Below are 72089 nucleotides of genomic sequence, written 5' to 3' on the forward strand. Positions count from 1 at the left end.
GCTTTTAGAATTTATAAATAATTTGGAGGAGTACTCTTAATCTTATAGAATTTTTTAAGGTTTAAAATGAATGACGAAGATCCGAGCAATATGGCGTACGCCAATTATTCGAATATTCGAGAGATAATGAAGCGGATGCTCACTAATCTCCTTTTCATTCAAAATTTAATTAGAATAAGGTTTTTTAGAATTTATAAATAATTTGGAGAGAGATTTTGATTTTATAGGGTTTTTTAGGGTTTTAATTAAATGACAAAAATTCGAGCAATATGGCGTACGCCAATTATTCGAATAATCGAGAGATAATGAAGCGGAAGCTTATTAATCTCCTTTTCATTTAATGATTAATTATTAAAATAGAGCCTTTTGGAGTTTGTAATTAATTTGAGAAAATAATTTTAATTTTATAGAATTTTTAAGGTTTTAATTAAATGACGACAATTCGAGCAATATGGCGTACGCCAATTATTCGAATAGTCGAGAGGTAGTAAAGCGGAAGCTTACTATTCTCCTTTTCATTCAAAATTAATTTAAATAAGTTTTGAAGAGTATATTAATTAAATATGTTGAGTTTGATTTTTTTTTAAAAGAGATCGGACTCGAGAATAACTAATCCTACGCTTAATTATACTCTAATAAGACGACAAACTTAAAATCAAAAAAACAATGATCAAATTAAAACAATGATTTATCTTTACTACTAGTGTTATTATAATTTATTACCTAAACACCAAAATAAAATGTGAAGTAAATAATAAGATCAAAATTTAGAACATGTTAGGGTGTGTATGGAGACTAAGGGGGGTATACTAAAATTTTGGCTCAGGAAATCGATGAGAAAAACAAATAAATAGGATGATCCAAAAAAAAAGCTAAATAAAAATTCATTACCGAGACCCTAAGGGAAGGATGAGGCCACCGCCTCTGTCCTATCTCATAGTGAACCAAACTACCAAATCTACACTTAAAGTAGAGCAGAGAGAAAGAAAAAGAAATTTAAATGAATTCAAAACGCCAGCTTTAATCATTTGGAAAATGGGATCTCATTTGGTCTGCCCAAAACACACGTGTCGCCCATGCAGCATGAAACATTCTATATATTGCTTCGGGTAATCCAATGGTCACTGCCAGCTCAATACCAATCCAATTCCTACTTTGGTTTTTATGGTTTTTATGCATAATTAATTCTTTCAATTAATAAAAAAAATAATGGCTTCTTGAAAACCATCCGTGTTAAACAAATATTAAACCTCTACACATATAAATTTATACCCTTAAAAATAAATGAAACATGTTTTTACTATAGAGCCAAAGATTAAAAATTGTTTTGTTTCTCTCTTCTGTTCAGCCTCAACCTTGAAGCAAACATGGTAGTAGTGACATAAATCCACGACGGCACCTCTACACAACCAGGGCGGCGCCGTCGCGAGTACTTAAAACCAACATCAAAACTCCTAACCAAATAATCGTTCCTGAACCCAAATCTAAACAAACAGCAAAATCCAAAGAGCCAGATTCGGAAAACAAACACAATCAGAAACCTGAGTTTTCAGCTCAAAATCAAAACCATGGCAACAACAATTTTATGCAATAATCATGGGGTTTGCATTCAATGAGGCGATACAAACAAAATGGCAATATCAAATCATGCAAAGGAGAAATGTTAAATACCAAGTCGGAGCTAGTCCGACGTTTCAGCCCCGGCAAGGTGAGGTAAATGATCCTTAGGTCTTTCAAGGTTCTTTCTTCCTCTCGAACTTTCCGTCTTCTTCGCTTCCTCTTTGACGATTCGGGTTCGTTTCGGTTTTGACAGGGGGCTTAGCTCGAGCTTGTTGAGCTTCGGTGTGAAAATCTCAATAAGTTTAAAACAGAGCTTTTTTAACTAGGGCTTTGGAATGATTTCTCCAGAGTAACGGCGCAGAAATTCGGATCCCTACTTCATCCCTGGAGGTCCTTATTTATAGCATTTTTGATGTACGAGGTTTTGAATTCCTCTCTCATGAGCTTGGCAAGTTAGTGGGAGAATCATTCCGTTAGGTAGCAGAATTTCTCAGAGTTAGTGGTGCTTCAAATCGGTGTGGTCCCTCAAATGGCAGGATGGGGTTTTGTCTGTAGTGAATCCGTGGTAACCACCTATTTTTTACTTTTCACTGCAGTAATTGTCTATTTTACTTAGCATTTGCCATTTGTTTTTTTTAAGCTCGTGTTCTGATTTTGCAATAGGTTTATGTTGTGATAGATGCATGTTTACAAGGTTTGGAAGATTGACGAGTATGTTTCATCGTGACAGGTATTTTCTTGTATTGATTTTTATGAATCCTTAAACTTTGCCAATTCTATGCCTGACTTCAATGTGCCATGGCTTTGCAGGTTTTGTCATGCTATCATGCTATCTTGAATGCTGACTGCTGGATTGGTTTCTCTCACATATCTTAGGACATGTTTGGTTTTGGTTGAAGGATGGGTAGGCCATTAGAATTTATGCGTTTGGTGTTGGTCTGAGCATGGTATTAGTTAGGTTAAATGTTGGTTTGATGCAGGTTTTTTTGAATGATGACAGGTAGGTAGATGGCATAGTTATGTGATGGATAGACTTGCATCATGAGTTTGGCATGTGGTTGTGCATTATTGGCTGTTGTAAAGATTGAAGTCATGGTGATGGTGAATTCATGATGCTTGGTATCACTTTGTTGTTGTAGTGATTCCGGGCTGGTGTATAGCGGCAACATTTTGTCCTGTTCGGCCTGTTCGGCCTTAGGTACGTTATGCGTCGTGCATCTTGGTATCATGGTGTAGTTATGCTGAATCTGCTTTACGTCACCGTGTGGCTCTTATGGTATTAAAAATGTATTGCAGGTTGCTTCTTTACAGGTCATGTACCAGTCAATTTCATGAAGTGGCTCGTGCATAATTAACAAGTTAAGGTATCAAAGTCCATTCTTAGGATGCTTTTTATGTACAAACTTGAAAATAACTTGTTCTTCATTTGTTTATTGTTCTACTCCTGGTATGGCTGTTATGAAATTATTCGAGCGTTGCAAGATGTATGGTTGGTGATCTTATAAGGGTGCATTTGTGATATGCAGGTTTCTGATGTTAACCAAATGGCCCTGCAGTGGATTTCTATCCTGCAATATGGTCGGTTATTTGTGGCTCACAGTTTTGCTAAACTCCACGGTATCTTGCGGTGTCTTACTGTTTCGACAATTCTTGGACATCCGAAACTCTTGGGAATTTTGAATGGATTTGTTATATTGCAGGGTGCTGTTATGCCGACATAAGTTGGCGAGTAACTTCAAGTTCCATGATTTCACTTCTGTTTTGAAAGGTAATGACCATAGCCTTCAGCTCATGCGCCATAAGCCTTTCACTGCCATTTTCCTGATGCTGGTGTAAATTGACTGTAGTGTAGGTGCCTGTTTGCTGAAGATCCTGACAGTCTATATTTGGGATAACATCCTCTTCGTGGTTCTTCAACGTAGCATCCAACCTTACATCTTTCTGGATAAAATCTTTGTTGAATGATGACCTACCATAATCAAACAAATTGTTGTAAATAATAGCACTCCGGTCCGGTGCAAACGCAGCCGTTTTGGACATCCTTAATTCGAAAGACTTGGAGTCCCAGTTTTTGAAGACTCTGATGTAATCTCATGCATCAAGCGGACTTTCTTTTTTTCATGTAGAAGACTGAGTTTAAACATGCCGTAAACTCTTTATCGGCAACACTCTCGGTGGAATTCCCATATTTCTCCTTGGCTTAGTGATGAACATTGATTATAAAACATATGCCATAATAAGTGTACTGAAACCTTGGTTAAATTTGTGTGATACAGGTGATGCAGGCTGGACTGCGCTTATCCGGACACGGCATGTTGCTTGTTAAATCTTTTGGAAATCTGTTTCTTCTTGTAATGTCATTGATTCTCTTGGCTGCTTTGAATTTCAGCTCGGTATTTTTTCGCAGGGCCTAATTCCTCAACACAAAACTGTTAAGGCATGTTGCTTGGTTTGTGGACTTTGTAGGCTGTGGAGCGAGATTGTAATGGGCTGCAGGGAAAATCTAGGAAAGCATCATGGCAAAGGGATGTTTAATTTCCAGTTTGAAGCTTATTCCTTTCGTTTGACTTGATTGTAACGTAACTTAGATCATTGGACTGTTTGTAACCAACAGCATGACTTCTCATGGTTATACTTGAAACAATTGTGTTTGTAAAAAAAAATCCAAAATTTATTCAGCCAATGTATTTCTTTATTGACATTTTTAAACCGTGCCATATTGTATTTTGGGATCATTGGCCATTTGATACACGTTTGAGCAAAAGATCTCTTAATCCTTGGCCTAAGGCCATGATGGTTATAAATGAAGAACAAAAAATGTGAATTTGCGAATTTAAGTCATTCATTTAATATCTCTTCAACTCTTGCCAACTTGGTAACTTGGTTCAGTAAGGTGCAAGAAGTAAAATAAGCTAGTCCATGGCGTGTCAACGATTACTGTCTGTAATAAACCATGTTCATGACTTTGCTTATGGATTCAGTATTATGGTGTTGTCAAGATGAAACTCAAACGTGTCCTTGATCCATATTGGTATCCCACCTTAAGAAATATCCTTTCACTATATCCCTTTTCTTGCATTCATATAATAAATCATACTCTTTAATGAAATGGATTTTATGAAATGCACGTTTCTAGGTAGTATGAAAATGGCATAATAATGATAGGAAACTAAAGTGAAGTATTCTCGTGATGAAAGGCATGCCATGATGTGCATATGATGTTAAATTTTAAAAAAATGAAATTAATTTTATGAAAATTTTAAATATGACCGGACAAAATTGGGGTATGACAGTTGCCCCTATTTAATTAACTTGAACTAGAAGGTAAGAATAACAACGGTCTTCATACATTCGTGGTGGAAGGTAATTAAATATTAAAAGACCCAAATTTTGTCCTTTGGAATGCAATGGAGAAATGCAGAAAGAAAATGCAGTGAGAAGTACAATAAGAAAAGGAATTGTCAGCGCAGTATCTTGGATAATTGCAATCGAGGTATCCCATTAAAGGAATGATGTCCCAACTGTATCCAAGACTGTCTGGTAATAAGCAAAACAATGTTTCTAAAACTGAATGAGACTCTTCATGTTGATGAGACAGCATCTCAAACAGCAAAAGATGAGATTCTCTGTATCGAGTCGAAGCAGCATCTCATATGATCGAATCAAGATATTCCGAACAAGGGAATGATACCTTGATTGAATCTGAGACTCTCCGAGGATACTAGAGCAGTATCTCAAAAGAAAAAACTGGAATGAGACTCCTCATATTGATGAGACAGCATCTCAAACAGCAAAAGATGAGATTCTCTGTATCGAGTCGAAGCAGCATCTCATATGATCGAATCAAGATATTCCGAACAAGGGAATGATACCTTGATTGAATCTGAGACTCTCCGAGGATACTAGAGCAGTATCTCAAAAGAAAAACTGGAATGAGACTCCTCATATTGATGAGACAGCATCTCAGACAGCAAAGATGAGATTCTCTGTATCGAGTCGAAGCAGCATCTCATATGATCGAATTAAGACATTCCGAACAAGGGAATGATATCTTAATTGAATCTGAGACTCTCCGAGGATACTAGAGCAGCATCTCAAAAGAAAAACTGGAATGAGACTCCTCATATTGATGAGACAGCATCTCAGACAGCAAAGATGAGATTCTCTGTATCGAGTCGAAGCAGCATCTCATATGATCGAATTAAGACATTCCGAACAAGGGAATGATATCTTAATTGAATCTGAGACTCTCCGAGGATACTAGAGCAGCATCTCAAAAGAAAAACTGGAATGAGACTCCTCATATTGATGAGACAGCATCTCAGACAGCAAAGATGAGATTCTCTGTATCGAGTCGAAGCAGCATCTCATATGATCGAATTAAGACATTCCGAACAAGGGAATGATACCTTAATTGAATCTGAGACTCTCCGAGGATACTAGAGCAGCATCTCAAAAGAAAAACTGGAATGAGACTCCTCATATTGATGAGACAGCATCTCAGACAGCAAAAGATGAGATTCTCTGTATCGAGTCGAAGCAGCATCTCATATGATCGAATTAAGACATTCCGAACAAGGGAATGATACCTTAATTGAATCTGAGACTCTCCGAGGATACCAGAGCAGTATCTCAAAAGAAAAACTAGAATGAGACTCCTCATATTGATGAGACAGCATCTCAGACAGCAAAGATGAGATTCTCTGTATCGAGTCGAAGCAGCATCTCACATGACCGAATTAAGATATTCCGAACAAAGGAATGATACCTTAATTGAATCTGAGACTCTCCGAGGATACTAGAGCAGTATCTCCAAAGAAAAACAAAAATGAGACTCCTCATATTGACGAGACAGTATCTCAAACAGCAACGAAAACGAGATTCTCCATATAAATGAAGTAATATCTTTAAAGAATGAATGTTTGTTGGGGGATATTTTTTAGAAAGATTCCTTTTGGAGGAAATATGCTGAAGAAGCTCTGCAGGGGAGAAGCTCATAAGAGACTTTTATGGTAACCTCTGCTTGGGGGGCAATGGTAGCAAAGAAAATGCTGGGAATATCACTATCACCCACGAAGTTGGGAGAAATGACTGGCTAGGAAATGATTCCATGAGCGTATGTAGGGTAATAACTTTATTTGGGAAATGAGGAAACTCTAGGATAGATGCGAATGACCTTAGATCCTTATCATATTATGTTTAATTTTTGTATGATGTTCCACTTTGGGTGGAAATGCCATGCATGGGAGGATGCCTGAGGCGTATGCATTATGCATTTGCTGGGGATATTTAACTGTGCATATAGGAATGCGGACCGTGTAAGGCTATGCATATGTATGCCAATGATTGGTATGATTTCTTCATGGTGAATCTTCCTATTTGGTAGGAAAATTATGTATGTAACTGATGCATGTGATGCATACGGGAATGCAACCGGGTAATTGGAATATGCCCTGATTGGGACGTTTTTGCTTTGGGTGATGGTGCCAGTGGTGTGGACTTTTTGTTATGATGGAGATCAAAAATTGATGCCCCACCGGGTGATTCTGGGAATATATCTGGGGTGCCCCAAACCACTGAAGGGTTCAGACTTCTCAACACGCGGTACTCCAACTACGATTTAATGTTTCTGCTGGAAAAGCATTAGAGACTTGCCCCGGTTTGGCTATACCATGAGTATATCTTTGAGAGGTGTTGATTAGCACTTGGAATGAACATAGGTGCCTACACAGTCCTACACCTCTATGAAAAACAAGAGCAAACTTGGAGACCAAGAAGTTTATCCTTTTACTATTTCAAAAGCAATTTTATTACTTCATTCAATTATGTGTTTTTTATATATTTTTTTCAAGATTTTTAAGAATGATGTTTATCAAAAATAAAGGTGCTTTGCAAACAAACAGAAAAAATGCAAAATAATTTGGGCACAACTTTTGTCGGGAAAATTTCTCCTTTATTGATTTGACCCTTGAATGGGTGATCGTACATAAAGATGCAATTCCTTAATGAGGTAATTGCTGTGTGTAGAAACAAGGCGGCAATAAAAATGAGTTCCCATTGAGTCTCCACACTGCTATGATCCTTATGTCTTTGATAGTCCGAGCACCTCGCCTTTGAGAAAAGTCAGGTAGATTGATTCCTTGTCTTCAAGGGACATGCTAGATGCCTGAAAGTATAGTTCTTTGCCTTGGAATTAATCCCTAATTTTTGCCTGGATCGCCCTTTCGGGTTTTCGATCCACCGGGATACCCATTTTTGCCTGAGCCGCCCTTTCGGGTTTTCAACTCAGCGGGTCAACTTTTTTATTTTTATCCCTAATTTTTGCCTGGATCGCCCTTTCGGGTTTTCGATCCACCGGGCTAGCCATTTTTGCCTAAATCGCCTTTTCAGGTTTTCGATTTAGCGGCTTTTTATCATTCCACTTTTCTAGGCAAAGTACTTTTTAACAGCATCAGCATTAGTAGGAAGTGGCAATTCATCACCATCCATAGTTGCCAGGATTAGAGCGCCTCCGGAAAAGGCTCTAACCACCACAAATGGACCTTCATAATTTGGTGTCCACTTCCCCCTAGAGTCCTTGTGAATGGGCAAGATTTTCTTCAGCACCAAATCACCCTCTTGAAACACCCTGGGACGAACTTTCTTGTCGAATGCCTTCTTAAGACGCCTCTGATAGAGTTGACCGTGACTTAACGCTTTCAAGCGTTTCTCCTCAATAAGGTTGAGCTCGTCGTACCTTGATTGAACCCATTCTGCCTCGTCCAACTTAGCCTCCATTAAGACTCTCATCGAAGGAATCTCCACTTCTATGGGAAGAACTGCTTCCATGCCGTATACTAAGGAGTATGGGGTTGCCCCTGTTGAAGTTCGTACTGACGTACGATAACCATGTAACGCAAAAGGTAGCATCTCATGCCAATCCTTATACGTGATTACCATCTTCTGGATGATTTTCTTGATATTTTTGTTCGCGGCTTCAACAGCCCCATTCATCTTAGGTCGATATGGTGACGAGTTGTGATGCTCGATCTTGAACGTTGTGCATAACTCCTCCATGGCCTTGTTGTTGAGATTGGACCCATTATCAGTGATGATTTTGTTGGGAACCCCATATCGGCATATGATGTTGTTCTTTAAGAAACGGGCGACTACGTGCTTTGTGACATTCGCATAAGATGCGGCTTCCACCCATTTGGTAAAGTAGTCTATGGCCACCAAGATAAATCTATGCCCATTAGATGCTTTAGGTTCTATCATCCCGATCATGTCGATGCCCCACATAGAGAAAGGCCAAGGTGATGCTATAACATTCAGCGGGGTAGGCGGTACATGTATTTTGTCAGCATAGATCTGGCATTTGTGGCAAGCTCTGGTGTAACGGTAACAGTCAGCTTCCATCGTTAACCAGTAGTAACCGGCCCTCAGGATTTTCTTCGCCATGGAGTGCCCATTTGCGTGTGTGCCGAAAGATCCTTCGTGTATGTCCTTCATAAGCTGATTAGCTTCTTGTTCGTCCACACACCTCAACAAAACCATGTCATAATTCTGCTTGTACAATACTTCCCCATTTAAGAGGAACTTTGATGCCAGTCTCCGGAGGGTCCTTTTGTCAAGGCTAGAGGCCTCTGCCGGGTATTCCTGTTTCTCTAGATACCGTTTGATGTCAAAGAACCAGGGTTTACCATCTGGCTCCTCTGCTGTCGTCAGGCAATGCGCGGGTTCATCGAAACGCCTAATTTCGATGTGAGGCTGATGGTTGGGCCAGATCAACTTGTACATGGAAGCCAAGGTTGCCAACGCATCTGCCATCTGATTCTCTTCCCGAGGAATATGAGAGAAAGTGATTTTGTCGAATTTTGGGAGTAACTTCAGCACGTAATCCCGATATGGAATTAGGTTGGCATGTCTTGTTTCCCAATCACCTCTGATCTGATGTATCACCAGGGCGGAATCCCCAAATACTTCTAGCACCTTAATCTTCAACTCAATAGCTTCTTCCAACCCTAGTATGCAAGCTTCATACTCAGCCATGTTATTTGTGCATGTAAAACAGAGCTTTGCAGTGAATGGTAGATGGAAATTCTTGGGAGACATCAATACTGCCCCAATTCCATGGCCTATTGCATTTGAGGCACCGTCGAACATGAGAGTCCATCCTGCTTTTGGCTCGAGATTCTCCTCTTGTTCAGAGTCTTCAACATCCTTGACAACCATAACGTCCTCATCTGGGAAGTCAAACTTCAAAGGTTGGTAATCCTCTAATGGTTGGTGAGCAAGATGGTCTGCCAGTACGCTTCCTTTTATTGCCTTTTGTGCAACATATTGAATATCGTACTCTGATAACAACATCTGCCATCGAGCAATCCTACCGGTAAGAGCTGGTTTCTCGAATACGTACTTGATGGGATCCATTTTAGATACCAACCAAGTCGTGTGAGTTAGCATGTACTGTCTGAGACGCTTAGCGGCCCATGCGAGTGCACAACAAGTCTTCTCGAGTAAGGAATATCTGGTCTCGCAATCATTAAACTTCTTGCTCAGATAGTATATGGCATGCTCCTTTTTACCAGTCTCGTCTTGTTGTCCCAATACACAACCCATGGACTCGTCGAGCACCGTTAAGTACATGATGAGGGGTCTCCCTTCTGCAGGGGGCATCAGAATCGGCGGCTCTTGCAAGTATTCTTTGATTTTATCGAAGGCTATCTGGCAGTCATCATTCCACTCCACGCCTTGATTCTTCCTTAAAAGCTTGAATATCGGTTTACATGTGGCAGTAAGATGAGAGATAAACCGAGCGATGTAATTCAGTCTTCCCAAGAAACCACGGACTTCCTTCTCAGTTCTTGGTGATGGCATATTCTGAATGGCTCGAACTTTGTCAGGATCTACCTCAATTCCCTTTTGGCTTACAATAAAGCCTAAAAGCTTCCCGGATCGAACCCCAAATGTGCATTTGTTAGGATTAAGTCTCAACCTAAACTTCCTCAAACGAGCAAACAGTTTCTCCAGATTAGTGACATGTTCCTCCTCTGTCTGGGATTTGGCAATCATGTCGTCTACATACACCTCAATCTCTTTATGAATCATGTCATGAAAGAGAGTCACCATAGCGCGTTGATATGTTGCCCCAACGTTCTTTAATCCAAACGGCATTACCTTGTAACAAAAGGTGCCCCAAGGGGTAATGAACGTGGTCTTTTCCATGTCCTCGGGATCCATTTTAATTTGGTTGTATCCGGAGAAACCATCCATAAAGGAAAATACAGAGAACTGGGCTGTGTTATCTACCAATACATCGATGTGAGGTAATGGGAAATCGTCTTTGGGACTAGCTCTATTTAGGTCTCGGTAATCTACGCACATGCGGACTTTCCCATCTTTCTTTGGTACCGGTACAATGTTGGCAACCCATTGTGGGTACTTTGCGACTTCTAGGAAACCAGCGTCAAACTGCTTTCTTACCTCTTCTCTGATCTTGAGAGCCATATCCGGTCGAGTTCTTCTTAGCTTCTGTTTGACGGCAGAGCATTCTTCTTTAAGGGGAAGTTTGTGGGTCACGATATCAGTGTCTAATCCGGGCATATCTTGGTAAGACCATGCAAACACATCGTTATATTCACGGAGGAGCTCTATCAATCTAGTCTTCACTGCATCTTGAAGCACGGCGCCTACCCTTACTTCCCTTTTGTCTTCTTCTGTTCCCAGGTTGATAACTTCGATGTCCTCCTGGTGTGGTTGAATGACCTTCTCTTCTTGTTTGAGTAATCTGGCCAACTCTTCAGGGAGTTCGCACTCTTCACCCACTTCCTCTTCAGCTTGGTAAATCGGACAATCAAAGTCATGCCAGACCCTAGCAGTGTCGTTATCAATGGTCTCGGTGGTGTTTCTGCATGTTATGATTTATGCAGCTTATTTAGAAAGTGCGTGCATAAAAATTGATGCCATTTTTTTGTAAAAAACGAAAGGAAAGGAACAAAAAATTGAATGCAAATCTCCATTTATTATTGATATAAAAATTCTTAAAAGATAAAGGGGGCCCTACAACATGCCACTGTGCCTTGGGCAGAGCACAGGGTTTTGTCTAAAATAATAAAATTACTTTTGAAAAATTTGAGGGACTTCAACAGCCTTCCAGTTTGTCAGTTCTTCATTAGGCGCGGCTTGTCGTATCCAGCTAGACGCTCCTTCCTCATGATCTTCAACATTGATCATGGCCACCTGATTTCCAAAAATGTGGCCAGCGCTGATGAACGTTTCTTTTACAGGAGGAATCTGCTCTCCATCGTGTTGGTTACTAGCTTCAATCGACGACGGGTCATACCCTAACCCAAACTTGTCTCGCTTCTGGTTCACTTCCACCACTTTGCCCCAGTCTTGAGCGTTTTCACTTTCTATCACAGCCTTAGCTCCTTGCCACGAGGCCATGGATGGTCCTGACTTCGGAGTCTCCAACGTCTTTTGGACAGCCATCATATTTACCACTTCCAAGGACTGGAATGGTGTCTCGGTTATCTCGCCATCCACTTCGATATATCGGAAAGATGTTAGGTGGCTAACCAAGATATCCTCCTCTCCTCCAATCACAATCATCTTATCATTGGTAATGAATTTTAGCTTTTGGTGTAAAGTGGAGGTGACGGCACCTGCAGAGTGGATCCATGGTCTCCCAAGTAAGCAGCTATAACCGGGATGTATGTCCATAACTTGGAATGTGATTTTGAAGAAAGTTGGGCCTATTTTGATCGGTAGGTCAACCTCTCCTATCACTGCTCGTCTTGAGCCATCGAATGCTTTCACAATCAAGGTACTGGGCTTCATATTCATCCCCTCCATCGGCAGCTTTATCAAAGTGGTTTTTGGCATGACATTCAGTGAGGAACCTGTGTCTACTAATACCCTTGATAGTATAGTGTCTATGCATTTCAAGGAGATATGTAGGGCCTTGTTATGGTTCTTTCCCTCAACTGGCAGTTCATCATCATTAAACCCCAAAAAATTTCCAGTGGTTACGCAAGCTATCACATCGTCAAACTGTTCTGTTGTTATGTCCTTCGTGATATGTGCTGCGCTTAACACTTTCAATAATGAATTCCTGCGTGCTTCTGAGTTGAGCAACAGAGATAGCATGGAGATTTTCGAAGGTGTCTGATTCAACTGATCTACCACTTTATAATCACTTTTCTTGATTATCCTTAAAAATTCCTCAGCCTCCTCTCGAGTGACCGCAGCTTTAGGTGACAGATGCATTTCTTGCATTTCTCGACTAGGGACAGGAATTTGGATAGGAGTAGCAACTTCTTTCCCCTTGGCTTTTGTAGAAGCATCAACAGCCCTTGGTGCAAACACTCGGCCACTGCGCGTTATTCCGGCTGGCCCCACAATTGAGGTAACATTTGGTTCGTTGATTACCACGGGTTGGTCTTCCTGCCCTTGCTTAAAAGCTCTGGGCTGATATATCCATGGTACCGCCTTCTCATCCTCATATGCAAACGGCGCTGGAAATTCTATCACCAAGGGGTTTATGGGGATTTCCACATTAACCTCATCATAAGGGATGGCCACATTAACCTCATCGAAAGGGATGTTCACGTTAACCTCATCGAAAGGGATGTTCATGTTAACCTCATCGAAAGGGATGTCCACGTTAACCTCATCGAAAGGGATGTCCACGTTAACCTCATCGTAAAGGATATCCACCACAACGGCTATCTCTTTCTCTTCTTTGTTCTTAGCACGGCGATTTATCTGTAACTCGCCTCGATCCAGCATTTGTTGTATAAAATTCCTCAACCCTTTATCATTCTCATCATTGACTAGCTCCTCTGGGACTAGACCACTTTTTAGCAGTTGTGCCCCTATCATGGTGATAGGGGTTTGAATGTCTTCAACCTTAAGAATCAGTTCTCCCTGATCACTCTCCTCTATGGCACTGACGGAAGCACCTCCATGTGTTGGCATGGGATTAGTGTTCACGTTCGGGCGTCTTGGAGTGAAGGTAACAACTTTTGCTTCAATCAGGTCTTGTACCCTATTTTGGAATGCAAAACAATTCTCCAGGGTATGGCCGGGCGCTCCCATGTGAAATTCACAATGGGCGTTAGCATCATATCCTGGTGGATATGGAAAAACAGCCGGTTTTAGCTCCCTCAATGTCAGAAGACCCTCCTTTTGCAAATATGGGAATATTTGGCTGTAAGGTACTGGTAGAGGGTCAAGTTGCCTTCTTGGAGGCTTTGGCTTGAATTGTCTTGGTGGTGCTGTGTTCTGTTGTTGACGAGGTTGTTGATGTTGTGGTTGATACATTGGTTGTTGTTGTATGGGTTGCTGATAAGGTATGGGTACCACGGCAGCGACTTGGCCATATGAAGCCTGTTGCTTCCCCTTATAGCCTCTAGATACAGCATTCGTTTCACCCTTTTTTTTCTTCTGGAAGCCTCCAGAATACTTTTTCGGTGCGCAAGAGGTGGCCACAGCTCCTGAAATCTTTCCATCCCTCAGACCCTTTTCTATACGATCTCCGATTGTGACCAGATGTGCAAAATCGGATGCTGCACTACTCACCAATCTATCAAAGAATGGGTCCTTCAGCGTGTCCACAAATATTCCAGTCATTTCCTTCTCAGACAATGGTGGCTCTACCTGAGCAGCCAACTCTCTCCATCGCTGGGCGTATTCTTTAAAGGACTCATTTTATTTCATTGCCATCCCTTGAATATCGGTTTACATGTGGCAGTAAGATGAGAGATAAACCGAGCGATGTAATTCAGTCTTCCCAAGAAACCACGGACTTCCTTCTCAGTTCTTGGTGATGGCATATTCTGAATGGCTCGAACTTTGTCAGGATCTACCTCAATTCCCTTTTGGCTTACAATAAAGCCTAAAAGCTTCCCGGATCGAACCCCAAATGTGCATTTGTTAGGATTAAGTCTCAACCTAAACTTCCTCAAACGAGCAAACAGTTTCTCCAGATTAGTGACATGTTCCTCCTCTGTCTGGGATTTGGCAATCATGTCGTCTACATACACCTCAATCTCTTTATGAATCATGTCATGAAAGAGAGTCACCATAGCGCGTTGATATGTTGCCCCAGCGTTCTTTAATCCAAACGGCATTACCTTGTAACAAAAGGTACCCCAAGGGGTAATGAACGTGGTCTTTTCCATGTCCTCGGGATCCATTTTAATTTGGTTGTATCCGGAGAAACCATCCATAAAGGAAAATACAGAGAACTGGGCTGTGTTATCTACCAATACATCGATGTGAGGTAATGGGAAATCGTCTTTGGGACTAGCTCTATTTAGGTCTCGGTAATCTACGCACATGCGGACTTTCCCATCTTTCTTTGGTACCGGTACAATGTTGGCAACCCATTGTGGGTACTTTGCGACTTCTAGGAAACCAGCGTCAAACTGCTTTCTTACCTCTTCTCTGATCTTGAGAGCCATATCCGGTCGAGTTCTTCTTAGCTTCTGTTTGACGGCAGAGCATTCTTCTTTAAGGGGAAGTTTGTGGGTCACGATATCAGTGTCTAATCCGGGCATATCTTGGTAAGACCATGCAAACACATCGTTATATTCACGGAGGAGCTCTATCAATCTAGTCTTCACTGCATCTTGAAGCACGGCGCCTACCCTTACTTCCCTTTTGTCTTCTTCTGTTCCCAGGTTGATAACTTCGATGTCCTCCTGGTGTGGTTGAATGACCTTCTCTTCTTGTTTGAGTAATCTGGCCAACTCTTCAGGGAGTTCGCACTCTTCACCCACTTCCTCTTCAGCTTGGTAAATCGGACAATCAAAGTCATGCCAGACCCTAGCAGTGTCGTTATCAATGGTCTCGGTGGTGTTTCTGCATGTTATGATTTATGCAGCTTATTTAGAAAGTGCGTGCATAAAAATTGATGCCATTTTTTTGTAAAAAACGAAAGGAAAGGAACAAAAAATTGAATGCAAATCTCCATTTATTATTGATATAAAAATTCTTAAAAGATAAAGGGGGCCCTACAACATGCCACTGTGCCTTGGGCAGAGCACAGGGTTTTGTCTAAAATAATAAAATTACTTTTGAAAAATTTGAGGGACTTCAACAGCCTTCCAGTTTGTCAGTTCTTCATTAGGCGCGGCTTGTCGTATCCAGCTAGACGCTCCTTCCTCATGATCTTCAACATTGATCATGGCCACCTGATTTCCAAAAATGTGGCCAGCGCTGATGAACGTTTCTTTTACAGGAGGAATCTGCTCTCCATCGTGTTGGTTACTAGCTTCAATCGACGACGGGTCATACCCTAACCCAAACTTGTCTCGCTTCTGGTTCACTTCCACCACTTTGCCCCAGTCTTGAGCGTTTTCACTTTCTATCACAGCCTTAGCTCCTTGCCACGAGGCCATGGATGGTCCTGACTTCGGAGTCTCCAACGTCTTTTGGACAGCCATCATATTTACCACTTCCAAGGACTGGAATGGTGTCTCGGTTATCTCGCCATCCACTTCGATATATCGGAAAGATGTTAGGTGGCTAACCAAGATATCCTCCTCTCCTCCAATCACAATCATCTTATCATTGGTAATGAATTTTAGCTTTTGGTGTAAAGTGGAGGTGACGGCACCTGCAGAGTGGATCCATGGTCTCCCAAGTAAGCAGCTATAACCGGGATGTATGTCCATAACTTGGAATGTGATTTTGAAGAAAGTTGGGCCTATTTTGATCGGTAGGTCAACCTCTCCTATCACTGCTCGTCTTGAGCCATCGAATGCTTTCACAATCAAGGTACTGGGCTTCATATTCATCCCCTCCATCGGAAGCTTTATCAAAGTGGTTTTTGGCATGACATTCAGTGAGGAACCTGTGTCTACTAATACCCTTGATAGTATAGTGTCTATGCATTTCAAGGAGATATGTAGGGCCTTGTTATGGTTCTTTCCCTCAACTGGCAGTTCATCATCATTAAACCCCAAAAAATTTCCAGTGGTTACGCAAGCTATCACATCGTCAAACTGTTCTGTTGTTATGTCCTTCGTGATATGTGCTGCGCTTAACACTTTCAATAATGAATTCCTGTGTGCTTCTGAGTTGAGCAACAGAGATAGCATGGAGATTTTCGAAGGTGTCTGATTCAACTGATCTACCACTTTATAATCACTTTTCTTGATTATCCTTAAAAATTCCTCAGCCTCCTCTCGAGTGACCGCAGCTTTAGGTGACAGATGCATTTCTTGCATTTCTCGACTAGGGACAGGAATTTGGATAGGAGTAGCAACTTCTTTCCCCTTGGCTTTTGTAGAAGCATCAACAGCCCTTGGTGCAAACACTCGGCCACTGCGCGTTATTCCGGCTGGCCCCACAATTGAGGTAACATTTGGTTCGTTGATTACCACGGGTTGGTCTTCCTGCCCTTGCTTAAAAGCTCTGGGCTGATATATCCATGGTACCGCCTTCTCATCCTCATATGCAAACGGCGCTGGAAATTCTATCACCAAGGGGTTTATGGGGATTTCCACATTAACCTCATCATAAGGGATGGCCACATTAACCTCATCGAAAGGGATGTTCACGTTAACCTCATCGAAAGGGATGTTCATGTTAACCTCATCGAAAGGGATGTCCACGTTAACCTCATCGAAAGGGATGTCCACGTTAACCTCATCGTAAAGGATATCCACCACAACGGCTATCTCTTTCTCTTCTTTGTTCTTAGCACGGCGATTTATCTGTAACTCGCCTCGATCCAGCATTTGTTGTATAAAATTCCTCAACCCTTTATCATTCTCATCATTGACTAGCTCCTCTGGGACTAGACCACTTTTTAGCAGTTGTGCCCCTATCATGGTGATAGGGGTTTGAATGTCTTCAACCTTAAGAATCAGTTCTCCCTGATCACTCTCCTCTATGGCACTGACGGAAGCACCTCCATGTGTTGGCATGGGATTAGTGTTCACGTTCGGGCGTCTTGGAGTGAAGGTAACAACTTTTGCTTCAATCAGGTCTTGTACCCTATTTTGGAATGCAAAACAATTCTCCAGGGTATGGCCGGGCGCTCCCATGTGAAATTCACAATGGGCGTTAGCATCATATCCTGGTGGATATGGAAAAACAGCCGGTTTTAGCTCCCTCAATGTCAGAAGACCCTCCTTTTGCAAATATGGGAATATTTGGCTGTAAGGTACTGGTAGAGGGTCAAGTTGCCTTCTTGGAGGCTTTGGCTTGAATTGTCTTGGTGGTGCTGTGTTCTGTTGTTGACGAGGTTGTTGATGTTGTGGTTGATACATTGGTTGTTGTTGTATGGGTTGCTGATAAGGTATGGGTACCACGGCAGCGACTTGGCCATATGAAGCCTGTTGCTTCCCCTTATAGCCTCTAGATACAGCATTCGTTTCACCCTCTTTTTTCTTCTGGAAGCCTCCAGAATACTTTTTCGGTGCGCAAGAGGTGGCCACAGCTCCTGAAATCTTTCCATCCCTCAGACCCTTTTCTATACGATCTCCGATTGTGACCAGATGTGCAAAATCGGATGCTGCACTACTCACCAATCTATCAAAGAATGGGTCCTTCAGCGTGTCCACAAATATTCCAGTCATTTCCTTCTCAGACAATGGTGGCTCTACCTGAGCAGCCAACTCTCTCCATCGCTGGGCGTATTCTTTAAAGGACTCATTTTATTTCATTGCCATCCCTTGAATATCGGTTTACATGTGGCAGTAAGATGAGAGATAAACCGAGCGATGTAATTCAGTCTTCCCAAGAAACCACGGACTTCCTTCTCAGTTCTTGGTGATGGCATATTCTGAATGGCTCGAACTTTGTCAGGATCTACCTCAATTCCCTTTTGGCTTACAATAAAGCCTAAAAGCTTCCCGGATCGAACCCCAAATGTGCATTTGTTAGGATTAAGTCTCAACCTAAACTTCCTCAAACGAGCAAACAGTTTCTCCAGATTAGTGACATGTTCCTCCTCTGTCTGGGATTTGGCAATCATGTCGTCTACATACACCTCAATCTCTTTATGAATCATGTCATGAAAGAGAGTCACCATAGCGCGTTGATATGTTGCCCCAGCGTTCTTTAATCCAAACGGCATTACCTTGTAACAAAAGGTGCCCCAAGGGGTAATGAACGTGGTCTTTTCCATGTCCTCGGGATCCATTTTAATTTGGTTGTATCCGGAGAAACCATCCATAAAGGAAAATACAGAGAACTGGGCTGTGTTATCTACCAATACATCGATGTGAGGTAATGGGAAATCGTCTTTGGGACTAGCTCTATTTAGGTCTCGGTAATCTACGCACATGCGGACTTTCCCATCTTTCTTTGGTACCGGTACAATGTTGGCAACCCATTGTGGGTACTTTGCGACTTCTAGGAAACCAGCGTCAAACTGCTTTCTTACCTCTTCTCTGATCTTGAGAGCCATATCCGGTCGAGTTCTTCTTAGCTTCTGTTTGACGGCAGAGCATTCTTCTTTAAGGGGAAGTTTGTGGGTCACGATATCAGTGTCTAATCCGGGCATATCTTGGTAAGACCATGCAAACACATCGTTATATTCACGGAGGAGCTCTATCAATCTAGTCTTCACTGCATCTTGAAGCACGGCGCCTACCCTTACTTCCCTTTTGTCTTCTTCTGTTCCCAGGTTGATAACTTCGATGTCCTCCTGGTGTGGTTGAATGACCTTCTCTTCTTGTTTGAGTAATCTGGCCAACTCTTCAGGGAGTTCGCACTCTTCACCCACTTCCTCTTCAGCTTGGTAAATCGGACAATCAAAGTCATGCCAGACCCTAGCAGTGTCGTTATCAATGGTCTCGGTGGTGTTTCTGCATGTTATGATTTATGCAGCTTATTTAGAAAGTGCGTGCATAAAAATTGATGCCATTTTTTTGTAAAAAACGAAAGGAAAGGAACAAAAAATTGAATGCAAATCTCCATTTATTATTGATATAAAAATTCTTAAAAGATAAAGGGGGCCCTACAACATGCCACTGTGCCTTGGGCAGAGCACAGGGTTTTGTCTAAAATAATAAAATTACTTTTGAAAAATTTGAGGGACTTCAACAGCCTTCCAGTTTGTCAGTTCTTCATTAGGCGCGGCTTGTCGTATCCAGCTAGACGCTCCTTCCTCATGATCTTCAACATTGATCATGGCCACCTGATTTCCAAAAATGTGGCCAGCGCTGATGAACGTTTCTTTTACAGGAGGAATCTGCTCTCCATCGTGTTGGTTACTAGCTTCAATCGACGACGGGTCATACCCTAACCCAAACTTGTCTCGCTTCTGGTTCACTTCCACCACTTTGCCCCAGTCTTGAGCGTTTTCACTTTCTATCACAGCCTTAGCTCCTTGCCACGAGGCCATGGATGGTCCTGACTTCGGAGTCTCCAACGTCTTTTGGACAGCCATCATATTTACCACTTCCAAGGACTGGAATGGTGTCTCGGTTATCTCGCCATCCACTTCGATATATCGGAAAGATGTTAGGTGGCTAACCAAGATATCCTCCTCTCCTCCAATCACAATCATCTTATCATTGGTAATGAATTTTAGCTTTTGGTGTAAAGTGGAGGTGACGGCACCTGCAGAGTGGATCCATGGTCTCCCAAGTAAGCAGCTATAACCGGGATGTATGTCCATAACTTGGAATGTGATTTTGAAGAAAGTTGGGCCTATTTTGATCGGTAGGTCAACCTCTCCTATCACTGCTCGTCTTGAGCCATCGAATGCTTTCACAATCAAGGTACTGGGCTTCATATTCATCCCCTCCATCGGCAGCTTTATCAAAGTGGTTTTTGGCATGACATTCAGTGAGGAACCTGTGTCTACTAATACCCTTGATAGTATAGTGTCTATGCATTTCAAGGAGATATGTAGGGCCTTGTTATGGTTCTTTCCCTCAACTGGCAGTTCATCATCATTAAACCCCAAAAAATTTCCAGTGGTTACGCAAGCTATCACATCGTCAAACTGTTCTGTTGTTATGTCCTTCGTGATATGTGCTGCGCTTAACACTTTCAATAATGAATTCCTGTGTGCTTCTGAGTTGAGCAACAGAGATAGCATGGAGATTTTCGAAGGTGTCTGATTCAACTGATCTACCACTTTATAATCACTTTTCTTGATTATCCTTAAAAATTCCTCAGCCTCCTCTCGAGTGACCGCAGCTTTAGGTGACAGATGCATTTCTTGCATTTCTCGACTAGGGACAGGAATTTGGATAGGAGTAGCAACTTCTTTCCCCTTGGCTTTTGTAGAAGCATCAACAGCCCTTGGTGCAAACACTCGGCCACTGCGCGTTATTCCGGCTGGCCCCACAATTGAGGTAACATTTGGTTCGTTGATTACCACGGGTTGGTCTTCCTGCCCTTGCTTAAAAGCTCTGGGCTGATATATCCATGGTACCGCCTTCTCATCCTCATATGCAAACGGCGCTGGAAATTCTATCACCAAGGGGTTTATGGGGATTTCCACATTAACCTCATCATAAGGGATGGCCACATTAACCTCATCGAAAGGGATGTTCACGTTAACCTCATCGAAAGGGATGTTCATGTTAACCTCATCGAAAGGGATGTCCACGTTAACCTCATCGAAAGGGATGTCCACGTTAACCTCATCGTAAAGGATATCCACCACAACGGCTATCTCTTTCTCTTCTTTGTTCTTAGCACGGCGATTTATCTGTAACTCGCCTCGATCCAGCATTTGTTGTATAAAATTCCTCAACCCTTTATCATTCTCATCATTGACTAGCTCCTCTGGGACTAGACCACTTTTTAGCAGTTGTGCCCCTATCATGGTGATAGGGGTTTGAATGTCTTCAACCTTAAGAATCAGTTCTCCCTGATCACTCTCCTCTATGGCACTGACGGAAGCACCTCCATGTGTTGGCATGGGATTAGTGTTCACGTTCGGGCGTCTTGGAGTGAAGGTAACAACTTTTGCTTCAATCAGGTCTTGTACCCTATTTTGGAATGCAAAACAATTCTCCAGGGTATGGCCGGGCGCTCCCATGTGAAATTCACAATGGGCGTTAGCATCATATCCTGGTGGATATGGAAAAACAGCCGGTTTTAGCTCCCTCAATGTCAGAAGACCCTCCTTTTGCAAATATGGGAATATTTGGCTGTAAGGTACTGGTAGAGGGTCAAGTTGCCTTCTTGGAGGCTTTGGCTTGAATTGTCTTGGTGGTGCTGTGTTCTGTTGTTGACGAGGTTGTTGATGTTGTGGTTGATACATTGGTTGTTGTTGTATGGGTTGCTGATAAGGTATGGGTACCACGGCAGCGACTTGGCCATATGAAGCTTGTTGCTTCCCCTTATAGCCTCTAGATACAGCATTCGTTTCACCCTCTTTTTTCTTCTGGAAGCCTCCAGAATACTTTTTCGGTGCGCAAGAGGTGGCCACAGCTCCTGAAATCTTTCCATCCCTCAGACCCTTTTCTATACGATCTCCGATTGTGACCAGATGTGCAAAATCGGATGCTGCACTACTCACCAATCTATCAAAGAATGGGTCCTTCAGCGTGTCCACAAATATTCCAGTCATTTCCTTCTCAGACAATGGTGGCTCTACCTGAGCAGCCAACTCTCTCCATCGCTGGGCGTATTCTTTAAAGGACTCATTTTCTTTCATTGCCATCCCTTGCAACTGCATTCGGTCAGGTGCCATATCCAAATTATATTTGTACTGACGGAGGAATGCGTCAGCCAAATCTTCCCAGCTTTGAATCCGCCCTTGCTCTAAGCTCATGTACCATCTCAGAGATGCTCCACTCAGGCTGTCTTGGAAACAGTGTATAAGCAGTTTGTCATTTTCGGTGTGAGCAGCCATTTTCCTGAAGTACATCACTAGGTGACTTCTTGGGCAGGTCTGGCCTTGGTATTTCTCGAAATCAGGAGTTTTAAATTTAGCCGGGATGACCAAATTTGATACCAGACGCATGTTCATGGCAGAGGCACCGAATATATTATTCCCTTCGATAGCTTTGATCTTCTTTTCCAAAGCACGAAGCCTATCTGCAGATGGATCTGGAAGTGTTTTAGGCTTTGGTTGGTCCGGCACATAGAAAGCTTCATACGGGTCATCTCCCATTTCGGACCCATAATGAGCAGGTGCTTCAGAAGGCTCTGCACGATCCTCATCCCCCTTTCCCCCTACTGGTATATGAACCAGACCTTTCTTGGCGTGGATGAAGTTGTCGTCTTGGTGGACCAAACTTGATGGGTTATCATTCCTTCTAGCCTCATCTTCTGCATCCGCAACCCTCTCTCTCTGGGCGATGGCGAGCATTGTTTCCAGCAGTTGATCCATCTTCTCTTGGATCGTAATGATGTCTGACCTCATGGTAGCTTGGTTAGCCTCCACTTGCTCTAACGTCATCTTGTAATGGCTTCGCGTCTCGTATCGGTGTTGATTAGTCAGCGTTTACTGGTAGATGGCAAAAGGTTGGGTAAGTTTTTTTTGTTTTTATGAAGCGTGATGCATGAGGATGCAAATGTTATGCATATTTTATTTTCAGGGAATTTTCATCACGATTGTAGTTGTATTAAGTATTTAGAGAAAACATAAAGTCAGGAAATAAAAACGAGGATCATCCTCTTCCATTCAAATATTTAAAGTACGGAGTACAAAGGCATAACCGCCCAAATCGATACAGCTTAAATACTAACTGAATATAAGAAAAACAGAAGAATCACACAGAAGTCTTTCGAGTTATGAGTTCTTCTAATTCAGAGTTGAACCTCTTCACCATCCCCTCACACATCATAACAAAATGGATTACAGCAGGATGTGTGTCATGCTGGTCCAATCCTTCCACTGCCTCTCTCAATCTCCAAGGCATTTCTTGGGTTATCCAATTGCAGAATTGCACCAAACCGTTGAGCTTTGCACGGTACCCATCTTTGTCTGCTTGCAAGAAATTGATAGTTCTCCTAAAGGTATCGTAATCCTCAATGACTTGCTCTCTTTCCCTTAGCCATATCACACTGTCTTGGTGGAATGCCTCAAATCTATCTTTCCAATGTTGAGCAACTTCTTTAGCATCTTTTGCTTCTTGGCATTTCTCGGCCCAAGTCGTAGGTGTGACTCGAGAAGCTTCCAAGGCTCTTTCCTTAAGTCGGCGCTCATGCTCGGCTTGGGTCTCAGCATTATGGAGGGAGATAGTGAGATCTTGTATCTTTGCCTCCAATATCTCTCTGACCTCTTTTTTCTCTTCTGTGGCTCGTAGCCACCACCGCTTATTCTTTAGGCATTCTTTCTCAACCTGTCTCAACTGCTCTTTAAGGGTTTCTAGGTAGTGGTCAGCTTGTTCCATGCCTATTTTCACTTTCTTTCTCTTATGTTCTTCTTTGTCGACCTTTTCCTCAGTTGCTTCAAGCTGGGCCTTCTTCCTCTCTAATTCCCACTTTATCTCATTTCTTTCATTTGAAACTTGTTGGAAGCTGGCCTGTAGCTCTTCATTTTCTCGTCCAAGTCTTGCTATAGTAGCTCGTAATGCTTCCACTTCTTCCATGGAGACAGGGATGGGTTCTGGTGGTGGAGGTTGGGTTGGAGGATCGAGGACGAATGGCAGTTTGACCTCTTGGCTTCTTCTAGTGACCCATTGATGATAGGGTTCTTTATCCCCTATGACACCCTTTCCTTTGTCTTGTCCTCTGAAGCGAACTTTCTCCCAGGCTCGGATGACCCTTCTCAGCATAGCGGGATCCTCCATATTATGGAACACAAAACCTTCTAACAACTGGTCATCTGGTTTGTATGTGATAGGATAACCCAACTGCCTTACTGCCAAAACAGGATTGTAGTTAATGCATCCTTTTGACCCTATTAGCGGTACATTCGGGAATTCTCCACAACTAGCAATTGTGTCTCCCACATTCAAGCCATAAGGATACCAAATAATGGTATTTTCAGTGAGTCCTACCAGCTTTTGAGACCACTCATATCCATCCATACTTTCAATTGTACCAACCTCTTTGAACACATGAGAGACCAGCCATTGGTAAAGGAGTGGTATGCAACATAACATCAGCCCTCCCTCCTTCTCAAAGCGTAAGTGCAAGGTGTGATAGACATCTGCTAGGAGTGCGGGTACTGGATCTTCATTCTTAACCTTGACGGCCCAAAACACGCTAATAGCTGCCACATCAATTAACTTCTCCATGTTAGGAAATAACACCAATCCAAAGATAAGTAAAGCCATAATAGTGTCATGGGCTTCCCACTTCTGGGCTTTGGCAAAGCTTTGAGCAGTTTTCTCCAGGTACTCTTGTGGAATTCCTTGCACCTTCCCCCAAATTTTGATGTTAGGGGTTAGATCTTTGACTGGGATGTCTAGTACTTCTGCCAACTCTTCGGGTTTAGGGATTTGACCTAGCCCCCTGTATGGTCCCTTCTTCTGCTTAGGAGAGTCTAATATTCTTCCGAATTCTTCCAAAGTCGGGGCCAACTGGAAATCTCTAAAGAGGAAACTTCTGAGTGGTGGATCATAAAACTGGGCTAGTGCGGTAATAGCTTCTTTTTGTACTGGTACAGACAACAAGTGTAGAATCTTCCCATATTTGAGTGTGAATGCGTCTCGACGGATATTAGTCAACCCATCTCTGAATGCAATGAACTTCTTCACACACGGTACCTTAGCTTTGATTTGGAATGTTTTTTTCTTTCCTGACTCCATTTGTTCTTGAATGCTTAATTAACTGAAAATTTTGAAATTCCCTGAAAATAAAAGTGTGTAAATGATTTTGCTATGCTCATAATGAATGCAATCATGATGTTTATGCAATGACAGGGATCCAGGCTTCACATCTATCACAAGGTTCAACTTAACAACGGTTCTATGTCTTTTACCCCACACAACAAGGATTGCTCTAAGGTTATCCGTTTTCATGATAAGAACTTAGAGTCATGGACTAAGTTCAGTCTTCCATCGCAATAATGGGCTAGCCACATTGAAATGGAAGTTCTGAATCAGTCTATTCTAAGTGGGATCCTCGTATTGTACGAACAGGGTGTACACCCTTCGGTTCAATACTACACAATCGCCAATCATGAAGACGGACTTCAGTTTAAGATGAGGTTCCCAGAGTCATGGACCATGTTCAACGTTTCCTCGTAATGATGGGCTAGCCATATTATGATGGAAACCCTGAGCAGATCTACTCTAGGTGGAGTTCTCGTATTGTCCCAATGAGGTGTACACCCCCCGGTTCAATACTACACAACTCCGGGTTCTAAGTTCTTCTCAAAGCTCGGGTACGGAGCTTATCTCTCAACAGATGCCAAGTACCATAGATCACCCAACACAATAGCAGAATAAATTATATAACATAAATAATACATCAAGATATACAAAAGCAAATGAAAGCAATATTCTAACATTCATAGCAAATTGACTAAGTTAGGCTTGACTCTCTCTAGCTTGGAGCAAACATCCCCAGCAGAGTCGCCATCTGTCGCACCTCGAAAAATGCGATTCCTCGCGATGGTCGCGGAAAAATTTATGTTCGAACAGAGTCGCCACCGAACTTTATTTGTCCCAATGAAGGAATAGGAAAATATCGATAAAACCTTTTAGAAAATGGAATAATGGTCGTCGCAACCATATTCGGGTTCGGGAGTCGATTACGCAAGGGGAAGGTATTAGCACCCCTCACGTCCGTTGTACTCAACGGGAACCTCTTAATCTAATTTGCTATTTGAATGTTAGTTTATTGTTATTTGCTTTCTTCGAGTAATTAGAGTTGATAATAGAGATGATTGAAGACCTCAAAAGGGGAAAGGGGAGGTTTTTTATTAGTGTGCTCGCGAAGATACAGCAATCTCCTGCCTACGTATCCTTATGGTATAATAAGGAAATCAGAGCATTCGTAGTTCGGGAAACTACGGTTTTTGTTGGTGTCTTTTAATGAACAACTGTGTAGATCGCGTTCTAAAGGCTAAACGCTGGCTTGTTTACTCTCGGCGGAGGCTTAAGCATTGGTTTGTTATGCGCATTAGAAAGGATTGCCAGTGTTCTTTTGAAAAGAATTTTTAAGTTATAGGTTGCACGGGGCGGGACATTAGTTTGATTTGTTAAGGTATTTTAAAGAACGACAAAAGATTGAGCGATGTGGTGTACACCAATTGACCAATTCCTTCGAGGAGTAATAAGGCGTACGCCTTCCACTCCTTTTTCGTTTGATTATTTTGAAAGTTGTGTTTGTGGATGTTGAGTATGCACAGTAGTGAGGCGTACGCCCCCTACTTGCTTATTCAAAGAATAATGAGGCGTCCGCCCCCTATTCCCTTATCCAAGTTTATTTAAAGTGTTTTAATCGGAAGTCGATAATTTGTGCAATATGGCGTACGCCAATTATTCAAATAATCGAGAGACAATGAGGCGTGCGCCTCCCATCTCCTATCACCCGAGGTTTAAATTGTAAAAGATATGTTTTTAATTGTTTTGCGAAAATGGTTTGTATTTGAATTGGTAGGTTTGGATTTAAAGATGATTTGAGCTTGTATGATAGTGGTTTAAATTAAATGACGAAGATCCGAGCAATATGGCGTACGCCAATTATTCGAATAATCGAGAGATAATGAAGCGGATGCTCATTATTCTCCTTTTCATTCAAAGGTTTATTATTAAGATAGGGCTTTTAGAATTTATAAATAATTTGGAGGAGTACTCTTAATCTTATAGAATTTTTTAAGGTTTAAAATGAATGACGAAGATCCGAGCAATATGGCGTACGCCAATTATTCGAATATTTGAGAGATAATGAAGCGGATGCTCACTAATCTCCTTTTCATTCAAAATTTAATTAGAATAAGGTTTTTTAGAATTTATAAATAATTTGGAGAGAGATTTTGATTTTATAGGGTTTTTTAGGGTTTTAATTAAATGACAAAAATTCGAGCAATATGGCGTACGCCAATTATTCGAATAATCGAGAGATAATGAAGCGGAAGCTTATTAATCTCCTTTTCATTTAATGATTAATTATTAAAATAGAGCCTTTTGGAGTTTGTAATTAATTTGAGAAAATAATTTTAATTTTATAGAATTTTTAAGGTTTTAATTAAATGACGACAATTCGAGCAATATGGCGTACGCCAATTATTCGAATAGTCGAGAGGTAGTAAAGCGGAAGCTTACTATTCTCCTTTTCATTCAAAATTAATTTAAATAAGTTTTGAAGAGTATATTAATTAAATATGTTGAGTTTGATTTTTTTTTAAAAGAGATCGGACTCGAGAATAACTAATCCTACGCTTAATTATACTCTAATAAGACGACAAACTTAAAATCAAAAAAACAATGATCAAATTAAAACAATGATTTATCTTTACTACTAGTGTTATTATAATTTATTACCTAAACACCAAAATAAAATGTGAAGTAAATAATAAGATCAAAATTTAGAACATGTTAGGGTGTGTATGGAGACTAAGGGGGTATACTAAAATTTTGGCTCAGGAAATCGATGAGAAAAACAAATAAATAGGATGATCCAAAAAAAAGCTAAATAAAAATTCATTACCGAGACCCTAAGGGAAGGATGAGGCCACCGCCTCTGTCCTATCTCATAGTGAACCAAACTACCAAATCTACACTTAAAGTAGAGCAGAGAGAAAGAAAAAGAAATTTAAATGAATTCAAAACGCCAGCTTTAATCATTTGGAAAATGGGATCTCATTTGGTCTGCCCAAAACACACGTGTCGCCCATGCAGCATGAAACATTCTATATATTGCTTCGGGTAATCCAATGGTCACTGCCAGCTCAATACCAATCCAATTCCTACTTTGGTTTTTATGGTTTTTATGCATAATTAATTCTTTCAATTAATAAAAAAAATAATGGCTTCTTGAAAACCATCCGTGTTAAACAAATATTAAACCTCTACACATATAAATTTATACCCTTAAAATAAATGAAACATGTTTTTACTATAGAGCCAAAGATTAAAAATTGTTTTGTTTCTCTCTTCTGTTCAGCCTCAACCTTGAAGCAAACATGGTAGTAGTGACATAAATCCACGACGGCACCTCTACACAACCAGGGCGGCGCCGTCGCGAGTACTTAAAACCAACATCAAAACTCCTAACCAAATAATCGTTCCTGAACCCAAATCTAAACAAACAGCAAAATCCAAAGAGCCAGATTCGGAAAACAAACACAATCAGAAACCTGAGTTTTCAGCTCAAAATCAAAACCATGGCAACAACAATTTTATGCAATAATCATGGGGTTTGCATTCAATGAGGCGATACAAACAAAATGGCAATATCAAATCATGCAAAGGAGAAATGTTAAATACCAAGTCGGAGCTAGTCCGACGTTTCAGCCCCGGCAAGGTGAGGTAAATGATCCTTAGGTCTTTCAAGGTTCTTTCTTCCTCTCGAACTTTCCGTCTTCTTCGCTTCCTCTTTGACGATTCGGGTTCGTTTCGGTTTTGACAGGGGGCTTAGCTCGAGCTTGTTGAGCTTCGGTGTGAAAATCTCAATAAGTTCAAAACAGAGCTTTTTTAACTAGGGCTTTGGAATGATTTCTCCAGAGTAACGGCGCAGAAATTCGGATCCCTACTTCATCCCTGGAGGTCCTTATTTATAGCATTTTTGATGTACGAGGTTTTGAATTCCTCTCTCATGAGCTTGGCAAGTTAGTGGGAGAATCATTCCGTTAGGTAGCAGAATTTCTCAGAGTTAGTGGTGCTTCAAATCGGTGTGGTCCCTCAAATGGCAGGATGGGGTTTTGTCTGTAGTGAATCCGTGGTAACCACCTATTTTTTACTTTTCACTGCAGTAATTGTCTATTTTACTTAGCATTTGCCATTTGTTTTTTTTAAGCTCGTGTTCTGATTTTGCAATAGGTTTATGTTGTGATAGATGCATGTTTACAAGGTTTGGAAGATTGACGAGTATGTTTCATCGTGACAGGTATTTTCTTGTATTGATTTTTATGAATCCTTAAACTTTGCCAATTCTATGCCTGACTTCAATGTGCCATGGCTTTGCAGGTTTTGTCATGCTATCATGCTATCTTGAATGCTGACTGCTGGATTGGTTTCTCTCACATATCTTAGGACATGTTTGGTTTTGGTTGAAGGATGGGTAGGCCATTAGAATTTATGCGTTTGGTGTTGGTCTGAGCATGGTATTAGTTAGGTTAAATGTTGGTTTGATGCAGGTTTTTTTGAATGATGACAGGTAGGTAGATGGCATAGTTATGTGATGGATAGACTTGCATCATGAGTTTGGCATGTGGTTGTGCATTATTGGCTGTTGTAAAGATTGAAGTCATGGTGATGGTGAATTCATGATGCTTGGTATCACTTTGTTGTTGTAGTGATTCCGGGATGGTGTATAGCGGCAGCATTTTGTCCTGTTCGGCCTGTTCGGCCTTAGGTACGTTATGCGTCGTGCATCTTGGTATCATGGTGTAGTTATGCTGAATCTGCTTTACGTCACCGTGTGGCTCTTATGGTATTAAAAATGTATTGCAGGTTGCTTCTTTACAGGTCATGTACCAGTCAATTTCATGAAGTGGCTCGTGCATAATTAACAAGTTAAGGTATCAAAGTCCATTCTTAGGATGCTTTTTATGTACAAACTTGAAAATAACTTGTTCTTCATTTGTTTATTGTTCTACTCCTGGTATGGCTGTTATGAAATTATTCGAGCGTTGCAAGATGTATGGTTGGTGATCTTATAAGGGTGCATTTGTGATATGCAGGTTTCTGATGTTAACCAAATGGCCCTGCAGTGGATTTCTATCCTGCAATATGGTCGGTTATTTGTGGCTCACAGTTTTGCTAAACTCCACGGTATCTTGCGGTGTCTTACTGTTTCGACAATTCTTGGACATCCGAAACTCTTGGGAATTTTGAATGGATTTGTTATATTGCAGGGTGCTGTTATGCCGACATAAGTTGGCGAGTAACTTCAAGTTCCATGATTTCACTTCTGTTTTGAAAGGTAATGACCATAGCCTTCAGCTCATGCGCCATAAGCCTTTCACTGCCATTTTCCTGATGCTGGTGTAAATTGACTGTAGTGTAGGTGCCTGTTTGCTGAAGATCCTGACAGTCTATATTTGGGATAACATCCTCTTCGTGGTTCTTCAACGTAGCATCCAACCTTACATCTTTCTGGATAAAATCTTTGTTGAATGATGACCTACCATAATCAAACAAATTGTTGTAAATAATAGCACTCCGGTCCGGTGCAAACGCAGCCGTTTTGGACATCCTTAATTCGAAAGACTTGGAGTCCCAGTTTTTGAAGACTCTGATGTAATCTCATGCATCAAGCGGACTTTCTTTTTTTCATGTAGAAGACTGAGTTTAAACATGCCGTAAACTCTTTATCGGCAACACTCTCGGTGGAATTCCCATATTTCTCCTTGGCTTAGTGATGAACATTGATTATAAAACATATGCCATAATAAGTGTACTGAAACCTTGGTTAAATTTGTGTGATACAGGTGATGCAGGCTGGACTGCGCTTATCCGGACACGGCATGTTGCTTGTTAAATCTTTTGGAAATCTGTTTCTTCTTGTAATGTCATTGATTCTCTTGGCTGCTTTGAATTTCAGCTCGGTATTTTTTCGCAGGGCCTAATTCCTCAACACAAAACTGTTAAGGCATGTTGCTTGGTTTGTGGACTTTGTAGGCTGTGGAGCGAGATTGTAATGGGCTGCAGGGAAAATCTAGGAAAGCATCATGGCAAAGGGATGTTTAATTTCCAGTTTGAAGCTTATTCCTTTCGTTTGACTTGATTGTAACGTAACTTAGATCATTGGACTGTTTGTAACCAACAGCATGACTTCTCATGGTTATACTTGAAACAATTGTGTTTGTAAAAAAAAATCCAAAATTTATTCAGCCAATGTATTTCTTTATTGACATTTTTAAACCGTGCCATATTGTATTTTGGGATCATTGGCCATTTGATACACGTTTGAGCAAAAGATCTCTTAATCCTTGGCCTAAGGCCATGATGGTTATAAATGAAGAACAAAAAATGTGAATTTGCGAATTTAAGTCATTCATTTAATATCTCTTCAACTCTTGCCAACTTGGTAACTTGGTTCAGTAAGGTGCAAGAAGTAAAATAAGCTAGTCCATGGCGTGTCAACGATTACTGTCTGTAATAAACCATGTTCATGACTTTGCTTATGGATTCAGTATTATGGTGTTGTCAAGATGAAACTCAAACGTGTCCTTGATCCATATTGGTATCCCACCTTAAGAAATATCCTTTCACTATATCCCTTTTCTTGCATTCATATAATAAATCATACTCTTTAATGAAATGGATTTTATGAAATGCACGTTTCTAGGTAGTATGAAAATGGCATAATAATGATAGGAAACTAAAGTGAAGTATTCTCGTGATGAAAGGCATGCCATGATGTGCATATGATGTTAAATTTTAAAAAAATGAAATTAATTTTATGAAAATTTTAAATATGACCGGACAAAATTGGGGTATGACAGTCACCATTGGAAATATTAATTAGATCCAAGGTAAATCATACAAAGTCGAGTCGCCACCGCACTTCTATTTATCCAAAGGAAAGGTTAGAAAGCGAAAAAAAACCTATAAAGTTTTACAAACAAAACTAGTAAAAGAAGGTCAGAGATCTGGGTAAGGGGGTTGGTTATGTCATGGGAAGGTGTTAGGCACCCACAACATCCTAGGTACTCCTAGGGAGCCCTTTTCACAACGTGTTGCAAAGGTTATTGTTTATGAAATTATTTATGTGCAAACATGATTGAAGAGATGAGAAAAGAATGTACAAGTTATTTACATTTTTGTTTGGATGGATGAACCCATTGCCTATGTACCTTCTCATGAAAGATAAGGATCAAAACCCCGTAATTCGGGTAAAAGATTTCAAAAAAGTGAGTGGATTGATTGGTCCAAAAGCCCTAAGGTCTTTTGTTATCAAAGGGAGAAAACTCGACCTGAAAAACCACAAGTCCACCATGTGAGAATAGCTTCGACATGCTAGTGAGGGGTTAACCCTATAATAAGCATGGAAGTCTTACAGTTCGATCACTAAGGACAAAGGTGAGTATTATATCTACCACAAAGATAACTCAAACCTAATAGCAAATGGTTATGAAAAATTTGATTAAGAGATGGTTGTTGGAACCACAAAAGAGATTTGAATGGGTTGAATTAACCAATTAGAAGTATGTGCAAAAATGGTCAAAGTTGATTAGAAGATTCAATTCACAATGAGTGTTATGAAAAGAAAGTTTGAAAATCAAAAGCCTAAGGCTTAGGTTTCTAGTTTTGAAAACAAGTCAAATGTTTGCACAATAGTTTTCTGGTTTGGGTTAAGGATGAAAATATGGATCAAGGTTAAGCACGCAAAAGGTGGGTGATAAGAAATGCAATCACACTAGGTGTTCACTCTCTTGAGATCATAGAGATGATCCAAGCAAGTACCAACCTTTGGAATAGTCAAGCACAGGGCAAAAGCAAATAAAGTAAGTATCAGAGATAACAACAGTAAGGGGAAACAAGATGCCAATAGATGGTCTTACACTCGACTCCAAGGAAATAGAATGCCAATCAATGGTCTTACATCTAACTCCTAACCACACAAAGGAAACAAATGCCAATAGCTGGACTTACATTGACTCCTCAAAAGGACAAGGTAACTGTCACAATGTATGAGCAATGGTCATGGTAATGATATACAAGTAATGCTCAAAAAATGAAAATAATGCACAGAGGCACACACAAAACATCAATGCACAGATGAACAAACAATCACACGCTATGCACAGACAAGAGGCTTCACACAAGGGTGGGCTTTAGTCAAGGGATCATATCAACCTCGACAAACAAGCCAGCTGTATAAGTGTAAACAGAAGCTCTTAACCACTAACATTGAGAGTTAGGGTGAAGCTAATGAATAGGAAATGAGGATAAGACCTCATGCTCTTAACCCTGGCCTGGGTGAGCTTATGATAAAGAAGATGTGGGGATCCAGAATGAGGGACCCTATTCCACCTGATTGACTCTATACAAGATCTTGGGTGTTTATTCAAAAGCATCAGCACGTAGTGCGAGCATAATGAAAGACTCAACTGAATAACAGGGGATTGATTACAAATCCCTTTTATCTGTCAATTTCCTCTTCACTTAGGAGGACTTATCAAGTAACAATGCCTCATTTAGAGGTCTTTGGCACAAAAGTAAACAATAAAAAACATGGCCTCTTAAGGAGGACTTCAGCCAAATGCCTGCCAAAAAGGCGACAGGACTTCCAGACTACATGGAGAAAGAGAATGGTTACCTAGGTGGTATACCAACCACAAACCAAAGCAAAGCTCAAGCAAGAGCTAAAAGTGACTAAAGTACCTGTACAAAAGGCTAGTCAATTAGTAACTCAGACAAGCAAATCAGAAAACCGATAAAACCAATCAACAGTGTTACACAAAGCAAGGCATGAGTGCAAGCACTCAAATTGTTTCATCATATCAAATGACCTACAAAACAGCAAGGGTTAGTGATCAAAGCAATTGGCATCTCAAGTAATGAGGCCACACCAATCATTAGTGCTAAATACCTGAAACACAAACACAATTTGTGAGTACAAACCACTAGTACAAAGACTAGGGTCAAAGGCAAGGCAAATAATCAAAACAGCAGCCAACAATTCACATGAAACATATTCAATCAAACAAGAATAAGGCCTAAAAAGGATCAAAGCCAAATCAATAAGCAAAGCCATCAATTGAACAAGATAAGGCAAAGGTCAACAATGTGATCCAAATTGGATATCAAACATAGAAAATCCACATTAAAACATAAATGAATCCAATGATCATGAAATTTTTTATGCAAGTATATCATGTTAAGAATGAACATCATGCAAAAATTCAAGTCCAGAAGACAACAAATGGTGTGTGAATGAAAATGCACAAGTACAAGGTCAAGAATGTGACACCAAATGTTACAACATATATCCATGTGTGCAAAACAGAGATGGAAAATGATAAAAATTCCAAAACCAAGTCTCAAAAATCATGTAACATGTTAGGAATAAGCATGTCAAATTTCAACTTCACTGGACAAACAATGAGCATTTCACAATCAATTGAATATAGCATGGTACATTTGGATACATGTTCAAACATACAATCACAATTAAAAAACCAGAGGCAACCAATTCACACAAATGACATCTAAAAATAATAGACATCAATACAATCAAGTGAGAAAAAATTGGGAGCAATTTGGATTTATTTCCTATTTTTAGTGATTTTTGCAAATTGATGAAAATATATTGAAATAATGACCAAATGCATGGCAAAATGTGGAGGGAAATGGAAATTGTTTGATAAAATTTGAAAATATGTGGAATCAGGAGTTGATCCCAGGACACCAAGGTCACAAAAGCGCTGGAAAATAATAAACAGAAATTGTCCTGGCAGAGTATTGAACACAGGATCATGAGGTCAAAACAGCGGATGGAAAATAAATCAAAAGTAACATTGCCAGGAATCGAACCAGGGTTTGCATGGTAAAAGAGGCGCTCAAAGAAAAATTAAACAAACATAAGCCATGTGAGGATCGAACAGAGGACAACATGGTTCAAACGCTCAGAAAATAAAATCAATTAAACAAATCATTGGCCAGAATCGAACGCAGGTTGCAAAGGTACCAGGCGTGCTCATCAAAATGCAACACTTCATTTAATGAAGTGGCGCACACATCAGCAGTCAAATACCATATAGGCGTGGTCAAACAAGCAATGGCCAATGGATATGCCAAGTAGGCGCACGCGTGGCGCCAGCAGGGATAAACCCTAGCAGTTAATACAGGCGGCGGCTGGTGGTTGTTTCCACCGTCTTCTCCGGCCAGCCAGGCGGAGAAAACACAATTTTTTTTTCCAGAAATCATCAATAGGCATATGGTTCGAACCGTCTCGATGAGTAGATCATAAATATCATGTTATCTAAGCCTAATTTCTCATGGATCAAGCAAATCGAACAAAAACATAATGGCAATCAAAACTTCAAATCAGCATATCTCACTCAATACTCATCGATTTCAAATTCTATTTATATCAGGATCATCTGCAGTGCAAGATCTATCAATTCAGGGCAATAAAATGAAGAATAATGAGATTCGAATTCCAACCTTTTTGGAGAGCAGTGAGTTGATTTCTTTGATTCAAGCTTCCTCCAGCTCCAGATATTCTCCTCAACTTGTGTATTGAAGCTTTATGCACGAATTGATACTTGAATCCACCAAATTGAAGCTCAATTTTCAAGATCCATCTTCATGTTCAAGCTTTGTGTGGCTCAAAATCCAGCTCAAACGAACAATCCAGATGATGATTCTTGCTCAGAATCACACAGGGGTCATGAATATGCAAAGAGATTGAAGGTTTGTGTCAAGAAATTTGGATTTTCGAAGAGAGAAAATTTGGAAGGAATTTGGAAATTTTGAGATCTGAATTCTGTTATGCCCCTAAATGAAATTAGGGTTTTGCTTTTATATGGTGTGTTAATGATGCTGAAACAATGATTAAGCCAAAGCTAAACATGATTAGTGAAATAGGAGGTGTAGTGCAAAAAATGCAAGTGAGCTTAGCATGTACATGCTACACGTGAACAGTGCCATGCTGGGCCTTGAATTCACTTAAAATCACCCAATAATCAACATGGAATTGGTATTTTGCATGTATGATCAACAAAATTTAACTTCTTGATTTTCCCTCCAAAATGTTCATGCATGGACAAATGATCATGTGAGCTAATTTCATGCAATGCAATGTTTGATTTGGAAAATATTGGTCATGAGGAGCATTTTGCAAAATGAGTGGACCAATTTGGAGTTTTGGATCAAAAGTTATGCCATGTTGAACTTCCATGCACACTTGGCAATCATTTGATCATAATTCTTCAACCATTCATCAGATGCTCATGATCTTGGACTTTTTGGAAATGGGAGAGAACGATCTTCAACTTTCATGTTTAACAAAATTTCATTTGAAGCTTCTTTGATGTTGGAAAGTTAAGTTGAATGTGGACTGAAGCCATTTTAGGAAACTTGAAATTATAGGTCTCTTTCCATTTTGGGAAAATTTTGATATGACCTCAAAATCTTCAATATGGATGTTTGAAATGTCAAATGGACCTTGTTTGAACATGAATGAAGTGTCTCAATTATCTCCCTAACCTCAAAGTCCTCAGTTGACTGCATAGTTGACTGTCTTAGTCCTCAGATGACCTGAAAATGTTTTGATGAATTTGAACCTCCATCATTTGGGAAAAATGCTCCAAAATGGAACCATAACTCATATAAGCTCATCAAAATGATCATATGGTCCAATCTCAAGAAAATACCATCATCTCTTGCACAAAGGGTGCTTGACCTGTGTTTGCTTAAGCTGCAAGTAACAAAGATTAATGACATATTTTTGTACTTTTTGTTAGTAAATGAAATGATAAAAGCAATGATATATAATGCAAGTATGCCTGGTGATCAAAACCACTCAAAAGAGATCCCTATCCAAAGGGGAAAGGAAGCCAAGATGCTCAAAGATCCTTGAGGCTATGCAATGAAATGCTATGATGCCATGAGGGATCTTAGGGACAAAATTAGGGTCTTACAGATGCCCCTATTTAAGGTCATTCTAGCCGGAGAAGTGAAGGTTAAAATCTTCGTCTCGACGAGGTAGAATGAGCTTAAATAATAACAAAGAGACAAATTTTGGTCCCTAAGAGACCTCATGATGCAAATGTATGTATGCAAAACAAAACTCCATGTGGGGATATGTGTCCACAAAGAAGAAAAGACAAATCCATAGGAGTAATGCACTCACTAGGGACAGAGACTCTATTGGGGAACTCTCATGAATAAATCATTCAATGAGGAAAGACTCAAATGGGGAGTAAAGACTGAAAATGCGTGAGCAGGTCACGACTTAAAACTGGGGATAAGGGTTTTCCAAAGGGAACAAATCCATTGGAAAAACCCAAACGGACTCAAGGATGTGTGTATTGGGGAATATGCCAATACAGCAGAACTATCCATAAAGGATACTTCGGATAAAAATCCGGAACCTGATGGGAACCATCCACTAAGGGACCACACCGGGGATATCCAAAAGGAATCTCCTGGGGAAAATAACAGGAAATGAGGTGTTACTGGTTTAGTTGGTAACAAGCTCAAGAAGAAATGAATATCTAAGACCGGTATAAGGGTGAGAGATATCAAGACTTCAAAACATCTGAGGAAAACCTAAAAAGGTATATTTCAACTCAGGAAAATCTGACTCCACAGGGGACCAAGGCCATAATAGGGAGAAGAAAGGAAGGAACACCAGGGATACCGGTTTGTAGGCATATAATAGGTGACCGACCAACGTGAATTGGGGAATATTCCCAAAACACTCATCATCCGAAAGAAGGGCTTCAAATGCAAACACGACTAGGATGGACATTCGACTCCTCAAAGGGAAACATGAATCTTACTCGATTGGAGAAGGACAAAAGGCTTCAACCAAAGAGCGCATGAGATATATTATCTATTACCGTCAGAACGTAGATAATATACTCGAATGGAAGGAACACCAGAGATACCGGTTACTGGGCATATAATAGGTGACCGACCGAGGCGTGGATTGGTTTTTACTTCCAAAACACTCATCATCCTGGAAGAAAGCAAGACGCAAACTTGTTTATAGGATGGATATTCGATTCCAAAACAAAGGAATACGAATCTTACTCAGCTGGGGAAGGACAGAAGGCTCCGACCAGAAGAGTGCATGAGATATAGTATCTATTACCGTCATAACGTAGATAATATACTCGCATGGAAGATTATCCACAACCGGTTTACTGGGTTAATAAAGGATAAATCGACCGAAAAGAAAGGCATCGGGATACCAAACTAGGTATATAATGATGACCAATCAAGGGGAGAAACAATCATTACCAACAAAAGGGTAAATGAAAGAAGACTCACGGGGGATACATTGTTAAAAACAATGATCAATGAGATCCATCACCGACAAACAATAAATGAAGGAGGATCCGCTGGCGACCTTACTGGAGATAAAATTGCTTAAACAGAGCAACTATCCACAAAAGAAGGAGGGAATATCAAGACCGAATATTGGATAATGATAAACGCCACAAAAGGGATTATATCTACCGGATATTGGGTAGAAAACCACGGAAGAGTAACCGTCATCAACTAGGATGAACAACAAAGGTTAACTCTGTACAGGGGGAAAAATTAGGGTTTACAACTACCGGTTTACTGGGTAGAAGGCCACCAACTCCGCTGAGGGAAAGGTGAATAATTCTTGATATACTGATCAATTATTCAACAAAAGGAGGGATTACACCTACCAGTTTACAGGGTAGGAAACCACAAATTCCACCGGGGATAACGTGAATGACTACTAAATATTGAGTAATTATTCATTTATACCACGGGGAAGCACAAGAGACAGTTCCAAAAAGGCCAATTCAGGATCAATCCAAAAAGGCAAACTGAATCAAGACTCATCCTAATGAGGATATAACTCAATAGGGGACACCCATCCCAATATATGTGTTGGGAGGAAACTGAAACAACCATCATCCACGAGGATATAACTCAGTGGGGAATATGGAAGGAAAGGATAAACACTTTCTGCTTATGGGGCAGACTCTATATTGAGAGATCGGACACACCCACATCTGCTTGGGGAAAATATATCACCAGAAGCAGGGAATAACAAACAAAGATATATGGAAAAGAATGCAACATGAATATTTGAATGTTATGATTATGCATGAATATGCGTGATTTATGTTTGGTGAATGCTGACAAACAGACGTATCTAACACAAACAAGCCCAGGGAACAAACGCCCGGTACTACACCACAGGAGAGAAAGCCAAGATCACCAGAGAATAAACAATTCTGACGGGGATCAGGAAACAGCAAGATCTCTGCAAGGGATGAATCACCACAGATAAAAATCCATCACACCAAATCATTGGGGATTTATCTGAGGAAAAGAAGGAGAACTGGGGACCAGCCACCAGATAATGAACCTTCCAAAAGGAACCACAACTGCTGAGGAGGAAAGAATCACTGCTCTGCTGAAGGGAGGGGAGGTGAAAACCTCAACAAGCACTCTGAATAAGGAGGAGTCATAACAAAGACTCTGCTCTGGAGAAAAAATCTGTTCGGGAGAAATCCCAACAAATACCCTGCTCGGGGGAAAAATTTCAACAGAAACTCTGCTTGGGGAGAAATCCCAACAACAATCTGGAGAAAGAGGATACAACCAATGCAAGGAACATGAACAAAAGTCTTACCCTGTTGGAGATCATGCCACCCTTGGGAGAGCACTGTGGATCTCTTAAGTATCCTTTCATCATTGTGAACATCCACTTTGTTTAAAAACAATTTTGAAGAATTTGTTTGTTTAAAAGCAATGATATTTTATCAATTAAAACATGCAAAACATTTGTTGAATAGAAACAAATAAGAGTGCAAATAATTGGATAAAAGGCTCAAATTGATTTGATGGAATGGTAGTCTACAAATGGCAAGACTCCATAGATCTGTACAAATTTGAAATCGGTGATATATATTAGAAGAGGGCTACATTGAACATAATGACCATTTCTCTACCAATTTGAATTCGATGTATTTGATGCTTCAGTTGGCGATGACTGAGCGAGAACCTCTGACGAACGACCGTTGCAGAATGAAAGTCTTGTCAGGATGCAGTTACTTGCCAAATCCCTAATTTTTGCCTAGATTGCCCCACGATGAGGTACTCAATCTAGCGGGATGCAAACATTTCATTTTTTATGTCTCTAATTTTTGCCTGGATCGCCCTTTCGGGTTTTCAATCCACCGAGACGCTCATTTTTTGCCTAAGTCGCTCTTTCAGGTTTTCAACTTAGCGAGCTATTCTGTTTTTATTTTTAGGCGAAGTATTTCTTGACTGCATCTGAACTCACAGGACGAGTGAAATCCTCCCCATCCATAGTTGTAAGCATCAAAGCTCCGCCTGAAAAGGCTCTCTTGACAACATATGGACCTTCATAGTTTGGAGTCCACTTGCCCCTGGAATCGGGCGCGAAAGACAAAACATTCTTGAGCACGAGGTCACCTTCTCGGAACACACGAGGCTTGACCTTCTTGTCAAAAGCTTTCTTCATTCTCTGCTGATATAACTGAGCATGGCACATGGCAGTCAATCGCTTCTCTTCAATTAAATTCAACTGGTCATAACGACTCTGAATCCATTCAGCATCAGTCAACTTGGCTTCCATCAAGACTCTCATTGATGGGATCTCCACCTCTACTGGGAGTACAACCTCCATGCCGTAAACAAGAGAGAAAGGGGTTGCCCCTGTTGAAGTGCAGACAGATGTACGATATCCATGCAAAGCAAATGGCAGCATCTCATGCCAATCTTTGTACGTAACAACCATCTTCTGGATAATCTTCTTGATATTCTTGTTAGCAGCTTCAACAACCCCATTCATCTTGGGTCTGTAAGGAGAAGAATTATGATGTGCTATCTTGAACTCGCTACACAGATCTTTCATCATCTTGTTGTTCAAGTTAGATCCATTATCAGTAATGATCTTGTCTGGCACACCATAACGGCATATGAGTTGATTCTTGATAAACTTCACAACCACCTACCTGGTCACACTTGCATATGATGCAGCTTCAACCCACTTGGTGAAGTAATCAATTGCTACGAGAATGAACCTGTGTCCGTTGGACGCTTTCGGCTCTATCATGCCAATCATGTCAATTCCCCACATGGAGAAAGGCCATGGTGATGAAATCACATTCAGAAGTGTCGGGGGAATATGTATCTTATCCGCATAAATCTGACACTTATGGCATTTCTTCACATATTTGCAGCAGTCAGACTCCATTGTCAGCCAATAGTAGCCTGCTCTCAACACCTTCCTAGCCATGGCATGTCCATTGGAATGAGTACCAAATGAACCTTCATGGACCTCAGTCATCAACAGGTCTGCTTCGTGTCTATCCACGCATCTGAGCAGAACCATGTCAAAATTTCTCTTATAAAGCACTTCGCCATTGAGGTAGAAACTGCCAAATAGTCTCCTCAGAGTTTTCCTATCTTTCCCAGATGCCCCAGGCAGGTAAACCTGGTTCTGGAGAAAACACTTGATGTCGAAATACCAAGGCTTATCATCTTTGACTTCTTCAACTGCAAATACATGAGCTGGTCTATCCAAGCGCATCACGGTTATATTGGGAACTTCATTCCAATATTTGACCACAATCATTGAAGCAAGCGTAGCAAGAGCATCTGCCATCCGATTATCCTCTCGAGGAATATGATGAAAGTCAACTTCTGTAAAGAACGTTGAAATCCTCATCGCATAATCTCTGTATGGAATAAGACCAGGCTGATTCGTTTCCCATTCACCCTTGATCTGATTGACAACGAGGGTCGAATCACCGTAAACATCAAGATGTTTGATTCTCAGATCAATGCATTCCTCCAATCCCATAATACAGGACTCATACTCAGCCATATTATTCGTGCATTTGAAAGTTAGCCTTGCTGTAAGAGGAATATGTGTGCCCTGAGGAGTAATGATTACTGCCCCAATACCATTTCCGTACTGATTTACAGCGCCATCAAACACCATAGTCCACCTGGAACCAGGCTCTGGACCTTCATCAAGTGTAGGCTCATCACAATCTTTCATCTTCAAATACAGAATTTCCTCATCAGGGAAGTCGTACTGAACAGACTGATGATCTTCAATCGGCTGATGTGCCAAGTGGTCAGCCAAAATACTACCTTTAATAGCTTTCTGAGCTCGATACTCAATATCATACTCGGATAACAACATCTGCCAACGGGAAATTCTCCCAGTTAAGGCAGGCTTCTCAAAAAATGTACTTGATCGGATCCATTCTGGATATCAACCAAGTCGTATGATTTATCAAATACTGGCGTAAATGCTTAGCGGCCCAAGCCAAAGCACATCATGTTTTCTCAAGCATTGAGTATCGAGACTCATAATCAGTGAACTTCTTACTCAGGTAGTAGATAGCATACTCTTTCTTCCCTGATTCATCTTGCTGACCGAGGACACAACCCATCGAGTCTTCAAGAACGGTCAGATACATGATCAGAGGTCTCCCTTCCACAGGCGGGGACAGAATCGGCGGCTCGGACAGATACTCTTTGATACTATCAAAAGCTTTTTGGCAATCCTCGGTCCAATCATGAGACTGATCTTTCCGGAGGAGCTTGAATATCGGCGCACATGTGGCAGTCATGTGGGATATAAATCTGGAAATATAATTCAAGCGGCCAAGAAAACCTCGGACTTGCTTCTCAGTTTTGGGCGCAGGCATCTCTTGTATTGCTTTGACCTTGGCAGGATCAACCTCAATACCTCGCTCGCTGACTATAAAGCCCAATAACTTACCAGAACGGACTCCAAATGTACACTTGTTCGGATTCAGACGAAGCTTATCCTTCCTCAAACGCTGAAAAAGCTTCAACAAGTGCTCAACATGTTCAACTTCCGTTCTAGACTTAGCAATCATATCATCGACATACACTTCAATCTCCTTGTGCATCATATCATGAAACAAGGTAGTCATGGCTCGTTGATACGTGGCTCCGACGTTCTTCAAACCGAAGGGCATCACTCGATAACAGAATGTTCCCCAAGGTGTGATGAATGTTGTCTTCTCCATATCCTCGGGTGCCATTTTGATCTGATTATATCCGGAAAATCCGTCCATAAATGAGAAGACTTTGAATTTAGCTGTATTTTCTACCAACATATCAATATGTGGTAAAGGTAAATCATCTTTCGGACTAGCTTTATTCAAATAGTCCACACACATTCAGACTTTTCCATCTTTTTTAGGTACGGGCACAATATTGGCCGCCCATTGAGGATATGTAGAAGTCACCAGAAACCCCGCATCGATTTGCTTCTGAACTTCTTCTTTGATCTTCACTGCCATATCAGGATGAGTTCTTCTGAGCTTCTGCTTCACAGGCACGCACTCAGGCTTCAAAGGCAGGAAATGTTGCACGATATCAGTATCTAGACCAGGCATGTCTTCATATGACCAGGCGAAGACATCAACATATTCTCGTAGCAATTTGATCAACCCCTTCTTAACAGATTCTTCCAAGAGTGCCCCAATCTTGACCTCTCGAACACAATCTTCAGACCCCAAGTTGACTGTTTCCAGATTCTCGAGATGCGGCTGAATGATTTTCTCTTCGTGCTTAAGCAGACGGGAAATCTCATCAGGAATCTCTTCAAGATCATCTTCCTCTGCCTCAAATACAGGGAATTCAAAATTGGGAGATGGCGTTGGATCATTATGTTCAATGGGTTTAGAAATCAACCTGCATAATGATTTTGGATATAAAAGCTTTAGAATTTAAACAAGACAAATCATTATGCAGATGAAAAGCTGGTTTTATTCTTGTTTTTAGGGTTTTTTGTGATCACCAATTTCATGCAAAAAAGCGAAAAGGGAAAACAATTGGAAAAACAAATGTTTAACATGAATTTACTGAATGAAATATCATTGTATTAATGATGCCAACAATGTCATCACTCCTCCTTTTGGCATGGGAGAAGGGTTTTCAAACAAAGCAAACATATTACGCTGACTTATGAATGACCGTAGGAACATCCACAGCGACCCAATTGTTGCAGATCCCGCCAGGGATGACAAAATTGTCGGAGTCCTCTGCATCCTCTTCCAAGATAGCAGCAACTTCTTCATCAACAGTATGGACAAAACCTCCACTCTTGAACAACCCTTGCGCATTGAAGACCCTAGAAGAAAAGCCAATGCCAGCCCGAGACTTGTTATCTTCAGGCTCAATCACCTTTCCTAATCCAGCAGTTGCACCACGCTCAATGGCCAACTTCGCATCTTTATAGGAAGCAAATGAAGGAGTTCTCTTCTCAATCGGCTCAGCAATAGATAAAGCTTGGAAATGAGTTCCAACTTCATCCTCAGCATCAATATACGAGAAGGAAGACAAGTGGCTAATCAGGAGAGCCTTTTCTCCCCCTACCACAACCAGTTTCTTATTCTTAACGAATTTCAGCTTCTGGTGTAGGGTGGATGTCACGGCGCCAGCCTCGTGAATCCATGGTCTGCCTAAGAGACAACTGTATGATGGGTGAATATCCATAACCTGGAAGGTAATCTGGAAATCACTTGGTCCAATCTTGATTGGGAGATCAACTTCCCCAATCACAGTCTTACGCGACCCATCAAAAGCTTTCACAACAACTCCACTCTGCCTCATGGGAGGCCCTTGATATGACAATCTAGAGAGAGTGGATTTCGGAAATACATTCAGGGATGACCCAGTGTCCACCAGCACGTTGGACATGGCGTCGTCTTTGCAATTCATTAAAATGTGTAAAGCCATGTTGTGGTCTCTTCCCCCCTCAGGGAGATCAGAGTCACAGAAACTCAAATTGTTACAAGCAGTGATATTTGCAACAATGCTATCGAACTTTTCTATTGTGACGTCGTGATCAACATACGCCAGATCCAAAACTTTCTGTAGAGCCTCCCTATGGGGTTCTGAATTCAGGAGCAGAGATATCACGGATATCTTGGACGGCGTTTGTAGAAGCTGGTCTACAACATTGTACTCACTCTTCTTGATGAGTCTCAGCATCTCATCACAGTCTTCTTTCACATTGCCACTTGGGCCAACAGAAGGAGGAATTAACAATGTAGAGGAGGATTTAACAACAGGTGCCGGATTCGGAGCATTAACAGCATTCCCGATCGGGCGCTCAGGCAAAATCAGCATTGGTTTTAGGCTTGGGAGGTATAGAAAACACACGACCACTGCGAGTCAGACCACTTACATCAGCAATATTTACAACGGAGGAGGAAGGCAAAGGCACTTCTTTCCCATCTTCCACAACAACAACACTATAGCGGAAGGGAACTGCTTTCTCTGAAGAATAGGGTACTAGACCTACAGGTTTGATAATCAGAGAAGGGGAAACCTTCTGCTTGCTACCATCAAATTTGATGACAATAGGATCAGGTATCCGAAACACTGGAGAGATTACGTTGACTTCTGGCTCCTCCTCGTCAACATTCCTGTTCTGAAGGATCTCAATAATTCCCTCATCCAACATCTTCTGAAGATCTTTGCGCACCTAGCGACAACCCAATCTATTAACAGAACAAACTCGACACCGGTCATGATCGTGCTCACAGTAACTATAGTCACACAACAAACAATGCATTTCCACTAGAGATTGTCGAATATGACTGACATATTTGACCTTGTACTTGCCAGGGCAACCCTGGACCATGTTAACTGACTTCCCATGCTCGGGCAACGGGTTCTTTTTAACATTAGGACCAACGTCCTCAAAGCTCAGAATTCCGCACCTCATAAGGTCTTGAACCTTAGTCTTCAGCGGATAGCAATTCTCTATGTCATGACCGGGAGCACCCGAATGATAAACACAGTGCAACTCAGGCTTATACCACCACTGAGGGTTAGCAGGTATAGCCGGTGGGTCTCTCGGTGTAATCAGCTTCCTCTCTATCAAAGAGGGATATAATTCTGCATATGACATCGGAATAGGATCAAAGGTGACCCTTTTCCTCTCGTAACTTGGGCTAGCTTGATTACTGTTGTTGCGAGGCTGGTAGGCCTGCTGCTGAGGGCGATGTTGTTGCTGCTGATATTGCTGAGGTGGTTGTTGATGATGGTGATGCTGATATTGCTTATTATCACGAAAAACAGGTGCTACATGAGCCACCTGATGCTGATTACTGGCTGGCCGCACAGTCTTCCTCTTCACAGAGGGTCTTCTGGGTTTCACATGGGAGATCAGAGCATGTGCCTCTCCATCTTTCTTCTTGGCAAACGCTCCATATCGTTTGGATGAAGAGCCTTCATCCCTGGTTAGTCGACCTTCTCTAACCCCTTCCTCTAGTCGCATCCCCATGTTCACCATTTCGGTGAAATCAGAAGGAGCGCTAGCAATCATCCGCTCGTAATAGAATGAACTCAAAGTCTTCAAAAAGATTTTAGTCATTTCTTTCTCTTCCAGCGGAGGCACAATCTGAGCTGCTAACTCTCGCCACCTCTGGGCATACTCTTTGAAAGTCTACTTGTCCTTCTGGGACATGGCTCGCAACTGATCCCGATCGGGAGCCATATCCATATTATATTTATATTGCTTGACGAAAGCTTCGCCAAGATCATTGAAGGATCGGATGTTCGCACTGTCAAGACCCATATACCATCTAAGAGCAGCACCGGACAGACTGTCCTGAAAATAATGGATGAGCAACTGATCATTTTCAGTCTGAGTTGACATCTTCCTGGCATACATGACCAGGTGGCTGAGAGGACAGGTGTTCCCTTTGTATTTATCAAAGTCAGGAACTTTGAATTTCACAGGAATTTTGACGTTGGGAACCAGACAAAGTTCAGCAACAGACTTGCCAAAGAGGTCCTTTCCTCGAAGATTTTTCAATTCCTTGCGCAGCTCAAGAAATTGATCATTCATAGCATCCATCTTCTCTTGAACATCTGGGCCCTCAGACGGCTCAGAATGATAGATGGTGTCGTCTACCCTAGGCACGGTATGCACGACAGGAGGAGGAATAACAAGGACCGGGCTAGATGCCGGCAAAGAAGCGAAGGTCGGAGCAGGGCCCTCAGGCATGAAATGAGGAGGCATGCCCCACGGAAACCCGGTTGGCATGGTATTCGGGGCGAAATGCGTACTAGCAGCAGGCACCGTTGAGGAGACAATCTCAGAAACAACAATCCTCTGGGGAGGAGTTGAAGGCGGAGGAGAAGACTGGCTCTGGGCAGCCAAGAACTGCTCCATCAAAGCGCTCAATCTGGCAACTTCTTCCTTTAACTCACGGTTCTCTTGCTCGAGGTGATCCATCAATCTTGCAGAGTTGGCTCTGGTGTAGTACCGATGAGTCAGCTTGTCTTCAAAATAGATGAAGAGCAACAGAGTCAGGCCACAGACAAGAAGACCGGAATAAAACCTGCTTATGCGCATGATGCATGCAATGCTTGTGCATATGATTTGTTTTTATATTTTAAAGGAACTTTTAGGGTATTATTTGCAAGTTTTGAAATATTAAACATTTTGAATTCAATGGAAATATCTCATCAAATATCATTCGAGACAAAGAAGTACAACATTGTCAATCATATACAAGGGAAAAGGAAAATAAACATCCTATGGATCCCTAGAAGCTCGAGACACAGGAAGATAAGTTGCACGAAGCCTCTTCACCTCTCTCTCGTAGGCTGCTTCCATGTCTGCTTTCTCTTTGGCGAGTCGATCATACTTCCTCTTCCAGAATTTGGAAGACTGAGGAAGTAGAGAAGTCCATGCATCATCAGGATCATCAATGACTTGATGCTCGAGGAACTCAATCAGAGCATCCTTTTCCTTGATCTGTTGCAGCAACTCTTCACGTTCACGGATCCAGGCACGCGAACGGTCTTCATCTCTTAACTCCTCTACTCCTTGATTAGGGAGGGTTGAAGGCCCAGCCATAATCATAGGTGTAGGTCTCGGATAGTCGTAAGGCATGAGATACTCAGAAGCTCTCTTCCTTACCCAAGCAGTATACGACTCCAAAGCAATGCAATTCTTAGGACCCAACTCATTCCTACCCTTCTTGTGAACCTTGCGCCAAGCGCGAACCATCCTGGCTTTCAAGCCTTGGGGATCTTTACCCTCCTGAAAGAACACACCTTCTAACAGAATATTATTAGGTTTATCCTTTAGGGGGAACCCAAGCTGACGACGTGCTAACACAGGGTTGTAGCTAATTCCACCACATGTACCAAGAAGAGGCACATTGGAGAATTCACCACAAGAGTCGATAATCTGCACACCATCATATACACGGTTATACCAAGAGATATCATCATTAGTGAGAGACATGAGTCTCGTGGACCACCGTAGACATCCCTTGTTCTCCTTGAAAGCGACCGTCTGAGGTAAGTTAGAAATAAACCACTTATACAACAGAGGCAAACATCACACAATAGTGCCACTACCCTTTGCATTCCTCAGATGCAAAGAGAAATAGGTATCACCCAATAGAGTCGGAACGAGATTAAGAACAGAGAAGATCCTAATAGCGTTCACATCCACAAATTTGTCGATGTTGGGGAACAAAACCAACCCATAGATGAGAAGCACAAATATGGCTACGAAGGCATCCTCACTGTCATACCCCAAAAATTACCCATCATTTTTCCTAAAAAAAAAAAAAAAAAAACGAAAAAAAAAAAAAAAAAAAAAAAGAATTTTTTTTTTAATTAATTAATTAATTAAATAATTAAAATAAATAAATAAATAAAATATAACAAATTATTTTGGACTTGGGTCTCCCTCATTCCAAGCCCATTACCCACGAAATTAGTCTATAAATACTGAAGTTTCAGTAGGGGGAGTTAGACTTGGAGTTTACACTGGGAGATTCACTGGAGAAAGAAGGAAGAGAAGCAAAACACTCTGAGGTTTCCTTGGAACAAAACCTTGAGGAAAAAGAAAGAGAGAGAACAGAGAAGGACGGATAGAAACTTTGGCCTAGGAACCTTGCCTACCCGGAGAATTCAGAGTAAAGAAACCCTGAAGGCAGCCCATCTGCACCGAAGCCATCGCCGTCCAATTCCCGCTGCCTAACTTATTCCAATACTACAAGTGGTCAATCCCTTCAACCTTGAATTGGCAAACAGGTTTGCGTATCTCTATTGTTTATACTTTCAATTGGCCATATCTACATATATAATGCATCATGATTAAATGTTGATATATAATTTGCTTTCGTATGGGAATTTAAATATGCCTGAATACCCTGAATGTTTGACCATGTTATTCCTGTGATAAAATGCCATAAAATTCAAAGTTCCTAACATGGGGCTGTTTTCAAATTCAAAATCCGTGGCCTTCGCTAGGCGAGGCAGAGGCGAACGAGACAGTACCTGATTCTTCTAGTCTGTTTTTTTATGTTTTTATCATAGCCATGCATTATTCATCCTATCCTATTTATTGTTGTGATATTTCTCCGGTGTAATCTTCGATTGCACCCTGATTTGGTGTTCTGACATGTTTCTTTTTTTGAGTTTCGTAAAGGTTCACATATCCCAGGAAAAGGTTATTGGCTAGGTATTCCACTTTATTTGTGGGATACCCTTGTGGAGTTTCACCCTAAATTATTTTTTAATGTATTAATTTCTAATGTATTAATTTTTTAATATATTATTTTTAATAATTTTAATGTGGAGTTTCATCCTAATTATATAATTAATTGTAAAAACTTTGCCTTTGAATAAGTGATCTTGGACCTCTCTTTGTTGCCTTACGATTACGATATTACGGTCATGTCCCGCGAACGTGGGGATACCCTTAGCAAAGACCCTTCGGTTAAATCATCATAAAATAAATTATAGTCCCTCGGATGTTGCCTTCGAATATACAACTTTGTCCCTCGATGACCCTCCGATGTTGCCTACGGTTAAATGATGATAGTCCCTTCGAATGCTAAGGTATCCTCATAACTGTTGCCTTCAATGACCAATCGATGACCCTACGATGACCCTTTTACATCCAAAGGATAAAACTACTTATTTCTCAATAATAAGGACAGTTTTACCCTCATAAGGATAGGAAATGCCCGTAAAGACCTTGGGTCGGTATAACTCTTAATTGCTTGCTCACAACTTAAAACATTTTTTTTGCACCTCATACCTTTCAAAATACCTTCAGAAAATCACCACTTGGTATACATTCATACTAGAATCATTACCGAGTTATATTTTTCTAAATAATTTTCAAAACTAAACGAGATAACCACTTTGTATACATTCATACAAGAATCATTACAAAGTTAAATTCTCTTTTCAAAACAATTTTCCAAACAATTCACAAACACTTTTTTAGACAAAAATAATATAAGTGATCGAGCAATTAAGAGCCCATGGATAACCATGGATACAAAGGGTGCTAACACCTTCCCTTTGTATAATGTACCTCCCGAACCCAAAATCTAAATTAAGGTCTTTCCTGTTCTTTTCCACCTTTCCTTATTGGATAAAAGAAAAGTCGGTGGCGACTCTTGCTAACCGCGACATTGCGATAAAAAACACAAAAAGTCCAGTTCACCGTATGACAGAACTGGCGACTCTGCTGGGGATCTTAAAAAGAGAGGTTACCTTAAAAACAAGATCACTTATTCAATTTGTTTGATTTATTTTTAAGGGATTGCTTGGGTATGTTATGCTTGAGTGAAAGATCCTACACCCGGATCTAGTGTACCTTACGTAAGTAGCAAGAGATCATCGCGACTGTCCGGCGTATACTGGAATGGTCAAAATGATGGCTACGGTTAATGTGGCACTTTGGATGTCCTGATGTTCCTCATGTTAGTTGAGGAAATATTTGGCATTTGCGTGGTGTCATAAAAGCATTAACCAGACCTTTAGAATCCTAATTGACTCATCCTGGCCATTAGAAAGTAGTGAGATAACTGGCTTCGGTTCCGACTGGAGTTGGTTGAGACTCGATACTACACTCTTTGAGATTGGACTTTAGGGAAGCTTCGGTCAACCACTTGGTGTTGCACTGAAGTGGACTTAAGGAAAGGTCAATGATTTGAGATCCTTCTAGAACCCGGTTACTATTCTAAGACAGGTTGAACCAACCAAACTTCAGTGGGGAGGGTATTTACCTATGGAACTCACGCAAGCCTTAAAACCTAGGAATGATTGTTGTGTGACTTGCTTGTGCTTGTTATTTATCTAACAACATAACATCATAACATCATAACATCATGGCATTGTACTAACCATTTCAAGGATTTAGGGATTTAACTCTGCTAAAAAAAAAAGAAAAAAACAAAAACAAAAGCAAAAACAAAAGAGAAAAGAAAAAAAAAGCTCTTTTTGTTAGTTTATGCAAAGTTAAATCCCGAAAGTCCTTGAAAACATTTCATACATTGCATTGCATCGCATAACAGGTATTCTAAAGGATCAGTGTTCTCACGATTTTCCTATCAAACAGATTCCAGCAGATTCAAACAGATTGAACAATGGCTCTCGAACAAACTGTCAAAGATCTCCAGGCCCAGAATGCTCAATTCCAGGAAATGATGCTGAGCTTATCTAAGGGGCAGGAAGAACTGAAAGCTCTTTTGATGGAGAAGAAGAAGGACCAGAAACCTGTGGGTTACATCAACCCGGGGAGAAGGCTTAAGGGACAGGTTACAAGAGTCAAGATTAGAATTCCGAAGGATTCAGAAGAAGAGACCGAGAATGATTCGGAAGATGAGAATCCTAATCTCGTCAATTCTGAGGACGACGATGAAGATTATGAACATGAACAGTACTCTCCGAAGGATGATAAGTACAAGTTGCTGGAAGAACGTATGCTAGCTATGGAGGGGCAGAAAGTGCCCGGTCTGGATTTCGAAAACTTGGGTCTGGTCTCTGATGTGGTCATTCCCCGCAAATTCAAGGTTCCCATTTTCACTAAGTATGATGGTGCCTCTTGTCCTCAGTTGCATCTAAGGGCTTATGTGAGAAAGATTCAGCCGCACACTACTGATAAGAAACTGTGGATCCATTTCTTCCAAGAGAGTCTGTCTGGCACACAGTTAGAGTGGTATTATCAGCTTGAGAGCTCTAACATCCGCACATGGACTGATTTAGCAACAGCTTTCTACAAGCACTACCAGTATAATTCTGAGTTAGCGCCTACTCGGCTACAGCTACAAAATATGACTATGGGCTCTAAAGAAAGTTTCAAAGAATATGCTCAAAAGTGGAGAGATTTGGCTGGCAGAGTCAAACCCCCTATGACTGATCGAGAGTTAGTGGACATGTTCATGGGTACACTGACTGGCCCATTCTACAGCCATCTACTGGGAAGTTCCTCGTCAGGTTTCACTGAACTTATCTTGACAGGTGAACGGGTTGAAAGCGGTATTCGAAGTGGAAAGATACAGGCAGCTACTTCTGCAAGCACCAAAAAGTCCTATCAGGGAAAGAATGAATCAAATGCTGTGTACAGTGAGAGGAAGCATAACAAGAAGAATCGTGACCATACTGTTGGGACAGTTACAATTGCCGCACCGCCATCTCAGAACTTCCAACACAGACAAGACAGGTCGAGAAGACAGTTTACCAAGATCAATATGACTTTAACCCAAGCACTGCAGAGTATGTTAAAGGCCAATTTGATTACCCTCAGAGGCCCTCCTGCAAATCCCAACACTACTTCTCCTCGTTATAATCCCAACGCCAGGTGTGCCTATCACTCCGATAGAGCCCGGGCATGATACGAATGATTGCTGGTTGTTGAAGAACAAGATTCAGGATATGATCGACGCTGGAGAAATTGAATTTGATCCTCCGGCGACCCCCAATGTCATCACAACACCTATGCCTAATCATGACCAGAATGTTAATGTTGTGGACGACAATTCTCACGTTACTGACGTTGCTGATTTAGCATCTCCTCTCCTGATCGTTAAGAAGAATTTATTGCAAGCTGGTTTATTTCCAGGTTGTGCTGAAGATTGCGATCTCTGTGTACTCCGACCCAATGATTGTTTGAAGTTGAAGAACGGCATTCAACGGCTGATGGATGATCGTACAATTCTATTTGAAAGGGTTCCTAAGGTGGACAACTCTATTGAAGAGGTATCTGTGATTGCTAGGTCCAAAGCTCCAGTGAAGATTACCGCTACTAGAGTGCCTGTGAAGATTACCGCTGAGCCCAAAGTGGCTCCCCTGATTATTACCGCACCTGGCCCCGTGCCATATTCCTCCAGCAAAGCTATTCCGTGGAACTATGGAGGCGACGTTTACATCCATGGCATAAAGCAAGTTGGTAGTTCTGCTAATCCTAATGATATTGTGGGGACTAGTAAAATTACTCGAAGTGGAAGGATCTTCTCTCCAGAAATCTCACCTCCCGCTCCCGAAATTCGAGGAAAAAGACCAGTCAATCCTCCTCAGTCAGAGACATCGGTCGAAGTTACTTCTGAAGATGTTGCCAAACAGGAAATGGAAGAGATGCTGAAAATCATCCGTAAGAGCGATTTTGATGTAGTGGAACAATTGGGGCATACTCCGTCTAAAATCTCAATGTTGTCCTTGTTGTTATCCTCTGAATCCCATGCCAATGCATTGATGAAATTCTTGAAGACCGCTCATGTGCCTCAAGAAACATCCGTCGATCAATTCGAACATTATGTTGCTAATTTGACTGTTGACAATGGCCTAGGCTTTTCCAATGCTGACCTGACGCCAGCAGGAAAGAATCACAATAAAGCTCTGCATATCTCCATCGAGTGTGAGGGGATCACCCTGGCTCACGTGTTGATCGACAACGGCTCTTCCTTGAATGTGCTCCCGAAAGCTGTACTCGATAAATTTGACTACAAAGGCATTGAACTGAAACCTAGTGATGTTGTGGTGCGTGCTTACGATGGTGCGAAGAGTGTTGTCTATGGTGAAGTGGTTCTCCCTATCAAGATAGGACCTCAAGTCTTCAACACTACCTTTCACGTGATGGACATTCGTCCCGCCTACTCCTGCTTGTTGGGGCGCCCTTGGATCCATGGGGCAGGTGCGGTAGCTTCGTTGCTTCATCAAAAGCTGAAGTATCCAATAGCAGGCATGGTTGTCACTGTATGTGGAGAAGAAGAGTATATTGTCAGTAGTGTGCAAGCCTTCAAATACGTCGAGATGGATGGTGAATTCTTTGAGACTCCTTCTCAGTCATTTGAAGTGGTTCCTCCACCCAGTCCTGTCCTTAAGCCAACTCCCCTTGTGCCCAAGGTTGTTCGTGCTCCCCCTGTCATGATCTCTCTGAAAGATGCTCAAGCCGCGATTGAAAATGGTGATCGTGCTGGTTGGGGTCAACTGATCAATGTACCGTACAAGTCTGATAAAGCTGGCCTGGGGTTTAACTCTGGAAAGATAGTCAAAAATCAGATTAATGCTATGGAAGATGCTGATAGTGATTGCGACTTGGATAGCTGGATTTTCCCAACAATTGGTGACAGGACTCAACAATTGGAAGACTGAAGACATTATCCCGATTTCCTTTAGTCAGGAGTAATTGTTATTGTTTATTCTAGAATTGCAAATTTTAATTTTCTTTTACAATCAAACTTCTTAAAGCATTGTGTCTATGCCCGAGGCACAATGGCTAATTTGTTAGGGGTTTGTCATTTTCATAAGCATATTCATATTCAATAGATCAATGGACTTTTTGCATTCAAATATTGCGCTCTTTATCTTTCCTGTCATTTTTCAAACAAGCTATGTTTCTTGCACACACTCACGTAACAATTTGCCGATCCATATCTACTCTGGATCCTGTTGGTAATGACTCTGCTACTGTTCATTATGACTTTGAAAATCCGATCTACCAAGCCGAGGATGGAAGCGAGGAAGATTGTGAAGCCCCTGGAGAACTTGCCCGACTACTGCAAGAAGAAAAGACTATACAGCCGCATGAGGAATCAATTGAAATTGTAAATCTGGGTACTGAAATAAACAAGAAAGAAGTCAGAGGTTTCTTGGGGCACTCGAATTACATTGCCCGATTCATTCCACACTTGACTGCTACCTGCAAACCCATCTTCAAATTACTGAGACAAAATCAAGAGATGGTATGGAATGATGAATGCCAAGAAGCTTATGACAAAATCAGGAAATATCGCCAAGAACCTCCAGTTCCGATGCCACCAGTTGAAGGAAGACCTTTAATTACGTATTTGACCGTGTTAGAAAATTCAATGAGGTGTGTTGGGGCAACATGACGAGTCTGGTCGAAAAGAGCATGCCATATACTGCCTTAGCAAAAGGTACCGACTGTGAAACAAGATACTCACAGCCCGAGAAAGCTTGCTGTGCTTTGGCCTGGGTTGCTCGCCGACTAAGACAGTATATGTTGAATCATACCACCTTATTGACTTCTAAGATGGATTCTATCAAATACCTATTTGAGAAACCTGTTGTCTCCTGAAAGAGTTATCACTGACAATGGTACTAATTTGAACAACAAGATGATTACTGAACTCTGCACGCAGTTCAAAATAAAACACCATAACTCTTCTCCGTACCGGCCAAAGATGAACGGTGCCGTGGGGACTGCTAACAATATCAAGAAGGTCATGCAAGAAATGACAGTAACATACAAAGACTGGCATGAGATGTTACCCTTTACTCTTTACGGTTATCGCACTTCAGTGCGCACTACGACAGGGGCAACTCCGTTCTCTTTAGTCTATGGAATGGAAGCCATCTTACTAGTGGAAGTTCAGATTCCCTCTTTAAGAATCATGAAAGAGGCGGGCTTAGATGAAGATGAATGGATTCAGACTCGACTCGATCAGATAAATCTGATTGATGAGAAGAGACTTGCGGCTGTTTGTCATGGGCAGATATATCAGAAATGCATGACCCAGGCATTTAACAAAAGAGTTAAGAGACAGGTGTACCAACTTGGCGACTTGGTGATCAAGCGTATCATTCTACCACAAGGTGATCCCAGAGGCAAATGGACTCCCACATACGAAGGGCCATTTGTGGTTAAGAAGGTATTCTCTGGTGGAGCCATGATACTCGCTACAATGGATGGTGAAGACTTCCCACATCCCGTGAACGCGGACATAGTTAAAAAATACTACGCATAAAAGAGACCCGCTAGATCGACGTATCTAGGCAAAAGTAAGGGCATCCCGGCGAACCAAAAGGGTTCGGGCAAAAATTAGGGATATATAAAAAAAAATGTGAACACCCGGCAAGTCGAAAACCTGAAAAGGCGGCTTGGGCAAAAAAGGGTATCCTGGTGGACTGAAAACCTGAAAAGGCGGTCCAGGCAAAAATTAGGGATTAAAGCGTATGACTATGTCCCGTTCTCAGTCAACTTTCATCCAAGTTCGAGGGACTGACCAAGCCAATCACTTCTATCCGACAGCAAGGGATGAGATGCTCGAAGACATAATGACAGTAGTAGGCTTAAAATCAATAGGACTTCTTCCACATAGCTTTCTCTTTGTTTTCGACAATTTCCTCTTACTAGGATTTCTGTCTCCTTGTACACAAATTGCCTGTTTATAGGCCTCCTTTCAAAATCAATACAACCCTCTTTCAAAAAAAAAGATGCTTTTTGTTTTACTTTTCTGTTTTGGTTGCGTAAATGTCCATTGATTTATTTGAATTAATATGTGCATTTGAATATGACTGATGTTTACCAAAAATACATGCATAGAATAGCAATAGCAATTACTACCCGACTTCAGGATCAAGGAAAAGGTCTAATCATGCTTCCAATGAATCCGCTACCAATTCTCTTCCCCAGCAAGCCTTTTTTTTTCCTCCTCAAAATGGCAGTATCCCCAGGCACAGCCAGTTACTCCCCAACAGAGGTCGGCGTCACCAGACAGATTGATCATCTCATCCATCCCCAGCCAGGCTCTGTTGAATATTTCCACCATCAGACAGAAATCAAGCATCCCCAGCCGAGAAAGGGTCATCGACACAAATGTCTCAAATCAGTAGATGGGGATTTATTTTCCCCAGTAGAGTCCCCAAGCAGAACTTCTCATACGCATAACTCATTCATTACATCATTTCACAGCATACGCATGCATACAACATTCGCATTTATTTTAGCATAACACGAAACATCTCATACATCATGACATAGCATGAAGCTAACTTTTCTTTGCAGGTTATTTATCCTCCTGATATAGTCAAAATAAAAGGTTCATTCAGACAGACACCTTTATCAATCACATTCAAGATTCAGATACATATTTCAAATACAGTTCATGGGAACATTCATTCTGACAACACTTCGATATCCTCCTAACGATGGCATCTTTAAGCCCATCCCAGACATTTATTGCAAGTACAACATATACAGGTTATCAGATACAGCCTAACGTACGGTTCATTCTGATTCAGCCCAACATATGACTTCTTCAGCAACTCCAATGCGGTCTAACGTACGACCCATTTGGACCTTCAAATCCTCAGATGCTGCCTAGCGTACGGTACATTCAGGGGTGTAGTCTAGCGTACGACTACTTTCTTTTTCAGATGCAGCCTAACGGACGGCTCATTCTACAACTCGGATACGATCTAACGTACGATCCATTCTGAACTTCAACAACCCCAACGCGGTCTAACGTACGACCCGTTTGGATCTTACAACCCTCAGATGCTACCTAACGTACGGTACGTATCTGAAGTGTAGTCTGGCGTACGACTACCGCTTTCATCATCAGATGCGGCCTAACAGACGACTCATTCTGCGACGGTCTAACGTACGACCCGTTCGGATGTCCATCCCCTCAGATGCTACCTAACATACGGTACATTTCTGAAGTGTAGTCTAACGTACGACTACCCCTTTCGTCATCAGATTCAGCCTAACGTACGGCTCATTCTGCAACTCAGATACGATCTAGCGTATGGTCCATTCTGATCCTTTATCCCCAACAGCATATGACACACTCCGACTCCCCAGCGAAGTCGGCAGCCTAATGGATGACTCATTATACGGTCTAACGTACGACCCAGTGTGGCACCCACGTCTTCAAATTGGCCTAATATACGGCGCGATCTGAAGCTTTCGTCATCAAACCTCCCGGATGGCATCTTTAAGCCCATCTCCATCAAGACCAACTGTCGATTCTCAAGTGCAAATTTTTGGGGCATTCTAGTGTTCAATAATCTTCCACCTCCAGACCACGAATGGCATACACGCCATCCTAACTCTCTCGGTTCAAGAATATTGAACAGGGGCAGCTGTCATACCCCAAAAATTACCCATCATTTTTCCTAAAAAAAAAAAAAAAAAAACGAAAAAAAGAAAAAAAAAAAAAAGATTTTTTTTTTTAATTAATTAATTAATTAAATAATTAAAATAAATAAATAAATAAAATATAACAAATTATTTTGGACTTGGGTCTCCCTCATTCCAAGCCCATTACCCACGAAATTAGTCTATAAATACTGAAGTTTCAGTAGGGGGAGTTAGACTTGGAGTTTACACTGGGAGATTCACTGGAGAAAGAAGGAAGAGAAGCAAAACACTCTGAGGTTTCCTTGGAACAAAACCTTGAGGAAAAAGAAAGAGAGAGAACAGAGAAGGACGGATAGAAACTTTGGCCTAGGAACCCTGCCTACCCGGAGAATTCAGAGTAAAGAAACCCTGAAGGCAGCCCATCTGCACCGAAGCCATCGCCGTCCAATTCCCGCTGCCTAACTTATTCCAATACTACAAGTGGTCAATCCCTTCAACCTTGAATTGGCAAACAGGTTTGCGTATCTCTATTGTTTATACTTTCAATTGGCCATATCTACATATATAATGCATCATGATTAAATGTTGATATATAATTTGCTTTCGTATGGGAATTTAAATATGCCTGAATACCCTGAATGTTTGACCATGTTATTCCTGTGATAAAATGCCATAAAATTCAAAGTTCCTAACATGGGGCTGTTTTCAAATTCAAAATCCGTGGCCTTCGCTAGGCGAGGCAGAGGCGAACGAGACAGTACCTGATTCTTCTAGTCTGTTTTTTTATGTTTTTATCATAGCCATGCATTATTCATCCTATCCTATTTATTGTTGTGATATTTCTCCGGTGTAATCTTCGATTGCACCCTGATTTGGTGTTCTGACATGTTTCTTTTTTTGAGTTTCGTAAAGGTTCACATATCCCAGGAAAAGGTTATTGGCTAGGTATTCCACTTTATTTGTGGGATACCCTTGTGGAGTTTCACCCTAAATTATTTTTTAATGTATTAATTTCTAATGTATTAATTTTTTAATATATTATTTTTAATAATTTTAATGTGGAGTTTCATCCTAATTATATAATTAATTGTAAAAACTTTGCCTTTGAATAAGTGATCTTGGACCTCTCTTTGTTGCCTTACGATTACGATATTACGGTCATGTCCCGCGAACGTGGGGATACCCTTAGCAAAGACCCTTCGGTTAAATCATCATAAAATAAATTATAGTCCCTCGGATGTTGCCTTCGAATATACAACTTTGTCCCTCGATGACCCTCCGATGTTGCCTACGGTTAAATGATGATAGTCCCTTCGAATGCTAAGGTATCCTCATAACTGTTGCCTTCAATGACCAATCGATGACCCTACGATGACCCTTTTACATCCAAAGGATAAAACTACTTATTTCTCAATAATAAGGACAGTTTTACCCTCATAAGGATAGGAAATGCCCGTAAAGACCTTGGGTCGGTATAACTCTTAATTGCTTGCTCACAACTTAAAACATTTTTTTTGCACCTCATACCTTTCAAAATACCTTCAGAAAATCACCACTTGGTATACATTCATACTAGAATCATTACCGAGTTATATTTTTCTAAATAATTTTCAAAACTAAACGAGATAACCACTTTGTATACATTCATACAAGAATCATTACAAAGTTAAATTCTCTTTTCAAAACAATTTTCCAAACAATTCACAAACACTTTTTTAGACAAAAATAATATAAGTGATCGAGCAATTAAGAGCCCATGGATAACCATGGATACAAAGGGTGCTAACACCTTCCCTTTGTATAATGTACCTCCCGAACCCAAAATCTAAATTAAGGTCTTTCCTGTTCTTTTCCACCTTTCCTTATTGGATAAAAGAAAAGTCGGTGGCGACTCTTGCTAACCGCGACATTGCGATAAAAAACACAAAAAGTCCAGTTCACCGTATGACACTCACTCATGGCCTTCCCATACACAGTAGCTTGAGCGATGAGGAACTCAGAAGGGAGACCTTGAATTCCACCTTTGGTAGTCATATGAGCTTTAATCAGGGATTCATCTATGTACAACAAGTCAGCTATCTCTTGAGAAGTGGAAACACTCTCCGAGCCACTGAACGACAACTGATCCAGAATAGGAATACCCACAAGATGAGCATACTCCTCAAGGGTAGGCAATAACTGAAAGTCTGGAAAAGTGAAGCAGTGATACAGAGGATCATAGAACTGCACCAAAGTACCCATCAACCCTTCATCAACCTGAGTAGTCAGAAGAGGAAGAAGCTTCCCAAAACGAGCTTTGAAACCCAAGGGATCTAGTACATAGGATGTCAGATTCCTTAACTCTTTCAGATCGGGTTGTCTGAAGTTGTACTTCTTTGTATGCCTTTTTTGTTTTTCCATGTCTGAAAATTTTGCAAATAAACCCCTTAAGTTCCTTGAAAATTTTCTTATTATTTTGATGACATGAAATGCAAATGGGTGCATGAATGCATGAATGCAACAATCACACTCAAGGATCAAGCAAAGCACACCAAACAAAGGTCATGGGATGGCTCATATTATCCTTAATATCAATCATCCATTTTGGTGGATTATGGTTTTCACCTTATCAACACCCAAGTTCCATTGATATTAACGATATATGAACGGCTCAACCATCCTTAATATCAATCATCCATTTTGGTGGATTATGGTTTTCACCTTATCAACACCCAAGTTCCATTGATATTAAGGATGCTTGAACGGATCAACCATGAATCACGGGTTTGTTGTGAGTCACGAGCATGGAGTCTCGGTTAAGAACCACCCAAAGGGAGTGTACTATGGTTTAAACCTGCCGAACATGTTCTACCAGAGGTTCCCATAGTCATCATCCCATTTTTCGAATATTATCGGAGGAACGAATACTCGTATTCCAAAAATATTCTCAAGAGAAACTCTTATGAGTGTAGTATCGCGTGACAATCGGATCAAATCTTACATTTGAACGACCTCCGCACTACTTCCTAAAAATAGGCCAAGATGGGCTTGGTAAACTAAGGTCCTTGGCTTCTAAGGCACATATTGGAAAGAGTAATGTCTAACCACAAATAACTTGTGTGACATTATTGATCCCAACATGACCTCCACCAAGTGAATGGACTCGCAAGTCAACTTGCTAAGGAATAACTCCACACAAGTCGACGAGACTATGCCATTCTCCTATCATAAGGTGCACTCGAGTTCGGGTATAGAACTCATCTCACAGAGATCACCAAGCAAAGCAAGCAATTGATATATCAAACAATTCAAGCATTACAATCAATACAGTAATCCCAAATAGCACCAAAAATATGTCATAAACAATATAATACAACAAGTGTGAAAAGTTGGCAAAACCCACTAGGAAGATTCTATCCCCAGCAGAGTCGCCACTTTTCTGTAGCGGTGTATTCGTCACCATTGGAAATATTAATTAGATCCAAGGTAAATCATACAAAGTCGAGTCGCCACCACACTTCTATTTATCCAAAGGAAAGGTTAGAAAGGGAACAAAAACCTATAAAGTTTTACAAACAAAACTAGTAAAAGAAGGTCAAAGATCTGGGTAAGGGGGTTGGTAATGTCATGGGAAGGTGTTAGGCACCCACAACATCCTAGGTACTCCTAGGGAGCCCTTTTCACAACGTGTTGCAAAGGTCATTGTTTATGAAATTATTTATGTGCAAACATGATTGAAGAGATGAGAAACGAATGTATAATTTATTTACATTTTTGTGTTTGGATGGATGAACCCATTACCTACGTACCTTCTCATGAAAGATAAGGATCAAAACCCCGTAGTTCGGGTAAAAGATTTCAAAAAAGTGAGCAAATTGATTGGTCCAAAATCCCTAAGGTCTTTTGTTATCAAAGGGAGAAAACTCGTCCTGAAAAACCACAAGTCCACCATGTGAGAATAACTTCGACATGCTAGTGAGGGGTTAACCCTATAATGAGCATGGAAGTCTTACAGTTCAATCACTAAGGACAACGGTGAGTATTATATCTAGCACAAAGATAACTCAAACCTAATAGCAAATGGTTATGAAAAATTTGATTAAGAGATGGTTGTTGGAACCACAAAAGAGATTTGAATGGGTTGAATTAACCAATTAGAAGTATGTGCAAAAATGGTCAAAGTTGATTAGAAGATTCAATTCACAATGAGTGTTATGAAAAGAAAGTTTGAAAATCAAAAGCCTAAGGCTTAGGTTTCTAGTTTTGAAAACAAGTCAAATGTTTGCACAATAGTTTTCTGGTTTGGGTTAAGGATGAAAATATGGATCAAGGTTAAGCACGCAAAAGGTGGGTGATAAGAAATGCAATCACACTAGGTGTACACTCTCTTGAGATCATAGAGATGATCCAAGCAAGTACCAACCTTTGGAATAGTCAAGCACAGGGCAAAAGCAAATAAAGCAAGTATCAGAGATAACAACAGTAAGGGGAAACAAGATGCCAATAGATGGTCTTACACTCGACTCCAAGGAAATAGAATGCCAATCAATGGTCTTACATCCAACTCCTAACAACACAAAGGAAACAAATGCCAATAGCTGGACTTACATTGACTCCTCAAAAGGACAAGGTAACTGTCACAAAGTATGAGCAATGATCATGGTAATGATATACAAGTAATGCTCAAAAAATGAAAACAATGCACAGAGGCACACACAAAACATAAATGCATAGATGAACAAACAATCACACGCTATGCACAGACAAGAGGCTTCACACAAGGGTGGGCTTTAGTCAAGGGATCATATCAACCTCGACAAACAAGCCAGCTGTATAAGTGTAAACAAAAGCTCTTAACCACTAACATTGAGAGTTAGGGTGAAGCTGATGAATAGGAAATGAGGATAAGACCTCATGCTCTTAACCCTGGCCTGGGTGAGCTTATGATAAAGAAGATGTGGGGATCCAGAATGAGGGACCCTATTCCACCTGACTGACTCTATACAAGATCTTGGGTGTTTATTCAAAAGCATCAGCACGTAGTGCGACCATAATGAAAGACTCAATTGAATAACAGGGGATTGATTGCAAATCCCTTTTATCTGTCAATTGCCTCTTCACTTAGGAGGACTTATCAAGTAACAATGCCTCATTTAGAGGTCTTTGGCACAAAAGTAAACAATAAAAAACATGGCCTCTTAAGGAGGACTTCAGCCAAATGCCTGCCAAAAAGGCGACAGGACTTCCAGACTACATGGAGAAAGAGAATGGTTACCTAGGTGGTATACCAACCACAAACCAAAGCAAAGCTCAAGCAAGAGCTAAAAGCGACTAAAGTACCTGTACAAAAGGCTAGTCAATTAGTAACTCAGACAAACAAATCAGAAAACAGATAAAACCAATCAACAGTGTTACACAAAGCAAGGCATGAGTGCAAGCACTCAAATTGTTTCATCATATCAAATGACCTACAAAATAGCAAGGGTTAGTGATCAAAGCAATTGGCATCTCAAGTAATGAGGCCACACCAATCATTAGTGCTAAATACCTGAAACACAAACACAATTTGTGAGTACAAACCACTAGTACAAAGACTAGGGTCAAAGGCAAGGCAAATAATCAAAACAGCAGCCAACAGTGCACATGAAACATATTCAATCAAACAAGAATAAGGCCTAAAAAGGATCAAAGCCAAATCAATAAGCAAAGCCATCAATTGAACAAGATAAGGCAAAGGCCAACAATGTGATCCAAATTGGATATCAAACATAGAAAATCCACATTAAAACATAAATGAATCCAATGATCATGAAATTTTTTATGCAAGTATATCATGTTAAGAATGAACATCATGCAAAAATTCAAGTCCAGAAGACAACAAATGGTGTGTGAATGAAAATGCACAAGTACAAGGTCAAGAATGTGACACCAAATGTTACAACATATATCCATGTGTGCAAAACAGAGATGGAAAATGATAAAAATGCCAAAACCAAGTCTCAAAAATCATGTAACATGTTAGGAATAAGCATGTCAAATTTCAACTTCATTGGACAAACAATGAGCATTTCACAATCAATCGAATATAGCATGGTACATTTGCATACATGTTCAAACATACAATCACAATTAAAAAACCAGAGGCAACCAATTCACACAAATGACATCTAAAAATAATAGACATCAATACAATCAAGTGAGAAAAAATTGGGAGCAATTTGGATTTATTTGCTATTTTTAGTGATTTTTGCAAATTGATGAAAATATATTGAAATAATGACCAAATGCATGGCAAAATGTGGAGGGAAATGGAAATTGTTTGATAAAATTTGAAAATATGTGGAATCAGGAGTTGAACCCAGGACACCAAGGTCACAAAGGCGCTGGAAAATAATAAATAGAAATTGTCCTGGCAGAGTATTGAACACAGGATCATGAGGTCAAAACAGCGCATGGAAAATAAATCAAAAGTAACATTGCCAGGAATCGAACCAGGGTTTGCATGGTAAAAGAGGCGCTCAAAGAAAAATTAAACAAACATAAGCCATGTGAGGATCAAACAGAGGACAACATGGTTCAAATGCTCAGAAAATAAAATCAATTAAACAAAGCATTGGCCAGAATCGAATGCAGGTTGCAAAGGTACCAGGCGTGCTCATCAAAACGCAGCACTTCATTTAATGAAGTGGTGCACACATCAGCAGTCAAATACCACATAGGCGTGGTCAAACAAGCAATGGCCAATGGATATGCCAAGTAGGCGCACGCGTGGCGCCAGTAGGGATAAACCCTAGCAATTAATACAGGCGGCGGCTGGTGGTTTTTTCCAGAAATCATCAATAGGCATATGGTTCAAACCGTCTCGATGAGTAGATCACAAATATCCAGATATTCTCCTCAACTTGTGTATTGAAGCTTTATGCACGAATTGATACTTGAATCCACCAAATTGAAGCTCAATTTTCAAAATCCATCTTCATGTTCAAGCTTTGTGTGGCTCGAAATCCAGCTCAAACAAACAATCCAGATGATGATTCTTGCTCAGAATCACACAGGGGTCATGAATATGCAAAGAGATTGAAGGTTTGTGTCAAGAAATTTGGATTTTCGAAGAGAGAAAATTTGGAAGGAATTTGGAAATTTTGAGATCTGAATTCTGTTATGCCCCCAAATGAAATTAGGGTTTTGCTTTTATATGGTGTGTTAATGATGCTGAAACAATGATTAAGCCAAAGCTAAACATGATTAGTGAAATAGGAGGTGTAGTACAAAAAATGCAAGTGAGCTTAGCATGTACATGCTACACGTGAACAGTGCCATGCTGGGCCTTGAAATCACTTAAAATCAGCCAATAATCAACATGGAATTGGTATTTTGCATGTATGATCAACAAAATTTAACTTCTTGATTTTCCCTCCAAAATGTTCATGCATGGACAAATGATCATGTGAGCTAATTTCATGCAATGCAATGTTTGATTTGGAAAATATTGGTCATGAGGAGCATTTTGCAAAAAGAGTGGACCAATTTGGAGTTTTGGATCAAAAGTTATGCCATGTTGAACTTCCATGCATACTTGGCAATCATTTGATCATAATTCTTCAACCATTCATAAGATGCTCATGATCTTGGACTTTTTGGAAATGGGAGAGAAAGATCTTCAACTTTCATGTTCAACAAAATTTCATTTGAAGCTTCTTTGATGTTGGAAAGTTAAGTTGAATGTGGACTGAAAACTTGCCATTTTAGGAAACTTGAAATTATAGGTCTCTTTCCATTTTGGGAAACTTTTGATATGACCTCAAAATCTTCAATATGGATGTTTGAAATTTCAAATGGACCTTGTTTGAACATGAATGAAGTGTCTCAATCACCTCCCTAACCTCAAAGTCCTCAGTTGATTGTACAGTTGACTGTCTTGGTCCTCAGATGACCTGAAAATGTTTTGATGAATTTGAACCTCCATCATTTGGGAAAAATGCTACAAAATGGAACCATAACTCATATAAGCTCATCAAAATGATCATATGGTCCACATCTCAAGAAAATACCATCATCTCTTACACAAAGGGTGCTTAGGAAGTGCTTGACCTGTGTTTGCTTAAGCTGCAAGTAACAAAGATTAATGACATATTTTTGTACTTTTTGTTAGTAAATGAAATGATAAAAGCAATGATATATAATGCAAGTATGCCTGGTGATCAAAACCACTCAAAAGAGATCCCTACCCAAAGGGGAAAGGAAGCCAAGATGCTCAAAGATCCTTGAGGCTATGCAATGAAATGCTATGATGCCATGAGGGATCTTAGGGACAAAATTAAGGTCTTACATATATTATTGCTTTTCTCATTTTATTTTAATAACCAAAAGCACAAAAATATGTCACTAACATCTCTTGTTGTAGCTTGAGCAGTCACAAGATCTAAAGCTTCTAGGAGATCCTATGTGCATTGATATGGCCAAGAGAAGATGAAAGCATGCATGGCAATGGTTCCCAAAGCTCTCATCCATCAAATATGCCTCCCAAGTATCTCAATTCATCATTTTGATCAAAGCAAATCAAAGGGTTTGAGGCTTGTTTCCCAAGGAAATCCTAATTCATTTGTTCATCAACTGTGCCTTGCTCATGAAGCAACCTCAACCCATGGTCAAATAAAATCAAGGTAAGTTCTTTAATTCATCATTTCATGCATATTTGAACTTATTTGAGCGCCCTCAATCATCAATTCATCAAGATATGAGTTTTGGACTTGAGAAGTTGATCAGTCAATTCATCTGACTATTTTGAAATGCACTGAGACCTAATGTTTTATGTATTTGTCAAATGGGGATGACCCCAAGATAAACAATGTTCTTAAGGACTATATGAACAACTTTCATGTTCATAAAAAATTGATTTGAAGCTTGGAAGGTCATCATCCATTCCAAGACATTATAGGTCATTTTGACCGAAACCCTAATTTTGGGTCAACTTGCCAAGGACATAACTCCTTCATTTTTAATGATTTTGAGGTGAGATCAAATGCATTGGAAAGCTTAAGATGTCTAATTCAAATTTTATGTTGAGAAAAATTTCAAAATCTCAAAAGAAATACATGTGATAATGCAAAACATTATAGGTCACTTTGGACCAAATGCATTGAAATGTGAAAAAGTCCAACTTCAAGTGCCCATAACTTCTTCATAAAAAATCCAAATGATGCAAACTTTAAGTCCAAGTTGATTCTCTTGAAAATATCTACAACCTTCATGTTAAAGATTTTGTCATTTGGAGCTTGTATCATTGAGACAGAAGGGCTTGAACTTTGGCCAATTTTGAAAATCTCACATATGCATGTTTTGCACCCTACACTTCAAGTCCAATTTTCATTAATTTCCAAGGCCCAAATGGAATTTTAATCAACATAACAAATGATCCTTATGAAATAAGCTTTCCAACCAATACTCATGAGGTGGTGTTCCTCTTTTTAACATGGCATTTTCGAAGACTTGAATGTTATAGTGCATTTTTGGAAAATCATTTCATTTGCCTTGCATGAGCTAATACAATCCAATCTGCACGTCCATTTTGCTTTCATCATGCATTAGCTTCCAATTCCAAGTGGAATTGGGCCCTCCATACGCCTGTACAGGCCCATGCATGGAGGCCCTTTCCATTCATGCAAACTTTGGTTCATGCATTCAGCATTGCCTTCTCCTATAAATACCATGCCTATGCTCTTCATTTCTTCAACCTTAAGGCTCCCGAATTGCTGCTGAACTGAAATCCTAGCCATAACTAAAGGAACTAATTCATTTTTCTTCAAATTTTTCAGATCTGAATTTTGATTTCATTGATTAATCTTCAGATCTCAAAGTTCCTAAACCTTCTCTCCTTGATCCATAGTGTCTACTGTAAGCAAAAGCATCCAAAGATTATGACTCAAAGCCTTGCAAATCGAAGGTTTACTTCAACTGTTATTTGCTTCGAATCAGCTTGTATATTGCTCTATTTTCTTTGTTGTTGTGTGATTTGAAGTCCTCTGCATAGAGGCAACATTGCTATGCTTTCAATTTTTGAAAATCATGAAGTTCATATGAACACCACAAAATTTCCACTTCTGATTTCTCTCAATATAGAGATCTAGAATGGAATTGAGTGGTACAGGGGTGATGTACATCACCCCAGCTCTCGATTGATGCCTGGATCGTGCCATTTGGTTACCATTTTTATTTCTGCAACTTTGGACGTGGCCGGAAGTTGGCCGGAGAAGAAGGTGGCGTTGGCCATCGTCTGGTCTCCAGATCAGATCAGATCCGTCCATTCATGTTTCCAGATCGAATCCCATACGTCCAATGTTATGACTCATTTAATGGCTTAGTGTGATGCGTTTGACTCGCGTGTATGGTGAGCTGCGCTTCTTGGCCACGTGATGATCCACGTCAGTTAATGAGAGATCATCAGACGGTCCACGCTTTTTCTCCTTTTTCTAATTTCTGATTTTATTTCATTTTATTATTTTAATTCCATTTCATTTTAAAAATTCATATCTCTCTCATTATATTCATTGATTTGAGATTTAGTTGAGATTTTAATTCAATTAGGTTATTTTTATGCATTTTTAATTAATTTAAAATAGTTTCTGACTTTTAAAAATGCTGAAATTTTTTGTCAAACTTTGTTTGACCTTGTTGAACTTGGGATGATTCACTTGGACTTTTCAAAGTTGATTTGAAGTTAGTTTGAAGTTTGACCTTTCTTTATTATTTTAATTCAAGTTTTATTTTAACATTAAAATATGCCAAAAATATTTTATTTGTTTCTTGACTTCTAATCTTCATTTTGCTTCTGTCTTCTATTGTTTGACCTTGATCTTCTCTATCTTTGGTCATTGCTTGTTGATTATTACATACCATTTTCCATTAGTGCACTTTAATTCTTCATCTTCTTCTTCTTCTTCTTTTTCCTTTTGATCAATGAGTTAAAGATTGGTGGTTAGCATTGATACATGGAGGTTTAATCTTCCTTAGTTCAAATCTAATTCATCTTGATCATGGATCAAGTGAATGGCTTTGCATTAAGGATAGGTTGCTTCCTAAATCATGCAAAGAACCTAAATCAATACAAGATCATTTCTCATTTTCTTTTTGGCATGGCAAGTTGTTGGAGTTTGATTCACTAATCAAGACCTCTAACTTGTGTTGTTGCCTACATTATTATTGACCGGCCTCAGATAGTTGTGACTTCTACATAAGTCCAATTACGATTGCTTAACATAGCGCTAAATTGCCTTATGGCACACTAACTATTAACACTAACCCTTAACCATTAACATTTACTTCTTTCTCTTTACATTTATGCAATTTACTATTCTTGTACATATTATTCATTTGCTTTTCCCCCTTTGCTCATTTGAGCACATGTTTATGTTAATGCAATTTGCCTTTTGCTACTTGAGCACATAATTGTGTATATATTATTGTGCTTGTGTTTTGTTCTGTTTGTTGTGGACCAAATGCAAAGAAATGGACAAATGGACTTAGTTTCTAGGACTTTCCCTATGCAAATTGGAGTAAAAGGACCTAAATGTTGAAGATGGATTTAGAAGGACTAAACCTCTAAACTCACTCTTGTCCATTCCTGATTTACTTCATAGAACTCTTTGATGTGTGTGCTTTTGTGCTAGGGGATCCTATGAGAGCTCAAATTGAAGAATCATTGCCATGTTCATCCAAAGTGAAAGATACAAGAGACATCAGGGATCTTCTAAGAGCTTGTTTGATTATGTTGATTGCTTGAGCTTACACTTATTTTGCTTGCATATTCCAAAGGATGGGAGCTACTTGGATCATCAATATGATCTCAAGAGAGGAACTCCATTAGTGGTCTTGTTTCTTATCCTTCATCTCTTGTATGATTAGGACTTTAGCCATTCTTCTTCTTCCCTCCACTCTAACCCAAGCCAAAACTTTTGTGCAAACATTTAACACTTCTTTTCAAACATTAGAAACCTAAGCCTTATGCTTTTGATTTTCAAACTTTTTTTCATAACACTTATTTTGAACTGAATCTTTAAATCAACTTTGACCATATTTTATAAAGACTTTCATTGGTAAATATAACGCATTTAAATACTTTTGTGGTTTCAATGGCCACTTCCTTAATCAAAACTTTTTTTATAACCTTTAGCTATTAGGTTTGAGTTATCCTTGAGGTAGATGTAATACTCACCTATATCCTTAGTGATGGACAATGAGTCTTCCATGCTTATTATAGGGTTAACCCCTCACTAGCATGTTGAAGCTATCCTCACATGGTGGATTTGTGGTTTTAGGTTGAGTTTTCTACTTTGGATAACAAAGGACCTTAAGACTTTTGGACCAATCAATTCGCCAATTCATTTTTGAGATTTTTACCCCGAACTACGAGGTTTTGATCCTAATCTTTTTTAAGATGGTACGTAGGCAATGAGTTTATCCATCCAAACACAAAATGTAAATAACTTGTATATTCTTCTCTCATCTTTTCAATCATGTTTGCACAAACAAATTTTCACAAAATACCAACCTTACAACAAGTGTGAAAAGGGCTCCCTAGGAGTACCTAGGATGTTTTGGGTGCTTAAAACCATCCCATTGCATAACCAACCCCCTTACCCCGATCTCTGACATTTTTATTAGTTTTTGATTCGATAAAACTTCTCGGTTTTTGTTTGCTTTCTAACCATTCCTTTGGATAAATAGAAGTGCGGTGGCGACTCGACTTGTATGGTTTACCTTGGATTTAGTCAATATTTCTAATGGTAACGAATACCCCGCTACAATGACGTGCAGGTGGGAGATAATCTGACTGTTGATGTATCACCCGTGCGAATAGAGGATCGGGAAGGGAAGCGGATGCATGGTAAAGAGATTGCCTTAGTGAAGGTAGTTTGAGGTGGACCAGTTGGTGGGAACATGACTTTGGAGCATGAGAAACAACCGAGGGAGTCGTATCCGACTCTATTTTCCTCATGTAATTTTCAAGGGCGAAAACTTCTTAGGTGGGGGAGAGTTGTAAGACCCCGAATTTAATTAATTAATTAATTTGAATTATTTAGATTTTTATATGATTAATGGGTGTTTTAAATTAATTGTGTATGATTGTGGGGGTAGGTATCCTTGAAATACAAGTATGGAGGGAGTAAGAGTTTGGTATAGTTGTTGATAATTAATTAGAATTTCAATTAGTGATTGAAATAAAAAGTGTTTTATTCGAATTAATTAAATAAATAATAAAATAACTAGAATATGAGCATCTTAGTTAAATAATAAAATTTATTTATTTTACTTATTTAACGGGGATAATGAGAATTTTTAATAATTAGCCTATAACTATTTTATTTAATTGGTTGGAATAAAATAGAAGAGTAGAAATAGTAGGGAGAAAAAGAATAATATTATTAATATTATTTTATTAAAAGAAAATTAGAGTCAAGAGGGGTATGGTGGTAAATAAGATGATAAGTGAGGGCAATGGTGGAAGTTCCTAATTAAGGGGGGATTAGGTTAATGATAAAAAGGTTAGTAACAGAGCTTTGAGGATTTTACGTAAAATAGAGTTTTGTGGTGAGAAGACGAAAGGGTTAGGGCTAAAGGAAAACTACATTGTTAGAGCTTGAAGTGTGCATCTTGTTGGAAAATCTAAGGTAATGGTGATA

The 72089-nt window shown here is 40.4% G+C and overlaps 3 protein-coding genes and 2 long non-coding RNA genes across 5 annotated transcripts; 2 read left to right on the plus strand and 3 right to left on the minus strand.

The window, feature by feature from the left end:
• Positions 1-1894: 1894 nt before the first annotated feature.
• On the plus strand, positions 1895-2709 carry LOC127097790 (uncharacterized). Its single transcript, XR_007793174.1, has 4 exons — positions 1895-2125; positions 2224-2290; positions 2371-2464; positions 2561-2709. It is a non-coding gene; the product is annotated as an uncharacterized LOC127097790 (long non-coding RNA).
• Positions 2710-11658: 8949 nt separating this feature from the next.
• LOC127095856 (uncharacterized) lies at positions 11659-14175 on the minus strand. The gene has a single exon (XM_051034488.1). The coding sequence runs from the start codon at positions 14173-14175 to the stop codon at positions 11659-11661; it is 2517 nt and encodes an 838-aa protein (XP_050890445.1).
• Positions 14176-15617: 1442 nt separating this feature from the next.
• Positions 15618-18134, minus strand: LOC127095857 (uncharacterized). Its single transcript, XM_051034489.1, has one exon. It carries the CDS (start codon positions 18132-18134, stop codon positions 15618-15620), a length of 2517 nt encoding a protein of 838 aa, XP_050890446.1.
• A 1442-nt stretch (positions 18135-19576) lies between these two features.
• On the minus strand, positions 19577-22927 carry LOC127095858 (uncharacterized). The gene is made up of 2 exons (XM_051034490.1): positions 22481-22927; positions 19577-22120 (listed from the first exon to the last, which is right to left on the minus strand). The coding sequence occupies exons 1-2, from the start codon at positions 22925-22927 to the stop codon at positions 19577-19579; spliced, it is 2991 nt and encodes a 996-aa protein (XP_050890447.1).
• Positions 22928-29053: 6126 nt separating this feature from the next.
• LOC127097621 (uncharacterized) lies at positions 29054-29891 on the plus strand. Its single transcript, XR_007793109.1, has 4 exons — positions 29054-29307; positions 29406-29472; positions 29553-29646; positions 29743-29891. It is a non-coding gene; the product is annotated as an uncharacterized LOC127097621 (long non-coding RNA).
• The last annotated feature ends 42198 nt before the right edge of the window (positions 29892-72089 follow it).

The sequence above is a fragment of the Lathyrus oleraceus genome, chromosome 6 (genome assembly GCF_024323335.1).
Source record: "Lathyrus oleraceus cultivar Zhongwan6 chromosome 6, CAAS_Psat_ZW6_1.0, whole genome shotgun sequence".
In the NCBI taxonomy this organism is placed as follows: Eukaryota; Viridiplantae; Streptophyta; class Magnoliopsida; order Fabales; family Fabaceae; genus Lathyrus; species Lathyrus oleraceus.

Excerpts from the sequence above, each read along its gene's own strand:
- LOC127095856 (XM_051034488.1), bottom strand. The coding sequence starts at position 14,175 with ATGACTGGAATATTTGTGGACACGCTGAAGGACCCATTCTTTGATAGA.
- LOC127095857 (XM_051034489.1), bottom strand. The coding sequence starts at position 18,134 with ATGACTGGAATATTTGTGGACACGCTGAAGGACCCATTCTTTGATAGA.
- LOC127095858 (XM_051034490.1), bottom strand. The coding sequence starts at position 22,927 with ATGACGTTAGAGCAAGTGGAGGCTAACCAAGCTACCATGAGGTCAGAC. Across the intron at positions 22,121-22,480 it reads CTGCCATGAACATGCGTCTG|GTAGAGCCACCATTGTCTGA; the intron begins GTATCAAATTTG and ends TTGGCTGCTCAG.